This window comes from Triticum urartu, chromosome 6 (genome assembly GCF_003073215.2).
Source record: "Triticum urartu cultivar G1812 chromosome 6, Tu2.1, whole genome shotgun sequence".
NCBI lineage: Eukaryota > Viridiplantae > Streptophyta > Magnoliopsida > Poales > Poaceae > Triticum > Triticum urartu.
In genome coordinates this window covers 383,634,278-383,706,366 of record NC_053027.1, presented here as the reverse complement: position 1 = coordinate 383,706,366, position 72,089 = coordinate 383,634,278, and positions in this window count along the sequence as shown.

Here is a 72,089-nt window from a genome sequence, read left to right as displayed (position 1 = left end):
AGGAAACATTTGAGAACCTACGCCGGTTCCAAATCAAGCTCAACCCCGAGAAATGCGTGTTCGGAGTGCCAGCCGGCCAGCTCTGAGGCTTCCTGGTCTCCGAACGCGGCATCGAATGCAACCCAGTAAAGATCAAGGCCGTTGAGAGAATGGCGATTCCAACCAAACTTCGAGACGTCCAGAAGTTCACCGGATGCTTGGCCTCCCTGAACCGCTTCATCAGCCGGCTCGGAGAGAAAGCTCTCCCCCTTTACCGCCTCATGAAGAAGACCACTCACTTCGAGTGGAATGACCAAGCCGACCAAGCTTTTCACGAGCTAAAGATGATGCTGGCCACGCTGCCTATCCTGGCGGCGCCGACTGAGAAAGAGCCCATGCTCCTCTACATTGCCGCAACCAGCCGGGTGGTCAGCACCGTCATCGTAGTCCAACGCCCAGAAGAGGACCGAGCCCAGCCGGTCCAGAGGCTAGTGTACTATTTGAGCGAGGTGTTGTCTACCTCGAAGCAGAACTACCCGCACTACCAGAAGATGTGCTATGGCGTGTACTCCGCCGCCAAGAAGCTGAAGCCCTACTTCCAAGAGCACCCCATCACGGTCGTATGCACCGCCCCGCTGGCCAAGATCATAGGCAGCCGGGATGCATCCGGCCGGGTGGCGAAATGGGCCATCGAGCTGGCCCCTTACACGATCTTCTACCAGCCTCGCACCGCCATCAAGTCCCAAGCATTGGCCGACTTCCTCGTCGACTGGGCCGAGGCCTAGTACCTGCCGCCAGCTCCCGACTCCACTCATTGGCCCATGCACTTCGATGGGTCCAAGATGCGCACCGGCTTGGGAGCCGGTGTCATCCTCACCTCTCCCAAAGGCGACAAGCTTAGATACACGCTGCAAATTCACTTTCCCGCCTCCAACAACGTGGCCGAGTACGAGGCACTCATACACGGGCTCCGGCTTGCCAAAGAGCTCGGCATTCGCCGGATCCTATGTTATGGCGACTCGGACTTGGTGGTCCAGCAATCATCCGGCGACTGGGATGCCAAGACGCAAATATGGCAAGCTACTGCTTCCTCGTTCAGCAGATCAGTGGGTATTTTGAAGGATGCGAGTTCGTCCACGTACCACGAGCCGACAACGAGCCAGTTGATGCCCTGGCTCAAATAGGCTCCACTCGGCAAGCAATACCAACCGGTGTCTTTCTACAACGCCTCCTCAAGCAGTCTATCAAGCCGTCTCCAGAGTCCGATTCCATCTTTGTACCGCCTGACCCCGACACAGCCGGGCCCGGCTCGAAGAACCAAGAAGGTGACCCGGGGACTTCGATAGTCAGCCAGGGGACATCAGCAGGCGGCTCGGGGACTTCCATAGTGACGCCCGACCCGGGGACTGCCACACCCGGCTCGGGGACTGCGGTAGTCGGCCCGGAGACTGCACCAACACTACAGGCGGTGGCCGACTCCAACATTTCACCACCCAGCCCGCCCGCCCTGGTCGCAGTAGCCGCATTGGCAATAGAAGAAGTCGCAGCTCCATCATGGGCTCAGTCCATCCTCAACTTCCTAATAAACCAAGCTCTGCCGGCTGACGACAGAGGCAAGACAAGTCCAACGCCGAGCCGGAGCATACACAATCGTCAACAGAGAGCTCGTCAAGCGCAGTGTCACTGGAGTCCTCCAGCGATGCGTCGAGCAAGAGAAGGGCATTGCAATCCTCAGAGACATCCACCAAGGAGAATGCGGCCACCATGCGGCCTCAAGATCACTCGTCGCCAAAGCCTTCCGCCATGGTTTCTTTTGGCCGACTGCTTTGGATGATGCCAAGGGGTTAGTTAAACATTGCAAAGGATGCCAACTCTTCAGCTCCAAGCAACACATGCCGGCTTCAGCACTCAAGACCATTCCCCTCACTTGGCCCTTCGCCGTTTGGGGACTGGACATGGTGGGCCCATTCAAGACAGCGCGCGGCGTCATGACACATCTGCTTGTCGCCATGGACAAATTCACCAAATGGATTGAGGCAAAGCCGATCAAGAAGCTGAATGGGCCGACTGCCGTGACATTTATCGCAGATATAACAACTCGGTACGGCGTGCCACACAGCATCATCACCGACAATGGCACGAATTCCGCCAAGGGAGCCTTGGCACATTTCTGCGCGACGCAAGGCATCCGGTTGGACTTAGCGTCTGTTGCCCACCCGCAGTCAAACGGCCAGGTCGAGCGAGCCAACGGCCTCATCCTTTCCGGCATCAAGCCCCGACTGGTCGTACCACTAGAGCGTTCAGCTGGCTGTTGGCTCGATGAGCTGCTGGCCGTCCTCTGGAGTCTGCGCACTACCCCAAACAAGTCAATCGGCTTCACTCCTTTCTTCCTCGTGTATGGTGCCAAGGCAGTCATCCCAACTGACTCGAGTTCGACTCGCCTCGGGTAACCATGTACACGGAAGCGGAGGCCAAGGAAGCACGGGAAGACGACGTCGACCTGCTGGAAGAAGGCCGGCTGTTAGCCCTCAGCCGGTCCGCCATCTATCAGCAGGGCCTGCGCCGCTACCACAGCCGGAAGGTCAAGCCAAGATCCTTCCAAGAGGGCGATCTTGTGCAACAGCTGATCCAGCGAATAGCCGGCCAGCACAAGCTCTCGGCCCCTTGGGAGGGCCCCTTCGTCATCATCAGAGCTTTAGGCAACGACTCCTACTACCTGATCGACGCGTAGAAGCCGAAGGCACGAAAGAGAGACGACTCCGGCAAGGAGTCGGAACGACCATGGAACGCCAACCTCCTCCGAAGATTTTATAGTTGAAATGCAGTATGTATCACACTAACTTTTGTACTAATTATGAGACAATAGGCCCCCCAAGGAGAGCTTGGGGACTGCCATCTTTTATCTATGGATGAAGAGTATCATGCTTATGACCTTGTCATTACATTCACTTTTTCCGTCCGGCACCGGGTTCGACTAGTCGGCCCGGGGACTGGCCGCCTGGAGTTATATTAGAATTCCTACCCGCAGTCAGACAAGTAGTGTGCCGGCTCCCAAGCCTTAGCTTGCCAAAAGTCGCAGATCGAAGAACAAGCTGTCCGGCTGGCAAGAGTTAAAGGCAGGAAAGGACGCCCACACGAAAAACGGCTAGGGACTAACGGACTAATATAACAAAAGCCGGTTTTTCTCCCACCACCGACCGGCTACCAGAGTAGCCGGCCGGCCGGCTTCCATTCACCTCGCTTCAATCTAAGAAAGCTCGAGTACTTGCCTTCCCAAAAGGGGAAGGCGGCAAAGGAAACAGCCTAAGGATAAAAAGCATACACGAATGGAAACCAAACACGCACACAATAATATTTACATAAAAGACCTTCAAAAGGCCAGCATTCAACATAGTTCGAATACACCCCCACTGGGTGGAACTGCGCAAGTTTAATAAAATTGTTCAAAAGGCAACAAGCAGGAAAAAACAAGGACGGCAGATTAAGCCAAGGGAGCGACCGGCGAGTCGAGCAGGTCGGTGGAGACGGCAGTGCCGGCTGGAGGAGTGGCCGGCTGGCGAACCTCGGCATGATCACCGCCTCCCGCAGAGGGCGCGCTAGCACGCGCCTCGTTGCTGGAGGCACGATCAGGCTGAGGCTGGCTGGCCGCTTCACCGGTCGGCTCAACGTCTTCGCCTTCCTTTCCTTCGTCGTCTTCGCCTACATAGCTGGAGGCGATCTCCTCTGCCGAGTCTTCACCCGCTGCCGGGTCCAGCCCGAACCACTCCTCCGGCTGGGCAACACCGTCGTCATTAATTTCAGGAGCGAAGACGCTGATGTCAGTACACTCGGCAATCGTCGAAGCGCGCTGAGCGATAGCCGGCCGCACCTCCTCCATCTCTTCGTCGGCCTCCAGCCGCCAGGTGCGCAGCTGGTCCAGGTTCAGCCCCGGATACCATGCTCGGACGAACTCCTGCGCCCGCCCAGCTCCAAGCCAGGCTGCCGATGCCTTCCAGGCCTCGAAGCAGCCAACCGCAACCTCCAGCTAGTCGGCAGTCCGACTCGGGGTGCGGGGAATCGTCTCGCTTGGCCAGAGGGCGGCCAACACCTGCGCCCCGGCGCGCTGGAGGCAGCAGAGCATACGGTGAGCCAGCTGCAGCCGGGTTTGAACCGCCAAGAGTTGCTCCTCAGGCATCCGGCTCGCGTCCGGCGCGATTTCAGCCCCCACCTGCCGGTGCGCCTCGCGTTGGGCCTCGATGGTTTGGGTGGCGAAGACGGAGTAGCCGGGACAGTAGTCTGCACAGAGAACAAGAAGCAGCACAAGTCAGAACACAAATCAAGGATCAAGGGGCAGACAAGGACTGAAGAAGGCGGCTTACCATTGATCAGATCCTCGATATGACTGAAGCCCTCGCTCAGTGCCTGCTTCGCTTTAGCCCAGCCCGCCACTTCGGTCTCGAACTCGGCCTTCAGGGCGTCCTCGCTGTCCTGCGCCTTCTTCAGGGCCGCCTTGTGGCTCTCCTCCTGGTCGGCCAACTTCTTGGCCAGGCGGTCACGCTCCAGGACCAAGGCGTTGTACTCGGCTTCCTTGGCGTGAAGGGCGGCCTGGGCCCCGCTGAGCTGCCCCCTCAAGTTGGCATTGGCTCCTGCAAGCATGAAGACAAAGGAAAAATTAATAAGGAAGAAGTCGTCAAGGAAGATCCGACCCGGCTGCTCAGCAGTCGGCCCGAATCTCGGGGACTACACCCAGTGGTTGCGCTGACGCACCCCCACAGGAGATGAACGAGACAAAGCACGCACTCCGGCTGCTGGTCAGGTCCTCGGTTCTCCGGCCCAGCTCCTGAGCCTGGGAGTTGAAGGCGGCTGCGCGAAGGTTATGATACTCCTGGAAGATTATACAGGAGGAGAGGATAAGTTAAGTTGTCAGGACCTAGTAAGTTCCAAGCCGCCTGCGCAGCAGCCGACTCGGAACTCGGGGACCACACCCAGTGGGTGCGCTAACGCGCCCCCATGGAAGAAATCAAAAGAGCAAAATAACCAAGGCCAGAAGACTCACCCGGATGACGGCCCGCGTTGCGAGGAACTCTTGGGTGTATCACTACAGCGAGGCGGCCTGAGCTTGAAGCCGGTTCCGGACCTCCTGGGCCGCCGCGTTCAGCTCGCCCGTCCCCTCGCTGGGAGTCCACTCGAACGTGCTGGCGCTGGCCGCCTCCAGGGCCTCCGCCGTCTGGCTAGCGCCCGCAGCTCGATGCAGTTCCGGCGCGGAGGCGCCACCCCTGCGCGCCGGCGTAATGCCGGCTGCACCTCGAGGCCGGCCCCTGCCTCAGGCTCGCCCCCGGATGTCTGCTCTGGCGCCGCAGCTGATTGGCCGCTTTGGCCTGCTCCAGTCGGCGCCGTCTGCGGTGCCCCCTCCACGAAGATCACGTGGTCCTCCCTCCTCTCCATCACCGGCGGGCCTTGGTCGACCTCCCCCGACGGGGGCACGGGAATGTCGGGGGCCACGGCGCGGAGGGGAACGACGAGCAGCAGAGGCTGGTTGTGCGAGGCCTCCGCCTCCGTCTCCACGGCTGCCGCCTCCGCCCGGGCCTTGGCCGCCGCGTCGGCCTGCTCCTTCGTCGTCTGGGCGGTCCTTCGTTCCGCCTCCTCCCGCTCCTCCCGCGCCTCCCGTGCGTTCCACTCCGTGGCCTCCCTAAGGTCGGCGCGGGGATCCACGTGACGGGAGCCTAAAGTCCCTCCAGTTGGCCCGACTACGGAGCCGCCAGGACCCCGCTCAAGGGAAAGCGGTGCCCTGTCCGGCGAATAAAGAAAGGTTTAGAAGAGCTTCGGTTGAGAAAGACAACAAAAAATATATGCAAGACATTCGACGACTTACGAGATCGCCTGCAGCTGTTTCACCGCCTTGCAAAAGCGGGCCGCCTTCACGGCCGCCTCATCCCGCTTGGTCGCCGCCGTAGAAGCCTTAGATTTCTTCGGCCGGCTGCCGAAGAAGGTCGACGCGGCCCGGCGCTTCTGCGCGCCGCCACGGGCAGCCGGCGCGGCAGACGGGCCCGTGCCTTGATGATCAAGCGCCGGCTGGCGGTGCGGGGCGGCTTTGACCTCGTCGTCGTCCGGCCAGTCTTCGAAGCCGGCCCCGAGCCCCGCGCCTCCGACCTCGTCGCCTTCCCCCATGATGGCGTCTTCCATGGCGGCCGCTCCCAGGTCCGGATCATCGGCGTCGTCCACCGTGCGGTCAGGGAGGAGTCGGCGCTCTACCCCTGCGGCCCCGGCCATCAGCGGAAGAAGAGGGTTCTGCTAAAGGCAAACCAACTAATCAGAGGTCAGCTATCATGAGGCCGGTTACAAAAAGGAAGAAAAGAAGAAAAAACATACGGCAGGCGGAGGGTTGGCGCGGGAATACGGCTCCTTGCCGTATCGCCAATCCTCAGCAAGCTTGCAGTTGGAGATGTAGTTCACCATGTAAGACACCTCTGCATGAGGCATCTCCCTGGTGCTCAGCCGGCACGGGTCGAAGCGGCCGCTCATCTGGCAAATTATGTGGGGCCGGCCTTGGAGCAGAAGTACCCGGCGATCCACGAAGGCGGCCACCAAGTCGGCTCCGGTCAGGCCCTTCGACTGGATCATCACCCAAAGCCAGGAGACGGCTGCGTTCCCGGCCTGGGACAACGACCTGGCCCGGTAGCTCCACGAAGGTTGCCTCCCAGCCGGCGGCCCGGCTACGTAAGCCGGCAGGTTGAGGTAGTCGCCTTGTGGGGCGACGTTCCTCACGTAAAAGTAGGACTTCTGCTAGAGCTCACCGACTGGATCAGCGGGATGGGCGGGAATGGATTGACCTCGCTTTCCCGCCTCATGGCAATGAAGGCTCCGTAGGGGGCGGGCACGCCCGCGACGATGGTGCCGAGCTTGCTCTGGAAGAATTCCCCCCAGAGCTCGAGGGTGGGGAGAACCCCAAGAAAGCCCTCGCACAGGGTGACGAAAGCCGACAGCAGCATCACCGCGTTGGGCATGAGGTGATGCGGCTGGAGGTGGTAGAATTCAAGGAAGGCTCGAAGGAATCCGCTCGCCGGGAGGCCGAAGCCGTGCAGGCAGTGCGAGCGGAAGATCACCCGCTCGCCCTCCTCCGGTGCCGGCGAATTCTCCCTCGCCGGCGCTTGACGAACCCGCACGAAGTTCTCGCCCGGCAGGCGCCGCGTCCGGCGGAGGAACTTGACGTGGTCCTCGTGGACGTTGGAGCCATCCCACGAGCTCGACAGCGCCATGGGTGCGACGCGGCGAGGAGCGAGACAATGCGACGGTGGAGGCGCGCACGACCCCGCTATGGCGGGACCAAAGGACCTGAGAGGTCCGATAGAGGAACAGCGTGGCAAAGGGTTGCTGCTGCGGCAGAAAGAAGAAGAAGGAAGGCGAGAAGGGGCGGAGCGAGGGAGAACGTGCGAGCCTCTGCCGCTCCCCCTCCTCCCCCTACTTATAGACCCGCGCGGCGGAGCCGAGGGGGCGTGGCGTGGGGGAACGTGGGGATCAACTGCGCCCACTCCCCCACGTCCCGCGATTATTGCGCCCTGATGGCGTAATAAAACCGCCGCGGGAAGGCAAGCGGTCCGCGTGGGCCACAGAAGATCCGCGCTCGGGCCGAGGCCTAGGAGTGGCAGGCCCGGGCCTGCGGCGGTGTCCCGTCGCGCGCGTGCACTGGCAGGATCTCCTTGCCACGTGGCCCGCGGGATGGCGTGCGGTCAGCTCGTAGGCCGACCCGCGTTCCCGCCAACGAGAAATAGGGCTTCCCGAAGACGACGCGCACAAGCATAGCCGGCCCCTCAGGATAGGAACCTGACCGAGCTTCTCGTCCCTTTGTCAGCCTCAAAGCTCGATCAGCTTCGGGAACTACTGTCGGAGTAAATAACCATGGGTAGCCTAGCCGGCTCCCCCTGGCCCTTCTAAAAAAATTACGAGCCGATCCGGCCCTCAAGAATCCAAGACATGGGGCCGCCTTCCCCTTGCCGGCTGTCTCCCAGGCCGGCTATCGGAAGGCGACCCGAGTTCAGCCCTCATGAAGAAAGCCACGGGAGGGCCGGCTCCGAGAAGCCGGCTGCGAGAAGGCCGACTCCAAGAGGCCGGCTCCCACGAAGCGGTCAAGATCGTACCCTCGAAGTCTGCATCCACATAACGGCGATGTGATGGGGCGTGGCTATAGTAAAGCCTGCCACCCCCGAATCCCGGAGCACGCCCGGCACAGTGCGCCGTACGGGTGGCCATGGCCCGTCCGGCGCGGCACTGTTGCCATGTTGACCCTGATGTCATCCACGACGGGCTGCCAGCGCGGCCCACGGGCGGTGGGCCCCTTCGGGCAGAGAGACACCCGAAGGCGGCCAAGCCTCCCCCAGTCGGCCCAAGACAGAGCCGGCTCCCCACAGCCAGCTTGCCACCTCCCTCGAAGGAGACGCCCCATTAAGGAGACAAGACGCGGTGAGGCTACAACGATCACCCGCCGGACGGCGGCACTGTAGCCACGCCCACCTCGGCGAAGCCCTCGTCACCAGGATTGAGCAATAGTAACCAGCCACCGACAAGGCCCTGGACAGTGGGGCCTGCCTGTCGACCAAGGAGCCGGCAGCCGGCGGGGCCGACCAGCCAGCGGGCCCCAGCAGCCGACGCAGAAGCCGGCGAGTGTAGACATAGACGGCTGGGCCCCATGCCCAGCCGGATTACCATTGTACCCCTAGGGGTAGGCCTATATAAACCCCCCGAGACACCCATGCAAAGGGTTGATCCCTGCTAGTTTTAGACACCGCATAGGGAGGAGAAGAGAGCGAGCGGTGCCCTTCTTCCTCCTCTCACCAAATAGCTCACGGAGCATCGTGTAGCTACTCGTTCATCTAGTGATCATGCGGAGACCCCGCAGAGCAGCAGTAGGGGTGTTATCTCCACGGAGAGCCCCGAAGCTGGGTAAGATTCGCCGGCGTGCATGTATTCGCCTCATCCCGCTTCCAGGCACCAGTGATGTCTTATTGGCTCCCACAATGATAAGCCACCCGTTGGCATATGTCGCACCTACCACCCGACAGCGGGGGTCAGCCATGGGGGGTCCGGAAGCAGAAGGCGCGTCAGGAGGGATGGAGCTGGCCTTGGACCCCCAGGGACCAGAGCAGACTCCGGGGGAACCAGGCTCGACCTGCCCTTCCTCGTGACCGAGGAAGAGCCCTCCCTTCCTCGCCTGGCGCTGGCCTCGTCGTCGTCCGGCATGGAGCGGAGGGCCTGGGACCTGCGCCGAGGGAAGGACTCCCCCCAATCCTCGCCAGTCTCCTCCGAGTCGGACACTTCCTCCTCCGCCTCTTCTTCCCCCTTTCCCCCGCTGGAGCTGCCGGAGGACAGGTTCACCGTCGCCAAGACCGCCAGATCTTCGAGAGCTGCCGCGGGCACCAGCCCGTCACCATTGAAGGTGGGCATGGCGTTCACCACCTGCTCCCAGTCGTCACAAAGGAACAGGGTTACGGGATCGCCCACCGGGCTCGCCACGTCACCCCCAACCAAGGAATGGAGAGCCGCAGCTAGATCCTCGTCGGTAAGGGGCTCGGAGCTCAGGCGCAGGGCGCGTCTGCTCCTCCAAGTCTCCAGAGTGAGAGCGAGTGCTCCTGGAGCGGAGCCACCGGATGCTCCAAGAACTCCCTCAGGAGCGTGGCCCCGGTCAGCTTCGTCGCTTCCGAGTTGCTCGGCCTCAGGTCCATGTTCATCCTCCTCAACACCGCTTTCGCGCGAGGGTCGACGAGCTCCGCTCGGGACCATGCGTCAACGGACTTAGGTTGCCCCGTGGGCAATACTAAACGAGGGTGGAGGCGCCCGACATCCGTCATGACCCACTTGCTCTGGTAGCCTTTGATCCTCTCCCCAGGCTTCGAGATGGTGTTGGAGCTGGAGTATGCAATGAAGCTCGCGCATGCGGAGACCTGAGCGCCAGAAACCCAGAGGGAGAAAAAGTGGCGCAGCAAGGCCATCGAGGGCTTCACACCAACATGACCCTCGCAATAGTAGGCGAAAATCACCAGGAGAAGGACAGAGTTGGGGTGGAGATGCAGAGCCTGCAAGTTGTATTAGCAAAGAACGGCATGGAACAACTCAGAGAAAGGAGCCACTAGACCGGCGACAATGGCGCTCACGAAGAACGGGTAGAAGGTGCTCCCCTTGCCCTCAAGCTGGTCAGAGCCGACGTTGAGCACAGTCCCCCCCCTCGCTGCCCTGCGCCATCGTCATCAAGCGCGCGAGGGCGAGGTTCTTCTCCGACAAATTTGGGGAATCCAGGGCCGGCGAGAACCAAGCATCAGCCGGGGACTTGCGAGGCGCCATGGCATGCCGGATGCGAAGGATTGAGACGGATCTGGAGGATTTCGGGAGCAAGAGGAAGGAGAAGGAGAAAGGGGATCTAGGGCAAGATAGATGAGAGCGGGGAAGGTAAGCCTGGCCCGAGCACCCCCTTTTTGTCAGACGTGTAGTTGCCGAGGCATCATGGGGAAGCGCAGACGCCCACGTCCAATCAACCGCCACGTGGCGCCCAAGGCCGCAGGCTATTAGGGCCTACGGCGCTTCGCGCTTGCCCCTTCGCTTCTCTGGTAAGCCAAGCCCGCGCGCGCCTTGGGCCCGAGGGCTATGTCAGCGTTCTGGGAATGGGGGTCCCCAGACTTGCCTGCCTGCAGCCTGCGGCGTGGCTTAGGTGGGGGCCCAGCACGACCCATCTTCATCAGCCCAAGCACAAGACCCTCGCGAGGGGCCAAGCCTCGCGGGGCGGATGACAGGAAGCTTCCTCAGAGGCAGCCTCATCAGGAAGGCTCGCGACGAGGCGAAGAGATCAATGCAAGGGTACCTCGCGAGGATCCCATGACGCAAGCCGTGACGATCAAGGTCAGGGGGGCGCCAGGCAGGCGCCGGCCTGCGTAGGGTCCTTGTTTCCCCTTTGGTGCAAAGGGGGCAAGCACAGACCAAGGCATTAGGCAAAGGTTGCCATTCCGGTGCAACGAGACCAAGACAAGCAGAGCAGCAGGACGGAGGTCACTGTGGAGCCCAGGACGGCGTCATCACCAGTGCTTTTGGCAGCCGAAGACCACCTTTGGTCAGGATAACTTGTACTACATGTTCCCCTTCAAAATGGCCAATTGTTGGCGCCCTTCTTGCTCCATTATTTAGGGAGAGGCCCAGGGCCTCTCTAAATAGAGCTAGCCACCACAGAGTAGAGACATCTAGAGACCCAGAAGAGAGGGAGACGGGCAGACAAACATCTAGAAATCTGGTAGAACCCTAGCAGAGAGGGAAAGGCGACTGAACTCACTCTAGCAGTTCATCGCACTAGCTCAAGAACACCTCTCGCGAGGCTGTTCTTCCCTTGTACTATTCATCATTAGCCCCCTGAGGCAATCCACCACACCACACACTAGAGTAGGTTATTACACCACAACGGTGGCCCGAACCAGTATAAACCTCGTGTCTCTTGTGGTTCTTCATTTTCATCTTAGTTTGCACGAGAGGATCGGACGTAGATCGGTAGGGGAGAGATCTCCGCGTGCACCCCAGTGTTCGAACCTCAAGGGTCTGCCGGAACCCAAAATCCGACAGTGGTGAAGCAGCCGCAGGCGGTTTCAGCGTAAGTGTCGTTTTTCTTACGCCTTTCTTTATCTTCTTTGGTTGATATTCTTCTAAGCCTTCTTCTTGACTTATCAAAACAGGGCCCCACTTTCTCTCGAACGGGCCCCTGCCACCTCCATAGTCGGACCCGCATGAGGGTCCTCAAGCTCCCGTCGTGTGGATCCCCGCGCCAATCTCCTAGAGGCGACAGAGCGAAACGCGTGGGAGGCGCGGGAGGAGTGGGAGGCGAAGGAGCGAAGGGCGGCTCGGGAGGCGGAGGAGAAGTCGGCGGAAGCGCGAGCCGGAGCGGCTGCCAAGGCCCAGGCGGAGGCCGCGGAGAAGGAGGCGGAGGCCCTGCAGAACCAGCCTCCGCAGCTCGTCATCCCCCTCTGCGTCGCGGCTCCCGACATCCCAGTGCCCCCGACGGAGGAGGTCGGCCGCGGCCAGCCGGTGATGGAGAGGGAGGCAGCGTCGTCGCCGCCGGCTGGAACGGGCCAAGGAGGTCGGCCCGATGCGCTGCTCGTGGAGCCGGCTAGAGGCGAGCCGACTGTGGTGGGCGGATCTTGTGGTCTGGTCACCGTCTCGTCGGCGCGCGGGGAAGGCGACTTCGGCGCCGGATCCGCAAAAAACTGCGGGCGCCAACTCGTCGGCCTAGGACCTGGAAGCGGCCAGCGATAGCTCGTCCGGGTGGACGCCGGGCGGCGGGATGGCCGTGCTGAACGTGGCGGCGCAGGACGTCCGGAACCGGCTTCAGGCCCAAGCTACCACGCTGAAGCAGTATACTCAAGAAATTCTCATGACCCGCACGGTGATCCGGGTGAGTCCTCCCGCTTTTCGTTGATTGCTCCTGATTTCTTCCGTGGGGGCGCGTCAGCGCACCCACTGGGTGTAGTCCCCGAGTTCCGAGTCGGCTGCTGAGCCGGCGCCTTGGAACTTCTTGGTAGACTTCGATCGCCGTCTTGTTCTTACTCGTATCTCTTATCTTATCTGCAGGAGTATCATAACCTCCGCGTAGCTGCCTTCAACTCCCAGGCCCAGGATTTGAATCAGAAAGCCACCGATCTAACCAAGAGCCGGAGTAAGTGCTTCATCTTTTGTCTCAAGTGGGGGCGCGTCAGCGCACCCACTGGGTGTAGTCCCCGAGATTCGCGCCGACTACTGAGCAGTCGGGTCGGATCTTTTCCTGACGACTTCTTTCTTCATATCTGCAGGGGCCAATGCTGACTTGAGGAGCCAGCTAAGTGGAGCCCAGACCGCCCTTCGCGCCAAGGAGGCCGAGTGCGCCGCCCTGGTTCAGGAGCGGGATCGCCTGGCCAAAAAACTGGCCGACCAGGAAGAGAGCCACAGGGTGGCCCTGAAGGCGGCGCAAGACAGTGAGGCCGCCCTCAAAGCCGAATATGAAACCGAGGCGGCGAACTGGTCCGAGGCAAGGCAGGCGCTGAGCCAAGGCTACAGCCGGGTGGAAGACTTAATCGACGGTAGGCCGCCTTCTTCTTCGTTTCTTTGCCTGCCTCCTGCCGTCTGACTTGTGTTTTGATTTTGAACTACTGCTTTCTTCTTTGAGTAGATTACTTTCCCGGTTACTCCGTTGCCGCTACCCAAGCCATCGAGGCCCACCGCGTCGCGCGACGGCAGGCAGGGGTCGAGATCGCGCCGGGCGCCGGCCGGTCACTTGAGGAGCAGCTTCTGGCGATTCAAGCCTGCCTGCAGCCAGCTCACCGCCTGCTCCGCCGGCTTCAGCGCGCCGGGGTGCAAGTGCGGGCCGCCTTCTGGCCTGGCAAGGTGATTCCGCGCACCCCAAGTCGGACTGCTGACTGGCTGGAGGTTGCAGTCGGCCGCTCCGAGGCTTGGAAGGCGTTAGCGGCCCGGTCCGATGCTGGGCGGGCGCTGGAGTTCATCCCAGCTTGGTATCCTAGGCTGAACTTGGACCAGCTGAGCACCTGGCGGCAGGAGGCCGACGAGGAGCTGGAGGCGGTGCGGCCGGCTATCTTCCAGCACGCCTCAACGGTCGCCGAGTACACCGACACCAGTGCCTTTGCCCCTGAGGTGGATGATGCCAGCGTCGCTCAGCCGGAGGAGTGGTTCGAGCTGAACCCGACAGAAGGTGAGGACTCGGCGGAGGAGATTGCTTCCAGCGATGAGGGCGAAGGGGAAGAGGGAGAGGATGGTGAATACGTGCCAAACAGCGAAGCGACCAGCCTGCGTCGGCCTGATCGTGCCTCCAGCAATGAGGCGCGCGCAAGCGCGCCGCCTGCAAGAGGTGGTGATCATGCCGAGGCTCGCTAGCCGGCCACTCCTCCAGCCGGCACTGCCGTCTCCACCGACCTGCCCGACTCGCCCATCGCTCCCTCGGGCTGATCCGCTGTCCTTGCTTTTCCTGCTCATTACTCTTTTGAACAACTTTTATTAAATTTGCGCAGTTCCACCCACTGGGGGTGTATTCAAACTATGTTGAATGCTGGCCTTTTGAAGGCCTTTTGTGTAAATATAATCATGCATGTGTTTGGCTTCCGTTCATGTTTGCTTTTCATCTTTTTGGCTTTTTCCCTTTGCCGCCTTCCCTTGGCCGCCGCCTTCCCAGCCGGACAGCTGCTCTGCAGTCTGTGGCTGGAGAAGGACTTGGTTGTTTTGGGAAGACAAGTACTCGAGCTTTCTTAGATTGCAGCAAGGTGAACGGGAAGCCGGCCAGCCAGCTGCTCTGGTAGCCGGTTGGCGGGGTCGGGAGGCCGGCTCGTGTTATATAAGTTCGTCAGTCGTTAGCCGTATTTCATGTGGGCATCCTTTCCTGCCCTTGGCTCTTGCCAGTCGGACAGTCGATTCTTCGAGCTGCGACTTTTGACAAGAGGGGGCTTGGGTGCCGGCACACTACTTGTCTGACTGCAGGCAGAACTTTAGATATAACTTGAGGCTGCGATTCCCCGGGCCGACTGGTCGAACCCGGTGCCGGACGAAAAAGCAAATGTAGTAACATAATTGCAGGCATGATACTCATCTTTCATAGATAAAAGAGGGTAGTCCCCAAGTGCTCCTCGGGGGACCCTTTGTCTTGTACTTAGTACAAAAGGTAGCGTGCTACGTACTGCTTTTTTAACTGTAAAATCTTCGGAGGAGATTGGTGTTCCGTGGTCGTTCTGACTCCTTGCCGGAATCATCTCTCTTGCGTGCCTTCGGCTTCTGCGTGTCGATTAGGTAGTAGGAGTCATTGCCTAAAGCTCTGCTGACGACGAAGGGGCCCTCCCAAGGGGCCGAGAGCTTGTGTTGGCTGGTTGTTCGTTGGATCAGCCAGAGCACAAGATCGCCCTCTTAGAAGGATCTTGTCTTGACCTTCGGGCTGTGGTAGCAGCATAGACCCTGCTGATAGATGGCGGACCGGCTGAGGGCTAATAGCCGGCCTTCTTCCAGCAGGTCAACACCGTCTTCTCGTGCTTCCTTAGCCTCCGCCTCAGTGTACATGGTGACCCGAGGTGAGTCGAATTCGATGTCAGTTGGGATGACAGCATCGGCACCATATACAAGGAAGAAAGGGGTGAAGTCGGTTGACTTGTTTGGGGTAGTGCGCAAACTCTAGAGGACGGCCGGCAGCTCGTCGAGCCAACAGCCGGCCGAACGCTCTAGTGACACAACCAGTCGGGATTTGATGCCGGAGAGGATGAGGCTGTTTGCTCGCTCGACCTGGCCATTTGACTGCGGGTGGGCAACAGACGCTAGGTCCAGCCAGATGCCGTGTGCTGCGCAGAAACGTGCCAGTGCTCCCTTTGCAAAATTTGTACCATTGTCGGTGATGATGATTTGCGGTATGCCGTACCGGGTTATGATATCTGCGATGAACGTCACGATAGTCGGCCCATTCAGCTTCTTGATCGGCTTTGCTTCAATCCACTTGGTAAACTTGTCCGCAGCAACGAGTAGATGTGCCATGCTGCCGCGTTCCGTCTTGAATGGGCCCACCATGTCCAGCCCCCAGACGGCAAAAGGCCAGGTGAGGGGGATGGTTTTGAGTGCAGAAGCCGGCAGGTGTTTCTTGGAACTGAAAACTTGGCACCCTTTGCAGTGTTTGACTAGTTCCTTGGCGTCATCCAAAGCAGTCGACCAGAAGAATCCATGGCGGAAGGCTTTGACAATGAGTGATCTTGAGGCCGCGTGGTGGCCGCATTCACCTTTGGTGGATGTCCTTGAGGATTGCTATGCCCTTGTCTAGCTCGACGCAGCGCTGGAAGACTCCAGTGACACTGCGCCTAACAAGCTTTCGGTTTACTATTGTGTATGCTCCGGCTCGGCGTTGTACTTGTCTTGCCAAGATCTCGTCAGTTGGCAACTCTCTGTTTACTAAGAAGTTGAGGATGGGTTGGGCCGATGATGGAACTGTGACTTCTTCTGCTGTTAAAACTGCTACTATGACCAGGGCGGGTGGGCTGGGTGGTCAAGGGTTGGAGTCGTCCGCCGTCTATTCTGTCGATGCAGTTCCCGGGCCGGCTGCAGTAGCCCCCAGGCCGAGTTCCAAAGTTCCCGGGCCGGGTGCGGCTACGGCAGTCCCCAGGCCGCCTGTCGAAGTCCTCGAGCTGCCTGCTTGGTTCCCCAAGTCGGATCCGGCTGCGTCGGGGTCAGGCGGCACAAAGATGGAATCAGATTCTGGAGATGGCTTTATAGACGGCTTGAGGAGGCGGTGGAGAGAAACGCTGGCTGGTATAGCTTGCCGGGTGGAGCCTATTCGTGCCAGGGCGTCTGCTTGCATGTTGCGGCCCGTGGTACGTGAAGGAACTCGCATCCTTCAAAATATCCACTGATTTGCTAAATGAGGAAACGGTAGCTCGCCATGTTCACATCCTTGGCGTCCCAGTCGCCAGATGACTGCTGGACCACCAAATCCGAGTCGCCATAGCACAGGATCTAGCGGATGCCGAGATCTTTGGCTAGCCGGAGCCCGAGTATGAGTGCCTCGTACTCGGCCACATTGTTGGAGGCGGCAAAATGAATTTTCAATATGTACTTAAGCTTGTCGCCCTTGGGAGAGGTGATGACCATGCCGGCTCCCAAGCCGGTGTGCATCTTGGACCCGTCCAAGTGCATCCGCCAGTAAGTGGAGTCGGGGGCCGGTGGTAGGTACTGGGTTTCGGCCCTGTCGACGAGGAAGTCGGCCAGTGCTTGGGACTTAATGGCGGTGCGGGGCTGGTAGAAGATTGTGTAGGGAGCTAGCTCAATGGCCCATTTTGCCACTCGGCCGGATGCATCCCCGCTGCCTATGATCTCGGCGAGCGGGGCAGTACATACGACCGTGATGGGGTGCTCTTGAAAGTAGGGTTCTAGCTTCTAGGCGGCGAAGTACACACCGTAGCACATCTTCTGGTAGTGTGGGTAGTTCTGCTTCGAGGCAGATAATACTTTGCTTAAATAATACACCGGCCTCTGGACTAGCTGAGCTCGGCCTTCTTCTGGGTGCTAGAGCACGATAACCGTGCTGACCACCCGGCTAGTGGCGACAATGTAAAGGAGCATGGGCACTTTCTCAGTCGGTGCCGCCAAGACAGGCGGCGTGGTCAGCATCTTCTTTAGCTCGTGGAAAGCTTGGTCCGCTTGGTCATTCCACTCGAAGTGGGTGGACTTCTTCATGAGTCGGTAGAGGGGGAGAGCTTTCTCTCCGAGCCGGCTGATGAAGTGGTTCAGGGAAGCCAAGCATCCGGTGAACTTCTTGACGTCTCGTAGCTTGGTGGGAATCTCCATTCTTTCTATAGACTTGATCTTCATCGGGTTGCATTCGATGCCGCGTTCGGAGACCAGGAAGCCTAGAAGCTGGCCGGCTGGTACTCCAAACACGCATTTCTCGGAGTTGAGATTGATCTGGAACTGGCGCAAGTTTTCAAATGTCTCTCTGAGGTCTTCCAGCAAGGTGCCGTGCTTCTTCGTCTTCACCACAATATCGTCTACATAGACGTGGACATTTCTGTCGAGCTGCTTGAGGAGGCATTTCTGCATGCAACGCTGAAAAGTGGCATCGGCATTTCTCAAGCCGAATGTCATATTTAGGTAGCAGAAAGCTCCGAATGGTGTGATGAAGGCGGTCTTTAGGCGGTCAGCTGGATCCAACTTTATCTGGTGGTAGCCTGAGTAAGCATTCAAGAAGCTCAACAGCTCGCGTCCGGCTGTGGAGTCTATCACTTGATCAATCCTTGGCAAGGCGAAGGGATCTTTGGGGCAGGCCTTGTTGAGGCTTGTGTAGTCTATACACATGCGCCACTTGTTATTTTTCTTCAGTACGAGGACCGGGTTGGCGAGCCATTCTGGAAAGAAAACTTCCATAATGAAGCCGGCTGACAGAAGCCGGGCTATCTCTTCTCCTACAATCCTTCTCTTTTCTTCCGATAGTCGGCGGAGAGGCTGTTTGACTGGTTTTGCACCTTCTCGGACTTGTAGCTTGTGCTCGGCGAATTCCTTCGGAACACCCGGCGTGTCCTTGGGGGACCATGCGAAGATGTCCCGATTCTCATGGAGGAAATCGGCGAGCTCGCCTTCCTATTTGCTGTCCAGGTTTGCCCCGATGGTGGCAAACCTTTCTGGGTGCTCCGGGTCCAGAGGTACCTTCTTTGTTTCTTTGGCCGGCTGGAATGAACCTTGGGCATCACACTCCTTGGGGTCGGGGGACAGGGCCGACTGCTTGCCGGCCATGGCCATGACTCGATCCAGTATCTTCTTTTCTTCAGCAATCACGAGGGACTCGGCCAGCCGGCTACTAGCTGCCGCACACTCGGAGGATTTCTTGTAGTCTTCGGCTATGGTGATGATGCCCTTGGAACTCGGTATCTTCATCTTGAGGTAGGCATAGTGGGGTACAGCCATGAATTTGTCCAGAGCAGGTCGTCGGCCAAGCAACACATGGTAAGGGCTCTCCAGATCCACTACCTCAAACCATACCGCCTCTCGGCGGAAATGGTCCTTGTCCCCAAAGAGGATGTTTATCTTGATCTTGCCGATTGGGGAGCAGGACAGGCCGGGTACGATCCCATGGAACACAGTCCGACTAGGCATGAGCTGCTTCATCTTGATGCCTAGCTTCTCCATGGTGTCACGGTACAGTATGTTGATGCTGCTCCCGCCATCTATCAGCACGCGGGAGAAACGGGCAGCTCGCCTTTCTGTTGCGAGGGTGGCGTCCAAAACCAATGCGTAAGAGCCGGGAGACGGCATCACCTCTGGGTGATTAGTCCAGCAATAGCTGATAGGCCTCTCTGACCAGTGCATGAACTCGGGGTTGTTGGAGGAACTGCATTGACTTCTTGGTGCTGTCGGCGCCGGCTATGCTAATCTTCTGGATGGCTTGTAAAGACGAAGTGGGCGGCATGCTCGTCGGGGAACTCGTCTTGAACAGCCCCGACTGCTGGTCGAGTGGCCGACTGCGGTGGGGCCGGAGGCGGCTGACCGGTAGGCGGAGGCGGCGCTATCCCCTCGCCCTTGGAGATCCGCGTGAGCTAGTGGCATTTCCGGGTCGTGTGGTTCGAAGGCTTCACGCTGCTGTGGAACTTGCAGGGAGCATCAAGTGCTTGCTCATAGGAGAAAGCCGGCTGCCAAGCCGGCCTACTGCCTTTCTGCTTCTTGGGCGTGGGCCGCCCTTCGGTTTGTTCTTCTTCGACTGTGGCCACCTGCCGACTGGTGGAAGGCGGCACGGGAGCCTTGCGCTTGTGGTCGTTGTGGTACGGGCGTCGGCTGGAGTCTCCGGCCGACGTCTTGGGACTCGGAGCGAGCACCTTCCCAGAGGCGTCTACTCGGATCTCGGTCTTCATCAAGGAATCGGCCGTGGCATATTTATCAGCTATGACCAGCAGCTCGTCGAGGGTAGTCGGCTCGTCGCAAAGGAGTCGGTGCTTGAGGAGGGTGCCTTGTCGGCACCCAGCAGTGAAGTACTCTATAGCCTGAACTTCGTGCACCCCTTCGCAGGAGTTGCGGAGCTCAGCCCAACGCGTGAGGTAGTCGCGAGTCGATTTATTGGGCCCTTGTACACACAAGGAGAGCTGTCGGGGCTTGGGAGCCCACTTGTAGGTGCTGGTGAAGTTGCGGATGAAGGCTTCTATGAAGTCCAGCCAGCTGTTGACGCTGTAAGGCTTGAGGCTGTTGTGCCAGGTGCGCGCTGTGTCCTGGAGCATGAGGGGGACATACTTCACGGCAACATGCCTGTTGCCGTTCGCGATGCTGACCGCGGTGGAGTAGTTGATCAACTAGTCCTCCGGCTTCACGGAGCCGTTGTACTTGGGCGTGTCTCTTGGGAGCGAGAACCCTTTGGGGAAGGGCTCGTCGTGGATGTGGGGGCTGAAGCAAGGCGAGCCGACATCATCTTCTTCTTCCAGAGCCAGGGATCATGCTAGGCGGTCGATCCGGTGGCGGGCGTCATTCTCGCCGACTCCTTCGCGGCGACCCAGTCGGCCGCTGAGAGTTGGATGCGTGACAGGCGGTGGAGTAGGATATCTCTCCCCATGAGGCGGAGGAGGTGGAGGGTCGCCCCGCCACTCCACAGCTCGAGGGCGGCCTTCAGCGTCACGCTTGATGGAGATTCGAGTCCGGCATCGGCTGGCAGCCGGCTCATTTTCTTTCCTTGCGCGGGTGTTGCCCGCAGTAGGTGTTCGGGACGTTGCAGCGTGCTCTTGGCGCAGGGGAGGACTTTCGGCGCGGACACCAGCTTCATGCCGCTCTGTGGCCGCGTTGATAAGCTGCTGGATGCGTCTGGTCATGTAGGGGAGCTCGTCGGGCCCCAGTCCATTCAGCACGTCTGCGGCCGCCTGGGCGGCACGTAGGTTCTCGAGTGGCGTGGCATAGACTGGGCGGTCTGCACCCAGCACGTCGGCGATAGCCGCACCGCGTTTCTTGATGATGTCGACGCGGCTCGGCCCGTCGGGAGGCGGCGTGCCGAAGGTGGCGCGGTCGACTTCGCGCTGGTGAGCTTCAGCGAGGCGTCTCATGGAAGCTAGCTTCTGGCCCTTCGCAACGAGGGCGAGGCGGCGCGCCTCCAGTGTCTTGGCGTTGGCATCGGCCGGGATGGGGGCAAACAAGTCGTGCAGCGCCGTCTGCAGGGCGTCGTGGGGGTTTTCGCCAGAGGCGGCGCCATGGCTGATGGCCAGTACCTCGGTGATGGCGCTGCCACTACTGTCGGCTCGAGGAAGAGGGTCGTTGATGATTACCACGTTGGAGGGGAAGGCGTCAAGCGATGCCGTGTCAGAGTCGACAAGCATCGGGCCGGTGGAGCCAACCGACTCCAAGTCCGCGGCAAGCTCGCTGGAGACGTGGAGTTGGTCGAGGAGGCTGACGAGGTGGCTCTCGGGGCAGCCTGTGCCCACGTCAGATGCGGGCTCGTCATAGATGCGAGCCTCGCCAAGAAGGTCGGCGAGGCAGCTCGCCGCGCAGGCATCGGCGATGCCTTGCAGCGCGTCGGGGCAAGCGCCATCGGGCGAGCCGGGCTGGCTACGCGCGCTAGGAAGGAAGAGGGTTCCCGTCCAGAACAGGTCTCCGGATGACGGTGCACCTGGCCCCACGGTGGGCGCCAAATGTCGGGTGGTTGGTGCGGCATATGCCAACGGATGGCTTATCATTGTGGGAGCCAGTAAAACATCGCCGGTGCCTGGGAACGGGATAAGGCGAAGACATGCACGCCGACGGATCTTACCCAGCTTCAGGGCTCTCCGTGGAGATAACAGCCCTACTGCTGCTCTGCGGGGTCTCCGCATGGTCACTAGATCAGCAAACAGCTACAAGAGGCTCCTTGAGCTGTTCGGTGAAAGGATGAAGAAGGGCAAGGCTGGCCCATTCTTCCTCTCAGTGTTGTGTCTAAAACTACTCGAAAAAGCCTCCTCTCCATGGGTGCCCTGGGGGTTTATATAGGCCTACCCCCCAGGGGTACAATGGTAATCCGGCTGGGTGCGGGCCCTAGCCGTCTGTGTCTACGCCGGCCGGCTTCTCCGCCGACCGATGGGCCCGCCGACTGGTGGACCCCGCCGGCTGCCAGCCTTCTGGTCGACGGGCCGGTCCCACCGCTCTTGGGTCTTGTCGGACGCTGGTTACTGTTGCCTCGCCTCTGGTGACGAGGGCTTCGTCGTGGTAAGCATGGCTACAGTACCGCTGCCAGGCGGCTTATTGCTGTAGCCTTACCTCATCTTATCTCCTTAATGGGGCGCCCCTTCGAGGTGTGAACTAGCCACCTGTTGGGAGTCGGCCACATGCCAGGCCGACTGGGGGAGGCCTGGCCGTCTTTAGGCGTCTCCCTGGCTGAGGGGGCCCGCCACCCATGGGTCGTGCTGACAGCTCGCCGTGGGTGTCGTCGTGGTCAACATGGCAACAGTGCCGCGCCGGACAGGTGATGGCTGCCCCGTACGGCGCACTGTGGCCATGCGCGTCCCGGGATTCGGGGGTGGCAGGTTTCCCTGTAGCCACACCCCGTCTCATCATCGTTATGTGGGTGCAGAATCTGAGGGCACGATCTTGGCCGCCTGCTGGGGGGAGCCAGCTTCTTGGAGTCGGCCTTCTTGCGGCCGGCTTCTTGGAGTCAGCCCTCTCGTGGTTTCCTTCACAAGGATTTTAGGGCTGGGCCGCCTTTGTGCAGCCGGCCAGAGAAGTAGCCAGCCGGGGGAAGGCGGCCCCACGTCTTGGATGTTTGAAGGCTTGATCGGCCTATAATTTTTTTGAAGAGCCAGGGGGAGCCTGCTAGGCTACCCGTGGTCATTTACTCCGACAAACAGTACAACGTACTTAAAATTAGCTAGTATATATAGTTGAACTAGCTATATCAATACGTGGTTGGCAACAGTTGGAGAAAAGTTTGGTCGGTTTAGCTCTCGAGTTGAACTGTTTGTATAAATTAAGAACGACTGGTTAATCTATGAATGAAATCTAGGCTTAATTATTGAATTTTAGTTGCAGAAATTAGATATTGCTAGTGATTTTTAACTTCATATTTTGATAAATCACAGTGTTACAAGGATTGACAGATCTTACCAAATTTTTTGTATGTGCTTGCACACGGGTCATCCAAAACAACTGTTTGCGTTGAAGGGATGCACAAATCCTGCGCTGCTCTCACTTTCCATACGGGTGTTCTATCTAAAACATTTGCGATCAAAAGCTGCAGAAATCCTGCTCGGCACATTTTCTCTTGGCTCCCTGGGGAAGCTGTCGGTTTGCATATGGGTGTTCTAACTAAAACATTTACGATGAGTGTTTTATATTCAAAATTTGAATTAAACTGCAGCTTGGGCGCCATTAATGGAGAGGATGCAAGCAAGGCGAGCGGCCATGGAAGTAAAAGGGCTCGCTTCCCAGTGAGCATGCGCAGCGTACAGCTTGCACGCTTCCCAGTGAGCTTGCGCACTCGAGGACAGCTTGCACGCCTCTCGGTCAGCCTACGGGACAACGCTCACACGCCTCCCATTCAGTCAAGGTCAAGCAGCTGTCCGCATGGCACCTCCTACAATTATTAAAACCAAGACACGTGGCGTCACGTGAATGGTTAATAGTATTTTGGATTTACTAGAATTTAAAAACCAGGCATCTCAATGTTTTGCTGAAAATCAATGGTGCCCTGGTGTTTGAAATTCATTCCCATTTCTTGCATGGGACCTAAGCATGCACCCAAGGACACATATTTGATTTTTCAACTAATTTATATGCACTGGAGGATGTGCATGTAGTTCAAATTTGAATTGTTCACCTGAAATGGCTAGAAAACCAATTTAATGTACAAAATGTTCAAACGAACTCTGAATAATTCCAATTCTTTTACGACACACATATAGTTGCATGTTCACTCCAGATAAAAGGTCTAGCAATTCAAACACCGTCCATTGCCGCTGTGACCCCATTATGTAATTCAAATCAATATGAAAAATCAAGTAGATCGCACACAGTTTATTATCAGCAACGGTGTGAGATGTAGTACAAAATATCTTAGAGCACCTTCGGTGTATAGTACGCCTATGGCTTACGCGACAAGGTTGTAGGATCGAAAGTATGTCTAGAGGGGGGGGTGATTAGACTATTTGACCAAATAAAAACTTAACCTTTTCCCAATTTTAGTTCTTGGCAGATTTTAGCTATTGTAGGACAAGTCAAGCAATCATCACACAATTCAAGCAAGCATGCAAAGAGTATATTGGCAGCGGAAAGTAAAGCATGCAACTTGCAAGAATGTAAAGGGAAGGGTTTGGAGAATTCAAACACAATTGGAGACACGGATGTTTTTCCCGTGGTTCGGATAGGTGGTGCTATCCTACATCCACGTTGATGGAGACTTCAACCCACAAAGGGTAACGGTTGCGCGAGTCCACGGAGGGCTCCACCCACGAAGGGTAACGGTTGCGCGAGTCCACAAAGGGCTCCACCCACAAAGGGTCCACGAAGAAGCAACCACCCACAAAGGGTCCACGAGGTAGCAACCTTGTCTATCCCACCATGGCCATCGCCCACACAGGACTTGCCTCACTAGCGGTAGATCTTCACGAAGTAGGCGATCTCCTTGCCCTTACAAACTCCTTGGTTCAACTCCACAATCTTGTCGGAGGCTCCCAAGTGACACCTAGCCAATCTAGGAGACACCACTCTCCAAGAAGTAACAAATGGTGTGTAGGTAATGAACTCCTTGCTCTTGTGCATCAAATGATAGTCTCCCCAACACTCAACTCTCTCTCATAGGATTTGGATTTTGTGGAAAGAAGATTTGAGTGGAAAGCAACTTGGGAAGGCTAGAGATCAAGATTCATATGGTAGGAATGGAATGTCTTGATCTCAACACATGAGTAGGTGGTTCTCTCTCAGAACATATGAGTTGGAATTGTGTATGTGTTCTGATGGCTCTCTCCACGAATGAAGAGGCGGTGGAGGGGTATATATAGCCTCCACACAAAATCCAACCGTTACACACAGTTTTCCAATCTCGGTGGGACCGAATCAACAAACTCGGTCGGACCGAAAATGTAAACCTAGTGACCGTTAGAGATTTTCGGTGGGACTGACATGCAACTCAGTAGGACCGATATGGTTAGGGTTTGGGCATAATGTAATCTCGGTGAGACCGATTACACAAACTCGGTGAGACCGAATTTGGTAATTAGCTAACCAGAGAGTTGGTCAGGCAAACTCGGTGGGACCGATTTGCTCTTTCGGTGAGACCGAAAAGTTACAAAAAGGAAACACTGAATTTACATTGCAATCTCGGTGGGACCGATCCGCTCTTTCGGTGAGACCGAAAAGTTACGAAAGGGAAACAGAGAGTTTGCAATCCCTTCTCGGTGAGACCGAGATCCCTATCGGTAGAACCGAATTGCTAGGGTTTGGCAGTGGCTTATGACAAGTGAAACTCGGTGGCGCCGGATAGAAAGAATCGGTAGGACCGAGTTTGGCTTAGGGTTTAGGTCATAAGTGGATATGGGAAAGTAGTTGAGGGTTTTTGGAGCATATCACTAAGCACATGAAGCAATAGGCTCATTAAGCAACACCTCATCCCTCCTTGATAGTATTGGCTTATCCTAAAGACTCAATGTGATCTTGGATCACTAAAATATAAAATGAAGAGTCTTGAGCTTTTGAGCTTGAGCCAATCCTTTGTCCTTAGCATTTTGAGGTTTCCACTTTCACATCCATGCCGTGCCAGTCATTGAGCTTTCCTGAAATAATCATCTTGGAATAGCATTAGCTCAATGAGCTATATGTTGTTATGAATTACCAAAACCACCTAGGGATAGTTTCACTTTCAATCTCCCCCTTTTTGGTAATTGATGACAACATATAGATCAAAGCTTCGACAAATGATAATAAGCATGAAATATATCGTCGCTTTGAGAAGTATGTGATAAGTAAGAGCTCCCCCTAAATTTGTGCATATTTAAAATTTGCTTTGGACTGCAAATGCACAAAGAGTTAGAGTCATGGGTTACTCTTCCATGTCACATACATCTTGGTGGAGCGCTTAAAATGATAAGAATGAATATATGCACTCATCACCAAGAATAGTGAATGATCACATAAGATAGATAAGATAATAGCATTAAGCAAACATTAAGTGTAGCTTATGATAAACACCTGATCATCAATGTCTTACAAGCATAGTATCTCAAGCACTCAAAAGCAAACAAAGTTTGAAAAACCACCAAATAAAGCAAGAGAGAAAAAAGCAACACTCTCTCTCTCGAAGCCTATGATCTATACATTTGCCTCCCCCTTTGGCAACAAGTTACCAAAAAGTTCCTAGAAAATGCATAGTGCTAGATCGACGCTCAGGCTTGATCTTCAGGTGGTGGTGGAGTCCGGATCACTCCAAGGACGAAGGCTTCTGTAGACGCTGAGGTGGACGCTGGAGTTGGAGCTGAAGTAGATGCTGGAGCTGGTGGAACTGAGGCTGTAGCTGGTGCAGAAGTGGTGGCTCTGGTGTCAGCAACTGGCACTGCAGACGACCTCGGACCTTGTGGCACTCTGGCAAAGGCATCATTGGTTGTCTTCCCTTTCCTCTCCTGCATATCATCTTGGAGCTGCTCCACTTCAGTCTGAATCTCTGTCACCTTGACATCCAAGTCATAGAACTTTTGTTCCATGATTCTCTCTAGGCTTGTCTGGTTCTGATTTAGGGTGGCTAGTCCTTTCTCAATCCGCAGGGTGGATGCAATCAGGTAACCAAGCTGCTCTTGTTTGGTTTTCAAGAAATACTCAGATGCCTCCTCTTGAGTTGGCATCTTGGCAGCTTTCTCCTTCCTTGCCTTCTCCTTCTTGGCTTGTGCTTGGGCAGATGATGGCTCATTCTTAGTCATAATAACTTGATTATCTTCAAAATCTGGACGGATGGGCAAGTGTTCCTTGTCCAATAAGTATATGCCCGTGCCCATCTTGGAGTTGATGAGCTCCTGAATCTGAGGGGCATATCCACAGCTCCTCTTCTGGTCTACTGCTGTCCTCTTGATTGTCTCCACTACGAGGCTCATGACCTTGAATTTCTGAGGTACATCAAATACATGAAGTAAATTGATTGCATGGCCTCTAATCATCTTGTGATCACCTGACTTGGGCAATAAGGTGTGCCTCAAGATCCAATTGATAGTTGGCAGCCCTGACAGAAGATAATGCACTGAGCCAAATTTGAAAGTTTCAAGAGCTTCGTTTGGAATTTCCTTGTACATATTGGACATAGAGTTATGATCCATCTTCTTCTTGGCATAGATATCCAAGTCATCTGCTTGCTCCTCTGGGGCATTGATCAACTTTGCCCATTCCTCAACAGTAGATTGGTACCTCGTACCTTCAGACATCCAAGTGATCCTTCCATCTGGGTAGAAATGTGCTGTGGAGTAGAACTGCGTGATAAGCTCCTCATTCCACTTTGTGAGCTTCTGCCCAACAAAGTCAGCTACTCCACAAGCTATGAAGCTGTCTTGCACTCCAGGATAGTGCTCTTCGTTTTCCTTGATATATTCCCAGTCGACCCATCTCATATCACATACAATTGGCTTCTTGTCCAACAAAACAGTCTCATAGAAGTCCTGCTGTTCCTTGGTGTGAAATCTATAGTCAACAGCAGTCCTTCTCCTCGAAGCATACGGATCTGCTTCTCTCCACTTCCTCAGCCCTGAATCTCTCCTGAGCTTCATATCCTCAGCCACAGGATGAGCATCATTGTGGTCTGGGATCTTGGGCTTGAGTTTTCTGTGTACTTTCTCTTCATCATATTCTTCTGCAGCTTCAGGCACTAGGGCCTTGTTCTTCTCAGCAGCTGGGATGCTTCTTGTATTTCTCTTTGGTTTTGGCTTGGAGGCAGCTTTGGGTGCTTCTTTGGGCTTAGATCCAGCAGCCCCTGTCCTGACAGCATCACCCATAAGCTTAGGTGCCTTAGGTGCTGGTGCAGCAACCTCTTCTTCTTCCTCTTCTTCCATGATGGAAGCCTTTCCAAGCACTCTGGCTACGGTCTTCTTGAACCTTTCCTTCCTCTTCTTTCCTTCAGCAGCAACTGGCTCTTTGGGTGCAGGCTTTTCAGTTCAAGCTCTAGCCTTTGACATAGGCTGCCTGCCTGCTGGCCTTTTGACTTTCAGGCCTGGCTTTGTGCCCTGTGCTGGCTCAACTCTCTTTCATGTGGCTTCCTCTTCTGCCACATAATCTTCATCCTCAGAATCTGAAGTTCTCTTCTTCCTCTGTCTGGTGGCAGCTTTTGGTAAATTGCTAGGAGTACTCCTGCTGCCATCATCTAACGAACTTGAGGGACTAGTGCCCTCACTCATCTGCACTTGCTGTTCTGACACATTCTAGCTATCACTCTGATCTAACATGACGAACAAGCTGACTGCTGACCCTATGAACAGTTTATAAATGAGGTAGAGTGGATGAGCATCACAAAATGCAGAGATTTTTGCAAAAGAATGATCCAAAAACTTAGTTTTAGTTTCCCACTGAAATCATCTCGGATATACCGATTTTCAAACTCGGTGATACCGAAGCAGTTTTGGAACCTAAACTAGTGAACTTGGTTGGACCGAGTCACAGTTCGGTGGCACCGAGACTGCTAGGGTTTCATAGAGTTCCAAAATCGGTCACACCGATAAGTAATTCTCGGTCAGACCGAGTCTCACTTGTGCAATGGCATAAGCCAAATCGGTGGGACCAAGTTTTTCAAGTCGGTGGGTCCGAGATGGTTTCGGCGGAAACCTAACCCTAAAATTTTCGAATCATAACTAATCTACGAACGCATTGACTGGATAGGAGTGTTTCAATCGTGGCAAGAATCATGATGATCACAATGTGCTAAGAATCGGATTGGAGAATAGCACAAAGATCGAGTCCATACCCTAGTTCGGCGGAGACTCGCTACAGCGGCAACGGCCGGGTAGAATTCCATTGACGGCGATGGAGACCAGCGACTGGAGGCGGCTGGCGGCGAGGAGACGATCCGGAGACCAAGTTGGCAGAGCAGGCTATCGCGCGGGCGAAGGGGTTCGGAGAAATTTCCAAATTTTTGCCCGTGACTATATATAGCCCGACCCTGTCGGTGTGACCGAGTGGAACAACTCGGTGGCACCGAGATTCATAACTGCAAGCACTTACTGAAACTCGGTGTGACCGAAAGGTTCAAATCGGTTGCACCGAGATCGAAAACCTAGATCAACTTAATGATCTCGGTAGGACCGAAAGTGGGGTATCGGTCACACCGAGAATCATAAAGAGGTTTTGGAAGTTTAAGTCTATGACGAATCGGGGACTCCGAGCGCTCCTCACACAGAGTGGTTCGAATCTGACTTGATCAAATTTTGTGATGTAGAATGAATAGAATTTGAGACGAGAAAAGCATAGATAGCTAGAGGAGGTTCTTAGGCCTTCTTGTCCATCCACTTGGCAAAAGGAAATAAAACCAAACAATCAAAACAACAAGTGGATGTCCTCGAATGAGTAAAATATGCAACCAGCATGCTCACACAATAAAATGGCAAATGAAATATGTGACAAGGCATGCACAACCAATTCTAGCATCTATCAAGCAATTTGCGATGACAAGGTCATCTATATATGAGTATATTGACTTAGGACTCAAGTGAGAACACTTGATCATAGGTCATACTCATCGTTTAAGCTCGAGTGGGGTTACCACTTTTACATAAAGCATTGTTGTGTTCACATCTTTAGAGTTGCTTTAGCTCAAGTCTTAGAGTAAAGCTCCCCCTAGATGTGATATCCCCCCTTAGAGGGATGAACTAACCTCGGGTTTTGTCGATGATGACTTCATGTAGATGTTGAAGATGTGGATGCTCAATGTTGATGTAGATCACTTGGAGCTATCCATTTGAGTGAATTGCACTTTCAATACCTACATGGGTTAGTCCCACAAGGAACAAACAAGGATATCCATAGACATAGAGTGATGCACACACAAGATGACGTCCATGAAAACTTTTAGGTTACCTTGTCCCTTGTCTTACCAACAAGAGTGTTTGTGACTCCTTGAACTAGTGCAAGATGTGGAAGTTGATTGCACTTGTTCTTGCCAAAATGATAAGAGTGAAGTATGTTGGCGGAGTCACCCTCAAGAACTCTCTAGTTCTTCTTCTTTTGGATCCACACCATCTTGATGGGAATCCTTGGAGTTGTAGTCGTACTTGATGAAGTGGAACTTGAAGTAGTCTTGGGAATCCACTTGACTAAGGTCTTAGGAGCTTCTTCAAATGCATCAATTTCCTCTTGAAGCTTGTCCTTGCCTTTTTGCTTGTAGTCTTGTGGTGGAAGATCATCTTGAGCTTGTGTCCCCTTGAAAGAAGTATCATACTTCTCTTGTTGAGGAACAAACTTTGTCTTGGGGTATTGATCTTCTTCCCACTCAACTCCATTGGCATTGAACTTTCGTTCAAAACCAACACCTTGATTCTTCCGGTGCATTCCTTGATTGCGCACAATTTCCTCGAATTGCTTACTCCCGGCAAGGCTTTTGTACACTCCTTTCTCTATAATTTCCTTCAATAAGCTATTTTATTGCTCAAGTGTAACTTGGCTAAGAGAATCATTAGTGGAATCAAGAGAACTACTAGAAGCAACAATATTGGATTTAGCATGATCATTGTTACTACTAGAGGAAGAATCTTTCTTGTTCTTGTTACTAGACTTGACTTGAGGCATGTAAGTGGATAAGAGTAAACGCTTGGCAATGTAAGAAGAACTTTTCTTGCGTAGATCATCATTGATTGCTTTTAAGAACTCATGCTCTTGCTCAAGATTGAGCTTTTCAAAGCGTAATTTCTCATGAGCTCTTAAAAGTTCTCGATGATCTTCGAAGATAGTTTCATGAGCTAACTTAAGAGTGTTTAGTTCTTTAGTTAGAGCCTCAATCTTCTCCTTATCATTGTCATTCGTTTTATCTTGATTAGCATGATTAATTGACGTTTCATCATAGTATTCATCACTAGAGTTGTCAACAAGCAAATCGTCACCTAACAAGTCATCTTCATCACTATTGAAATCAACATACTCGGGGTGGGTTACCTTAGGACCTTTGGCCATGAAGCATCATCCAATTCCTTCATTTGGTGAGTCAAATATGTCGTAGGAGTTGGTTGACACAAGTGCTAGACCAGCAACACCTTCATCTTGAGTATCTTCGGAGTCGGAGTGATAACTTCTCTTGGAGTGGCTGTCGGAGTCGGAGCCGGATACCCATTCACCAACATGAGCTTGATGTCTTCGTTTTGTGTAGCTCCTTGAAGATTTTTCCTTCCTTTCTGAATCCTTGCTTCTCCGTGAGTATCTTCGTTCATAACAATCATCTCTACTCCTTCTCTCTCTTGGTGGTGATTATTTGCTTCTTCTTTTTGGAGAATCTTCTATTCTCTTGTAGGGAGCCGTACACTCATTGGAATAGTGTCCGGGTCTTCCACAACTGTAGCAGTTTCGCTCTCGACTAGAAGATCTTTTGTCATTGTAGGACCTTGACTTGAAGCTTCTATCTTTGCTTCTACTCTTGTAGAACTTGTTGAAGTTCTTCACCATTAAGCTCAATTCTTCATTGAAGTTTTGTTTCTCACTTGATGATGTAGGGGCTTCACATGAGGCTTTGTAGGCACCACTTGATTTGTTGTGAAGTTCCTCTTTATCCTTAAGTGACATCTCATGAGCAACAATTCTTCCAATCACCTCCGTTGTCTTGAGATCTTTGTAATCGGGCATCATTTGGATCAATGTGCACACGGTATCATATTTTCCATCCAAGGCTCTTAGAATCTTCTTGATGATGAATCTATCGGTCATCTCTTCACTTCCTAAGCCGGCAATCTCATTTGTGATGAGAGCAAGCCTAGAGTACATTTCAGCGACACCTTCACCATCCTTCATTTTGAACTTGTCAAGTTGACTTTGAAGCACATCCAACTTGGATTCCTTGACGGAGTCGGTACCTTCGTGCATATCAATCAAAGTGTCCCAAATTTCCTTTGCATTCTCAAGATGGCTGATTTTGTTGAATTCTTCGGGGCACAATCCGTTGAAGAGAATATCACAAGCTTGAGCATTGTATTGCAACATCTTCAACTCATCCGCGGTAGCTTCACGGTTTGGTTCTTTCCCATCAAAGAAGTCACCTTGCAAACCAACACACACAATAGCCCAAACGGCGGGGTTATGTCCAAGAATATGCATTTTCATTATATGCTTCCAACTAGAAAAATTAGTACCATCAAAGTAAGGATCTCTATGGTGATAGTTTCCCTCGCTAGACGCCATACTCTCCTAGGTTGTGAAACCAAGGCTATGACCACCAAAAGCTATGGAGATCAAAGCAAATGGAGACCAAGGCTCTGATACCACTTGTAGGATCGAAAGTATGTCTAGAAGGGGGGGTGATTAGACTACTTGACCAAATAAAAACTTAACCTTTTCCCAATTTTAGTTCTTGGCAGATTTTAGCTATTGTAGGACAAGTCAAGCAATCATCACACAATTCAAGCAAGCATGCAAAGAGTATATTGGCAGCGGAAAGTAAAGCATGCAACTTGCAAGAATGTAAAGGGAAGGGTTTGGAGAATTCAAACACAATTGGAGACACGGATGTTTTTCCCGTGGTTCGGATAGGTGGTGCTATCCTACATCCACGTTGATGGAGACTTCAACCCACAAAGGGTAACGGTTGCGCGAGTCCACGGAGGGCTCCACCCACGAAGGGTAACGGTTGCGCGAGTCCACGAAGGGCTCCACCCACAAAGGGTCCACGAAGAGGCAACCACCCACAAAGGGTCCACGAGGTAGCAACCTTGTCTATCCCACCATGGCCATCACCCACACAGGACTTGCCTCACTAGCGGTAGATCTTCACGAAGTAGGCGATCTCCTTGCCCTTACAAACTCCTTGGTTCAACTCCACAATCTTGTCGGAGGCTCCCAAGTGACACCTAGCCAATCTAGGAGACACCACTCTCCAAGAAGTAACAAATGGTGTGTAGGTAATGAACTCCTTGCTCTTGTGCTTCAAATGATAGTCTCCCCAACACTCAACTCTCTCTCATAGGATTTGGATTTTGTGGAAAGAAGATTTGAGTGGAATGCAACTTGGGAAGGCTAGAGATCAAGATTCATATGGTAGGAATGGAATGTCTTGATCTCAACACATGAGTAGGTGGTTCTCTCTCAGAACATATGAGTTGGAATTGTGTGCGTTCTGATGGCTCTCTCCACGAATGAAGAGGAGGTGGAGGGGTATATATAGCCTCCACACAAAATCCAACCGTTACACACAGTTTTCCAATCTCGGTGGGACCGAATCAACAAACTCGGTCGGACCGAAAATGTAAACCTAGTGACCGTTAGAGATTTTCGGTGGGACTGACATGCAACTCGGTAGGACCGATATGGTTAGGGTTTGGGCATAATGTAATCTCGGTGAGACCGATTACACAAACTCGGTGAGACCGAATTTGGTAATTAGCTAACCAGAGAGTTGGTCAGGCAAACTCGGTGGGACCGATTTGCTCTTTCGGTGAGACCGAAAAGTTACAAAAAGGAAACACTGAATTTACATTGCAATCTCGGTGGGACCGATCCGCTCTTTCGGTGAGACCGAAAAGTTACGAAAGGGAAACAGAGAGTTTGCAATCCCATCTCGGTGAGACCGAGATCCCTATCGGTAGAACCGAATTGCTAGGGTTTGGCAGTGGCTTATGACAAGTGAAACTCGGTGGCGCCGGATAGAAAGAATCGGTAGGACCGAGTTTGGCTTAGGGTTTAGGTCATAAGTGGATATGGGAAAGTAGTTGAGGGTTTTTGGAGCATATCACTAAGCACATGAAGCAAGAGGCTCATTAAGCAACACCTCATCCCTCCTTGATAGTATTGGCTTTTCCTAAAGACTCAATGTGATCTTGGATCACTAAAATATAAAATGAAGAGTCTTGAGCTTTTGAGCTCGAGCCAATCCTTTGTCCTTAGCATTTTGAGGGTTCCACTTTCACATCCATGCCATGCCAGTCATTGAGCTTTCCTGAGATAATCATCTTGGAATAGCATTAGCTCAATGAGCTATATGTTGTTATGAATTACCAAAACCACCTAGGGATAGTTGCACTTTCAAAGGTGCGTCGGCTACCGTCCACAACCGGCGTCTCGAGCACACTAGCTTGCTCCCCAAATATCATTTCACTGTTCAATCGTCGCTGGTGAAAGATGGGCACGTGGATCCGTGTTGTGAGGGTAACTTCGGTGGCCCACTCTGGCGAGAGCGCGACCGCAGCCACCATGCGCGTGCGAACAAGGTGCATGAGTGCGGCCACAATTTGCGACCGGGTGGCAAAGGCAGCCTAAACAGCCGCTGTTGCTTCTCAGGTGGCGGCACCAACATCTGCCTCGGTGATAGCCACTAGCAAGAACGACACAGTAGCTGTCCGTTCCGCAGCGGTGGCCTTAGCCCTGATGGAGGCCACCCACGACCATGTCGAGGCCGCCTACGCCCAGCTCCTGGTGGTCACCGCACAAATCGAACGAAGCTTCTTCGACAACGGTCAGCAACCCACGTCCGAAGAGCTGGCAATCGCCGAGAGCGTTCGAGCAGCCGTCCGCTCCTCCGCCGCATACCTTGCGACGACAGAGCCCGTCCAAGCCTAGATCGCGTCCGCCCACGCCTAGCTCATGGTGGCCTTTTCCAAAGAGATGACGGATGTGGATGGCGAGATGCTTGTCGAGTATGGTGCGATGGATGCCATGTAGCCCCTTCCCTAGGAGACTGTCGGGCGCGAGCTGGACATGGAGGCGGCGGCGGAGATCGACGAGCACAAGCCATAGTAGTACTCTTTGTTTTGTTTAATTAAGAGCGCCGGTCTTTAATTTGTTAGAGTAATGTTTAGGTCAGCTAGCTCTGTTTAATTGCTGAACTTGCTCGATTAAGAAGTGTGGGTGTGTTGTAGTCTCCTTTGTGTACCCAAATTATACAATGATGTGGATGACCACTGTAACCATGGAAATTCGAACCAACACTTTTGACGTTCAAACTCATCACACATGGGTTAAGCTATCTAAATCGTTTGTGATGCCCACATATCATACACAGTTCTGAATAAGGGACCGTGTTTGATGACACTTTGCACGGCAGTTTTTTGGCTGAAGCGATTCCAAATTTTCGGCTTCCACGGAAATATCTACCTCCCCGCCCCCTCCCCCTTGCCAAAAGCCACATTTCCCCTCTTTTCGCCTTCCTTTCCAAGTTGAAACCTTCACTCCTTGCTTGCAGCGCCGCCTCCTCGCCGGCGACCCTCCTTCACGCTGCTCGGCCTCCTCTATACAGGCAGGTAATCCACACCAGACCCCCATCCTCCTCCTCCTTCCACATCCCACATGCCCCGACCATCGGCGCGAGTGCGACACCTTCCACCCAAATCACCAACCCCTCCACCAAAAAAATGTCGGCCTAAGCCATGGTGCATGCAGTATAGCCAGGACCTCAAGGAGCATTTCGCAGCAGAGAAGCAAATCGCGGCCGCACGCGCGGATGAGGTCGCGATGGCTGCCATTCGTGTCGACCCCCAGATCTTGAAGGAGCACCTTGCCAATCACTACTAGGAAAAGGCTTATTAGTGGTGCACCTGTTTTGGCCATTAATGGCGCACTACAGGTGCGCCACTATCATCACGCCACTAGTAACATATACTAATGGCGCACCCCTGGTGCGCCATTAGTATACCAGACTATAGTGCCGCACCAGGCAGTGCGCCATTAGTAAGTCACATGGTGCGCCATTAGTATGCCTCCCAGGGGGGCCATATTTACCTTGTGCTCTGGGTTACTAATGGCGCACTAATAGATAATGCGCCACTAGTATTTTTATAGCAGTGCGCCACTAATGTGTTGTATGGTGCGCCACTAGTATGAATATTAGGAATTTGTTTTTTCTTTTCTGATATTTGCACATGTTACAAAATATATTACTGCACAGAATATAGACAACACAACATATAAACAACAGATTCATCAAATACAATAGAAGATTAGTCTTCGAATACAATTCATCATATTAGTCTCTGAATTCAAAAGACCGAACAAAGTTAGAACATTACAAGTCTCGAGACCGCGAGTAGCGAGTTTGCCGAAAGTAATACTACATTCAGAGATAATTGAGAGATGTGTCCTCTCTTATCTCCGTGCTACTGCTACTGCTATGCCTAAACATGACTTAGATTGAACTGAGGCAACATGTGGTGCATGTCGAAAGTAATACTAATCCTAACTTTATCAAGTTTGGATTGTACTACTTTCGACATGCACCACATGCATGTTGCCTTCACTTCAATCCAATCCATGTTCATTTCACCCACAGATATATAATAACTCTTCATGCTCGCATCATGCATCATCATAATAACAAGTCCTACTAATCATCATCATACAACTTCTACTCGTTATTAGTAACAAGTCATACGATCATCATCCTGATAGTCATCGAACCAACCCTACTTAATTGTTCTTAACACATGATCATCAGTATTAGGCAGGACCTAAATACCCTATTTAAGGTAAAATAGCATAAAACAATATAGACCCTGACTCTCCATTATGGAGAATGGAGATAATCCTGTCTCCAATTCTTGTGTGGCGCTTCCTTTTGCTTCCAGGAACCTCCTTACGACTGTCCATACATTTTTTCCATTCTCTGATTAGCATGTCTCCACTTCTTTTAGAAATCCGGTATGGACGGTTGAGATTCGTAGGATGACCTGGATATATGTTCAAAACACGAAGGCTGCCATTCTGATACATCAAATGAGGCACACAATCCTCTGGGATTCTCTGTTGAAAAACATAGTAATAACTTCATAGTTAGCACTGATGTACTAGTTTTAGAAGTATGCAAAAGATGCACGGATGTCGTAATAGTAAAAAATCATACCAGGGTATCTCCATGGTAGTTACCATAGTTCAACACATGCACTAGTGGCACATATTGACCATAATGTTGAGGAGTTTGAGTGTAGATATTGTAATTCTCAAGATCGGTACAAAATCCGACCAGATGATTTTTCTCCTGATAAGTTAACTTGGAGCCATCGGTGTAGTGCGTTTTGTCTACCATGTTCCGCACATTGTTTGAACAATCAAAATAAGCTGTCAATGGAAATAAGTTGTCAACTATTTTGAAATGAACAATATAAATTAGTTAATAATTAACTATGTTTGAGAAACTCACATAGCGGTAGAACCGGAGGCGTATCAACAAGGACCCAAATGTCCATATTGTCTTGGTCGATGTCAGGATCACCAAGATCCATGGTGACAAGCATACCCTCATCAAAACCATACATCTTGCAAAATGCTTCCCAATTTTTGCAACCAAAATGGGTTACGCTCCCAGAATTATACAGATTTACTTCAAAATCCACATCATGATGAGTCCTTAGGTGAATTTTCTTTGTTTCATAATTTTCATGGTCTTCAAAATCCATCCTCTCCGAGACATAGCATCATGCATGGCATGGGATAAGCTATACTCGAATTGTAAAAGATGAAAATTACACGTTGAAATAGTTGAAGTCATGCTTAATTATGAAAAAACACTTGTCATCATTGCGTACCGTTTCAACTTCGAAGGTCTCCTCGAGCTTAATGCTGAAGCGCCGATCATCGTCCAGGTGAGGCCTATTGCACAGCCCTCGATCGTCATGGCCCCAGCCGCACTCCCCCAAGAGACATTCGTCGTCCGATGACGACATTTCCTACGTTCATAATTGAAAACTACATCATCTCTTCACTACAAAAAAATACACTTCCGTGATGATACGTGTTTGTCACAGTAGGTCGCTTTTTCTGTCATGCATGTACATCCACGACAAATTTATGACAGAATCAAGATAGTCATACCTGTGCTGTCATAGAAGTGTTCCATGACATTACCAAAATTATCATCACGAAAGTGTCCACTTCCATGACAATAAATCGCGCGTCACAGAAGTGCTTTCATCAAGGGTGACCGACACGTGGCATCCACCGTAACGGAACGCCGTTAAGCTATCGGGTTGGGTTTTGGATCCGATAACCCGTTAACAGCCCTGACCAATGGGGATTTTCCACATGTAAAATCACAATTGTCTAGGAAACACGTGTCGGCTCATCGTTGGGACAGATGTCATCCACTCACTGGACAGAAGGCGCCTATGATACCTCGACACGTGGCACGGCCCAACAGTGGCCCATTCCTGTGAATAGGCCGGCCCATTTGACTTGGTCAAAAGCTGGCGGGCCAGCCCATGGAAAGCCTGTTAACGGCCTGTTCGCATATAGCCCATTACAACCCGCTAACCAAGGCCCATTACGCCCTATCCGAATTAGGCCCAGTAGCGTCATCTGGGCCGTCCAATATGATTCCAGCCCGTTTTCACTTTTGGCCCATGTATAGCCCATGACGTCTTTTGGCCCATATGAGGCCCTTTGTAACTCTTGGCCCATTAGCGGCACGTGCTGAAATTAGCCCGTAATGAATAGCGTATTACTTTACACCCATTAATGGCCCATGGTGAAATTGGCCCGTAATGAACACTGTATCACTTTATACCCATTAACGGCCCGTTATTCCGTTGGGCAGTTTCCAACCCAAGTTAACTTTCGGCCTTTTGAGGGCCCATTTATTCTTGGGCTCATTTGCAGCATTCGGTTACTTACATCCCGTTATTGTCATTTTCTGTTTGTGGGCCAAATTCAGCTCGTCGTTACAATCGGCCCGTTTGTGGACCGTTAGTCTGTTGGGCCATTTTCATAGCATCACCAAATACGGCCTATTAACGGCCCGTTATGGTCAGCCCATAAATCGTACGATTCCATTAAATGCCCGTCTACGGCCCATTAAAGGCCCGTACAAGACCCATAAATGAGCCGGCGGCCCATGGATCCTACGAGACGTAGAAGGCCCATGGATCCTACGAGACGTAGAAGGCCCATGGATCCTACGAGACGTAGAAGGCCCATGGATCCTACGAGACGTAGAAGGCCCATGGATCCGACGGCCCGTGAAGGGCCATGGTCGGGCAAATTGGCCCCGTTTGAACGATATAGCATATTCAAAGAATTATCCTACTCAATACTATCACCTCTAAAAAGCCTACACTATTACTACAAAGAGATCAAGGCATAGAAAGGTAGAATAATCCTACTCTATACAATAAAGAAATTACAGCCGATTATACCCACTGGGCATTATGGTTCGGCACAGGTGATAATAAAGCATACACAAACAGAAAATTACATACACTGGGCAAATACAGCTCATACAGCATGGATGCGCATCAACTTAACTCCATTTGAACTATAATCTCTTCAGAAAATAGGATTGGTCAGATTCAGATAGCACAAATTTCAGTCTGCAAAATCTCCAATTCCTTCATGGTTACCTGAGTGTCTTGTTTCATTTTTTTTACTCCTGCATCTAATACCTGCATGTCCAGTCTCAGCTTGTTGATTATACATTGACAACCATGTACACGTTGTCTTGCCACCTCTAGTTGATGCTCGAGAACATCAGCACATTCCAATTCCAATCCATAATCATTCGGTAACGGCCATGCCGCACTGCTCGCAGATCTTTGTGTTGATGTCACTTCATCCTAAAATGTTTCTGTAAGTACGCATGACTAGGGCAAAAATATAGTTGCAACAGTGAAGCGAACAAGACACTATTTTGTACTACATGGCAAAATAGAACTAACAATAATGTTACACGTCACTTTTCAAAAAAATGTTACACGTCATGAAGCATAAGCAGGTGATATTTTAAAAATTATAAAAAAGATAGTCTGTGCAGCCTGCATACAGAAATCCCTCTTAGCTCACCAGAGGAGCATGATGTTGGGGCCCAATCGAAAACACAGACAAGTTACAAATTTAGACAGCATGTTGCGTATAAGTAAGCAAGCAGTTAGCCATTCTGTGCCTCAATTAAAGTCTTAGGGAGCATAATGAACAGTAGAGGGTTTCATACAAACATACTACAGCAGGCAAAACTATGCAATCATTAGCGTAGTATAAACTAGATTGTGAGCCTCATGCAATAATAGTTGGTTAATAGACTTCAAAGCTTCAGGCACACTTCGGCAGAGTAATTAAATGGTAAGGCCTTTAAATATGTCAACAAATAGTGATACAAGTACCGAACATCAGGCATGATTATTTGGGCATCTCGTTAACTGAGGACAAATAAAGCAATTGAAAAGTGAAAATTAACTATGCCTGAAACAAACAAGGAATTGAACTGTTGAGTTGCATACAGTGACTTACCTTAGCAGGTTGAAGAGGCTCAGCGTAGCTCCTACTTCTCTTGCAAGGCTCCTTCCTAAAATCTTGTACTTGGAAATCCTCAATCTTATCTTCATTGCACCCCCCTCTGCAAGGTGACACAAACTAGTTACTCGTCTCCTTGGAAGATAAATATGCATACTTTCCAGTCTGTGAACACAAAAGGATGAGATTATAACAAAACAACACCACATAATTATGTCAACTAGTTACTCGTCTCCTTGGAAGATAAATATGCATACTTTCCTAACATGCTTGCCTATGGTAGTGTACAGCCAAACCTTTATGTCACCTATGAGTTAGACAAGGCCCCACTATAGCAGCCCTTAGTGTTTAAATTGTTGACAAGCTCTGTTAGAGTGTTAGGTCAAGAACAACAAGTAATCAAAGCAAACAGTCCTTGTATGGCTGGCTGATGCAAACAAGCAATTGCACAGATGTGTGATCAAATCTTACATATCAAGAAAAGAAGCAAAGAAGGAGGCTTAAAGACCATCACTTGACTGACCAGATTTAAGGGGCATTTAAACATCATGTGCAACGTATGAACTAACATAAACAATGCATATTCCAGATTCTACAATGGAATGCACATGTATTAGGTTATGCCATGTATGATGATGCCTAAATGTACAGATAGCAGGCAGGAGTGATTCATCATTGCACGCACAATTGAATTGCATGTTAAGGGCCAGTTTGATTCCGCCTTTTCAGGGCATATTGTCAAAATAAGCCATAAAAGATATAAAGAAGTCATTTTTGAGTTATGGGCTTGGGCTTAACTAATTTCGCTTTGGAGGGGGGTGTTTCGGGTAGAACCTCACAAAAAAATGAAGGGAAGGGGAATAGTGAACTGACTCTGTTATCTGCCTATATTACACTCAAAATGCAACTGCTGATGCCCGTGTAACACCTGACCCTCAAGTAAAAACAAACACGCAAGCATTCATTGCCCTGCCCGCTTGCATCTCCTCTCCCCTTTCCCTCTACCTTGATCCCCTGCCTGCAGCACTAGGGTTCCTCCAGCAAGCCGTCGCCACTGGTCCCATCTGGCCTTGTCCTCGATGATGCTATGTCCAGCTAGGCTACATGGCCGACGGGTAGGGGCAAATCTTCCTGGCTTCTCCCTCTGGCGCCGCCCCTCATTCTCATGGTCTCCAGCAGCTGCTCCACTGTGGTTCGTCCAACGCACTACTCTGGCAGGCACTTCACAACTACGGCTGATGCCACACTGCGGCAAACACTACTAGGAAAAGGCCTACTAATGGCGCACCGGTTTTGCCTACTAATGGCGCACCACCGGTGCGCCTTTAGTATCATGCCACTAGAATTTTTTACTAATGGCGCACCACAGGTGCGCCATTAGTATACCAGATACTAATGGCGCACCATGTGGTGCGCCATTAGTATACCATTCGGTGCTCCACTGGTATTCCCTCCAGGTGCGCCACTAATAACCTTATAGGTGCGCCACTAGTAATAAAGGAAGGTGCGCCACTAATAAGGGCTTAAATGCGCCACTAGTAATGTATTTGGAAAACAAAAAAATCTAAATTTACAGAAAACAACCTATAAGGAAAAATAATTTAAAAACAAAAAATGAAATAGAATCATAATTTTTATTATAGTAAGAATATTACAGTGTCTTTACAAGTTTCCAATAAAAGGAAAATTGCAAGGAAATAAAAGAAAATCCTAAAACTAATCTTCTAGTAATCTTTTCTTCTTTTTCTTCACTTTATCCCTGCAAAATGTAACAAAATAAATAGAAACACAAACAAACTATTTATAACATGTCAATACTGTCATTTTTTATGCAGAACTAGATATGAGCATATATTTCTAGAATTACATGCTGTGAATATTGTATGAGTAAGATTATAATGGAAATGGATTTTGATAGCTAGGAGCCCACTTTCGACGAGTATTTATCTGACAGAGCTAAATAATCATGGCATTTACCTTTTGATAATATTATTATACTATACTACCAGTATACTACTCCACTTGGATTTTTTAGATGAGCATATCTAAGATAGACATTTGTTCAAGTGGCTATAGGTAGGCTTGAAGAATTCTCATCGGTTCAAGTGGCTACAGGTAGTCGCACAGCTGGAATATAGACTACTAGTACTATTTGAAAAGAAAACAAGAGTAAATCTGAACGTACTAGTCAGATCCGATCACATTGAGCTAGAAAGAAAATTCATCAGGAAACAGATGGCCGGTGACTTACTTCCAGACGTTGAGGATCTCGTTGTGCCCGGCGAAGACGCTGCGGAGCGCGTTGTGGACGGACTGCTCACAGCGATAGCTGCCACAAATGAACTCGTTGTCCTGCAGGTAGTCCAGCAGCCAGGAATTAAAGATAGGAGGGCTAGAACTGAAAGAACTAACATCTTAGAAAGCAACAGGAGATAATTCATATATGCAAAATACATATGAAGTGGACTTCACCAAATTTGTTGAAACATGAAAGAAATGTTTTAGCAGTACTAATGATACATGTCAAATTAATTGTTCCTGTCATGACAATGTAAAAGTAGTACCTGCATGCCAATGAAGAATTGCTAGTGTCAGATTCAATGAGGTTCAGGACATGTGTAATTGTGCCAAGTTCACTTGTAATGCCATTATTCATGATCTGAACTTTATCCTCCATAAAATAAAATAACAGTTGATCCATGCGGATGATACTTAATTTTGAAGCTACTATTAATTTATAAACTGAATATAAAGTGAGTTTATAAATTCAAAAACAGAAAATTCAGTTAGGCTACTGTTAACTGAATTTTGGAGTGTATACTTAACAAAGGCTTCATTTGAATGTACAGTCAAATTAAAAAAATGTGTTCATGGGGCAGCAGCACTAAGAACTGAAAGAGAAAGGTGCAGAAAAAGCTACTGAAAAACAATATCAGAAGTAGCGCAGACGCTGTTGGGGCGCTGACTGAACCATTGATAGTACTACCACTCTTCTTTTTTGCGTCCATTAGCGTGACAGTGAGGTTACAACCTTTAATTAATCATGCAGTATGTGTATAAACTATAAAAAATAACTACACTGCCTGGTTTTCATCCAAATAAGAAAACAGAGAACAGACAATTTTTTTCACATATTCACATCATTGATACATGATGACATTTGATTGAGTGATGCAATGGTGGAAGAATAGAGTAATTGTTGTCCATCAGCTCATAAATGATTAATTATTACCTGCTTGAGGATAGGGGTGGCACACTTCCCTCTTAGACCAAAAGCATCAGAGTAGGTTACTACCTGCTTGAAATACGCCCCAAATCCATACCTGAGATAACAAAAATACATGAGAAAAGCATTCTGGATCTCTCCGATTTGCACAACATACAGGATGTGCGATATCTGAACTTACGACAGGATGGAGCCACCTATCAATCTTGGGGCTTCCTCGCTCACCATGGCCGGGCACCATCATCCTCTACTGCTTCACCATCATCCTCTCCTCCAACGATGACCTACGCAGGACTCGTACAGATATTTTTTAACACATCATACATAGATATAAATCATCTGAATCAAAAGCAAGCTGCATCTAGTTCATCAAATGTTAGATGTATAGAATTTGATCGTACACTGCAATGCAAACCATTCAACCACGAAGTAGCTAGAGCTAGTGATTTCAATTCTCTACCATGATGCATGCATGTATGCGTGCAAGAAACCGCCAGAATAATTAAGCATTGAGGTAGGCTACATAATCCAATCCGTCTAGCTCGTAATCATATCCATACTAGGTAGTTGCTACGTAGTTAAGTCTGGATAGAGAGTCAGAGACTGGGATGAACACGCACATGGGAAGGAGCAGGAGACGCAGGGCCTTATCTGCCCAACCTCCGACCAGATCGGTGGTGTTTGAGGCCGCCTTAGAGCTCCAGCGGTACCTCCCCTGCAGGCAAACAGAGAAATAGGCAAAAATCAGCTGTGCAGATCGATTCAGAAGCAGGATTAATGCGGGAGAGGCACAATACCTTTCGAGATGAGTGCCATGGATGCAGAGCAGGAGGAGGACGTGTTGGGGAACGTAGCAATAATTCAAAATTTTCCTACGTGTCACCAAGATCTATCTATGGAGTCATCTAGCAACGAGGGAGGAGTGGATCTACATACCCTTGTAGATCGCGCGGAAGGGTTCAAGAGAACGGGGTTGATGGAGTCGTACTCGTCGTGATCCAAATCACCGATGATCCTAGCGCCAAACGGACGGCACCTCCGCGTTCAACACACGTACGGAGCGGAGACGTCTCCCACGCCTTGATCCAGCAAGGAGGAGGGAGAGGTTGATGGAGATCCAACAGCACGACGGTGTGGTGGAAGTAGCGGGATTCCAACAGGGCTTCGCTAAGCGCTGCGGGAGGAGGGAGATGTGTCACGGGAGGGAGAGGGAGGCTCCAGGCCTTAGGTATGGTTGCTCCTCCTTTTCACCACTATATATAGGGCCAAGGGAGAGGGGGGAGGCGCAGCCCTTGCCCCTTCCTCCAAGGAAGGGTACGGCCAAGGGGGGGAGGAGTCCATCCTCCCCAAGGCACCTCGGAGGTGCCTTCCCCTTTTAGGACTCTCCCCTTTTTTTCTTCTCTTGGCGCATGGGCCTCTTGGGGCTGGTGCCCTTGGCCCATGTAGGCCAAGGCGCACCCCCTACAGCCCATGTGGCCCCCCGGGGCAGGTGGCCCCACCCGGTGGACCCCCGGGACCCTTCCTGTGGTCCCGATACAATACCGGTGACCCCGAAACTTGTCCCGATGGCCGAAATAGCACTTCCTATATATAATTCTTTACCTCCGGACCATTCCGGAACTCCTCGTGACGTCCGGGGTCTCATCTGGGACTCCGAACAACTTTCGGGTTACCGCATACTAATATCTCTATAACCCTAGCGTCACTGAACCTTAAGTGTGTAGACCCTACGAGTTCGGGAGACATGCAGACATGACCGAGACGTTCTCCAGTCAATAAACAACAGCGGGATCTGGATACCCATGTTGGCTCCCACATGTTCCACGATGATCTCATCGGATGAACCACGATGTCAAGGACTTAATCAATCCCGTATACAATTCCCTTTGTCTAGCGGTATTGTACTTGCCCGAGATTCGATCGTCGGTATACCGATACCTTGTTCAATCTTGTTACTGGCAAGTCTCTTTACTCGTTCCATAACACATCATCCCGTGATCAACTCCTTGATCACATTGTGCACATTATGATGATGTCCTACCGAGTGGGCCCAGAGATACCTCTCCGTTTACACGGACTGACAAATCCCAATCTCGATTCGTGCCAACCCAACAGACACTTTCAGAGATACCTATAGTGCACCTTTATAGTCACCTAGTTACGTTGTGACGTTTGGTACACCCAAAGCATTCCTACGGTATCCGGGAGTTGCACAATCTCATGGTCTAAGGAAATGATACTTGACATTAGAAAAGCTTTAGCATACGAACTACACGATCTTTGTGCTAGGCTTAGGATTGGGTCTTGTCCATCACATCATTCTCCTAATGATGTGATCCCGTTATCAATGACATCCAATGTCCATGGTCAGGAAACCGTAACCATCTATTGATCAACGAGCTAGTCAACTAGAGGCTTACTAGGGACATGGTGTTGTCCATGTATCTGAGTTTCCTATCAATACAATTATAGCATGGATAATAAACGATTATCATGAACAAGGAAATATAATAATAACTAATTTATTATTGCCTCTAGGGCATATTTCCAACAGTCTCCCACTTGCACTAGAGTCAATAATCTAGTTCACATCGCCATGTGATTAACACTCACAGGTCACATCGCCATGTGACAAACATCCAAAGAGTTTACTAGTGTCACTAAACTAGTTCACATCATCATGTGATTAAGACTCAATGAGTTTTGGGTTTGATCATGTTGCTTATGAGAGAGGTTTTAGTCAACGGGTCTGAACCTTTCAGATCCGTGTGTGCTTTACAAATCTCTATGTCATCTCCTAGATGCAGCTACCACGCTCTATTTGGAGCTATTCCAAATAACTGTTCTACTATACGAATCCAGTTTACTACTCAGAATAATCTGGATTAGTGTCAAAGTTTGCATCGGTGTAACCCTTTACGACGAACTCTTTTACTACCTCCATAATCGAGAAAATTCCTTAGTCCACTAGTTACTAAGGATAACTTTGACCGCTGTCCTGTGATCCATTCTTGGATCACACTTGTACCCCTTGACTGACTCATGGCAAGGCACACTTCAGGTGCGGTACACAGCATAGCATACTGTAGAGCCTATGTCTTAAGCATAGGGGACGACCTTCGTCCTTTCTCTCTATTCTGCCGTGTTCGAGCTTTAAGTCTTAACTTCATACCTTACAACTCAGGCAAGAACTCCTTCTTTGACTGATCCATCTTGAACACCTTCAAGACCATGTCAAGGTATGTGCTCATTTGAAAGTACTTTTAAGTGTTTTGATCTATCCTTATAGATCTTGATGCTCAATGTTCAAGTAGCTTAATCCAGGCTTTCCATTGAAAAACACTTTCCAAATAACCCTATATGCTTTCCAGAAATTCTACGTCATTTCTGATAAACTATATGTCAACAACATATATTGATCAAAAATTCTATAGTGCTCCCACTCACTTCTTTGGAAATACAAGTTTCTCATAAACTTTGTATAAACCCAAAATCTTTGATCATCATCAAAGCATACATTCCAACTCCGAGATGCTTACTCCAGTCCTTAGAAGGATTGCTGGAGCTTTGCATATTTATTAGCATCTTTCAGGATTGACAAAAACCTTCCGGTTGTATCATATACAACCTTTCCTCAAGAAAATCGTCGAGGAAACAATGTTTTGACATCCTATCTGCAAGATTTCATAAATAATGCAGTAATCGCTAATATAATTCCAACAGACTCTTAGCATCGCTACGAGTGAGAAAGTCTCACCGTAGTCAACTCCTTGAACTTGTCGGGAAACACCTTAACGACAAGTCGAGCTTTCTTAATGGTGACACTTACCATCATTGTCTGTCTTCCTTTTAAAATCCATCTGTACTCAATAGCATTACGACCATCGAGCCGTTCTGCCAAAGTCTACACTTTGTTTTCATACATGGATCCTCTCTCGGATTATATGGCCTCGAGCCATTTATCGGAATCCGGGCCCACCATCGCTTCTCCATAGCTCGTAGGTTCATTGTTGTCTAGCAACATGACTTCCAAGACAGGATTACGTACCACTCTGAAGTAGTGCGCATCCTTGTCATCCCACGAGGTTTGGTAGTGACTTGATCTGAAGTTTCATGATCACTATCATAAGCTTCCACTTCAATTGGTGTAGGTGCCACAGGAACAACTTCCTGTGCCCTGCCACACACTAGTTGAAGAGACGGTTCAATAACCTCATCAAGTCTCCACCATCCTCCCACTCAATTCTTTCGAGAGAAACTTTTCCTCGAGAAAGGACCCGATTCTAGAAACAATCCCTTATTGCTTTCGGATCTGAGACAGGAGGTATACCCAACTGTTTTGGGTGTCCTATGAAGATGCATTTATCCGCTTTGGGTTCGAGCTTATCAACCTGAAACTTTTTCACATAAGCGTCGCAGCCCCAAACTTTTAAGAAATGACAGCTTTAGGTTTCTCTAAACCATAGTTCATACGGTGTCATCTCATCGGAATTACGTGGTGCCCTATTTAAAGTGAATGTGGTTGTCTCTAATGCCTAACCCATAAACTATCGTGGTAATTCGATAAGAGACATCATGGTATGCATCATATCCAATAGGGTGCAGTTATGATGTTCGGACACACCATCACACTATGGTGTTCCAGGCTGTATCAGTTGTGAAACAATTTCCACAATGTCTTAATTCTGTGCCAAACTCGTAATTCAGATATTCATCTCTATGATCATATCATAGATATTTTTATCCTCTTATCACGACGATCTTTCAACTTCACACTGAAATTAGTTGAACCTTTCAATAATTCAGACTCGTGATTCATCAAGTAAATATACTCAACATCTACTCAAATCATCTGTGAAGTAAAAACATAACGATATCCACTACATGCCTCAGCACTCATTGGATTGCACACATCAAAATGTATTACTTCCAACAGGTTGCTTTCTAGTTCCATTTTACTGAAACCGAGGCTTTCAGTCATCTAGCCCATGTGGTATGATTTGCATGTCTCAAGTGATTCAAAATCAAGTGAGTCCAAACAGTCCATTTGCATGGAGTTTCTTCATGCATATACACCAATAGACATGGTTCGCATGCCTCAAACTTTTCAAAACGAGTGAGCCCAAAGATCCATCAACATGGAGCTTCTTCATGCGTTTTATACCGATATGACTTACGTGGCAGTGCCACAAGTAGGTGGTACTATCATTACTATCTTTTGGCATGAACATGTGTATCACTACGATCGAGATTCAATAAACCATTCATTTCAGGTGTAAGACCATTTGAAGGTATTATTCAAATGAACAGAGTAACCATTATTCTCTTTAAATGAATAACCGTATTGCGATAGACATAATCCAATCATGTCTATGCTCAACGCAAACACCAAATAACAATTATTTAGGTTTTAATACCAATCTCGATGGTAGAGGGAGCGTACGATATTTGATCAACCTTGGAAATACTTCCAACACATATCGTCATCTCACCTTTAGCTAGTCTCCGTTTATTCCGTAGCTTTTATTTCGAGTTACTAACACTTAGCAACCGAACCGGTATCTAATACCCTGGTGCTACTAGGAGTACTAGTAAAGTACACATCAACACAATGTATATCCAATATACTTCTATCGACCTTGCCAGCCTTCTCATCTACCAAGTATCTAGGGTAATTCTGCTCCAGTGGTTGTTCCCCTTATTACAGAAGCACTCAGTCTCGGGTTTGGGTTCAACCTTGGGTTTCTTCACTAGAGCAGCAGCTGAATTGCCGTTTCATGAAGTATCCCTTTGTTCCCTTGCCCTTCTTGAAACTAGTGGTTTCACCAACCATCAACAATTGATGCTCCTTCTTGATTTCTACTTTCGCGGTGTCAAACATCGCGAATATCTCAAGGATCATCATATATATCCCTGATATATTATAGTTCAACACGAAGCTCTAGCAACTTGGTGGTAATGACTTCGGAGAAACATCACTATCTCATCTGGAAGATCAACTCCCACTTGATTCAAATGATTGTTGTACTCAGACAATCTGAGCACAAGCTCAATAATTGAGCTTTTCTCCCTTAGTTTGCAGGCTAAGAAAATCGTCGGAGGTCTTATACCTCTTGACGTGGGCACGAGCCTGAAATCCCAATTTCAGTCCTCGAAACATCTCATATGTTTTCGCGACGTTTCAAAAACCGTCTTCGGTGCCTCAACTCTAAACCATTTAGCATTACGCACTGAACTATCATGTAGTCATCAAAACATGTATGTCAGATGTTCGCAACATCCACAGACGACGTTCGAGGTTCAGCACACTGAGCGGTGCATTAAGGACATAAGCCTTCTATGAAGCAATGAGGACAATCCTCGGTTTACAGACCTAGTCCGCATAATTGCTACTATCAACTTTCAACTAAATTTTCTCTAGGAACATATCTAAACAGTAGAACTGAAGCGCGAGCTACGACATAATTTGCAAAGATCTTTTGACTATGTTCAGGATAATTAAGTTCATCTTATGAACTCCCACTCAGATAGACATCCCTCTAGTCATCTAAGTGATTACATGATCTGAGTCAACTAGGCCGTGTCCGATCATCACGTGAGACGGACTAGTCATCATCAGTGAACATCTTCATGTTGATCGTATCTACCATACGACTCATGCTCAACCTTTCGGTCTTCTGTGTTCCGAGGCCATGTCTATGCACATGCTAGGCTCGTCAAGTTAACCCTAAGTGTTTTGCATGTGTAAAACTGTCTTACACCCGTTGTATGTGAACGTAAGGATCTATCACACCCGATCATCACGTGGTGCTTCGAAACGACGAACTGTAGCAACTATGCACAGTTAGGGGAGAACACTTCTTGAAATTGTAATGAGGGATCATCTTATTTACTACTGTCGTTCTAAGCAAATAAGATGTATAAACATGATAAACATCACATGCAATCAAATAATAGTGACATGATATGGCCAATATCATATAGCTCCTTTGATCTCCATCTTGGGGCTCCATGATCATCTATTACAAGAACATGATCAATCTCATACATCACATATATCATTCATCACATCCTTTTGGCCATATCACATCACATAGCATACCCTGCAAAAACAAGTTAGACATCCTCTAATTGTTGTTTGCATGTTTTACGTGGCTGCTATGGGTTTCTAGCAAGAACGTTTCTTACCTACGCAAAAACCACAACATGATATGCCAATTGCTATTTACCCTTCATAAGGACCCTTTTCATCGAATCCGATCCGACTAAAGTGGGAGAGACAGACACCCGCTAGCCACCTTTGTGCAACTAGTGCATGTCAGTCGGTGGAACCAGTCTCACGTAAGAGTACGTGTAAGGTCGGTCCGGGCCGCTTCATCCCACGATGCCGCCAAATCAAGATAAGACTAGTAACAGCAAGCATATTGAACAAAATCAACGCCCACAACTACTTTGTGTTCTACTCGTGCATAGTAACTACGCATAGACCTAGCTCATGATGCCACTGTTGGGGAACGTAGCAATAATTCAAAATTTTCCTACGTGTCACCAAGATCAATCTATGAAGTCATCTAGCAACGAGGGAGGAGTGGATCTACATACCCTTGTAGATTGCGCGCGGAAGCGTTCAAGAGAACGGGGTTGATGGAGTCATACTCATCGTGATTCAAATCACCGATGATCCTAGCGCCGAACGGACGGCACCTCCACGTTCAACACACGTACGGAGCGGAGATGTCTTCTACGCCTTGATCCAGCAAGGAGGAGGGAGAGGTTGATGGAGATCCAACAGCACGACGGCATGGTGGAAGTAGCGGGATTCCAACAGGGCTTCGCTAAGCGCTGCGGGAGGTGGGAGATGTGTCACGGGAGGGAGAGGGAGGTGCCAGGCCTTAGGTATGGTTGCTCCTCCTTTTCCCCACTATATATAGGGCCAAGGGAGAGGGGGGAGGCGCAGCCCTTCCCCCTTCCTCCAAGGAAGGGTGCGGCCAAGGGGGGGAGGAGTCCATCCTCCCCAAGGCACCTCGGAGGTGCCTTCCCCTTTTAGGACTCTCCCCTTTTTTTTCTTCTCTTGGCGCATGGTCCTCTTGGGGCTGGTGCCCTTGGCCCATGTAGGCCAAGGCGCACCCCCTACAGCCCATGTGGCCCCCCGGGGCAGGTGGCCCCACCCGGTGGACCCCCGGGACCCTTCCGGTGGTCCCGGTACAATACCGGTGACCCCGAAACTTGTCCCGATGGCCGAAATAGCACTTCCTATATATAATTCTTAACCTCCGGACCATTCAGGAACTCCTCGCGACGTCCGGGATCTCATCCGGGACTCCGAACAACTTTCAGGTTACCGCTTACTAATATCTCTATAACCCTAGCGTCACCGAACCTTAAGTGTGTAGACCCTACGGGTTCGGGAGACATGCAGACATGACCGAGACGTTCTCCGGTCAATAACCAACAGCGGGATCTGGATACCCATGTTGTCTCCCACATGTTCCACGATGATCTCATCGGATGAACCACGATGTCAAGGACTTAATCAATCCCGTATAAAATTCCCTTTGTCTAGCGGTATTGTACTTGCCCGAGATTGGATCGTCGGTATACCGATACCTTGTTCAATCTCGTTACCGGCAAGTCTCTTTACTCGTTCCGTAACACATCATCCTGTGATCAACTCCTTGATCACATTGTGCACATTATGATGATGTCCTACCGAGTGGGCCCAGAGATACCTCTCCGTTTACACGGAGTGACAAATCCCAGTCTCGATTCGTGCCAACCCAACAGACACTTTCAGAGATACCTGTAGTGCACCTTTATAGTCACCCAGTTACGCTGTGACGTTTGGTACACCCAAAGCATTCCTACGGTATCCGGGAGTTGCACAATCTCATGGTCTAAGGAAATGATACTTGACATTAGAAAAGCTTTAGCATACGAACTACACGATCTTTGTGCTAGGCTTAGGATTGGGTCTTGTCCATCACATCATTCTCCTAATGATGTGATCCCGTTATCAATGACATCCAGTGTCCATGGTCAGGAAACCGTAACCATCTATTGATCAACGAGCTAGTCAACTAGAGGCTTACTAGGGACATGGTGTTGTCCATGTATCCACACATGTATCTGAGTTTCCTATCAATACAATTATAGCATGGATAATAAACGATTATCATGAACAAGGAAATATAATAATAACTAATTTATTATTGCCTCTAGGGCATATTTCCAACAGGACGGCCGTGCGTCCCCCCTTGCCGAACTTGGTGCAGAACAACGCAGAGGCTGCTTCCTCTCCCGGCGCGTGGATGTGGAGAAGAAACCACCCTCCACCGGCGCCATCGCCTGCGGCACCTTGGCCTTACCGCCGGATCCGCCGCCGTTCATCAATCATGGGCTAGCTCAACAACGACGAGGATCTGGAAGCCCGGCTATGGCCGTGGCGGCTGGATCTGGGGCCTTGGGGTGGCGGGGAGCTCCTCCTCCTGCAGCTCGGCGGCCTCCACACCCCGGAGCAACGCCCTCGTCGGAGGATGTGGTCACCAGCTCTCCTCTGGATCTGGTGAGGAGGGTTGGGGAAGGAGCTCACCACGGCTCCATGCCCTGGATCTGGTGTGAGGGAGGGGGAAGGGGGCTCGCCGTGGTCGGGAGGGAGAGGAAGAGGCGGGCGGCCGGGGCTTCCCGATCTAGATCGAAGTCGAGGGAGGTGGGTGGGTGTGTCAGGAGGAAGGGGAGGGGAGAGAACGTGATAGCAATGGCGCACTGGTAGGGGTGCGCCATACGTATAGATAGCAATGGCACATCTCTTACTGGTGCGCCATTACTAGTTAAAACTAGTAATGGCGCACTTTCCCCTGGTGCGCCACTGCTAAGTCTGGGGAGGGGTATGGGGCCAGGACAAAACTAGTAATGGCGCACCAGACACCAGGTGCGCCATTAGTAATATGGACACTAATGGCGCACCCATATCTGGTGCGCCACTGCTATATAGTAGTGGCGCACCACATGTCTGGTGCGCCATTAATGTCAATTTCATCTATAGCCCTTTTCCTAGTAGTGAAAAGGCACCTTATACCCCCTACCCTCTTCCCAGGCCATGGCCTTGAGGTGCTGTTGAAGGATGAGCTCATCCAACAAGGTGAGGATCTCCTCTGATTTTTTGCCAAATTTTCATTCTGATCCACTATACGATGAATTTCTATGAGTTGCTTCTGTTGCTGCTATATGATGCATTGCTATGAGCTGCTCCTGCTGCTGCTATATGATGAATTGCTATGAGCTGCTGCTGCAATATGATGAGTTGCTATGAGTTGCTGCTACTGCTATATGATGAATTTCTATGAGCTGCTGCTGCTGCTATATGATGAGTTGCTACAAGTTGCTCCTGCTGCTGCTATATGATGAGTTGCTACAAGCTGCTCCTACTGCTGCTATATGATGACTTGCTATGAGCTGCTCCTGCTGCTACTATATGATGAATTGCTATGAGCAGCTCCTGCTCCTACTATATGATGAATTGCTATGAGTTGCTGCTGGTATATGATGAATTGCAGACTGCTGTTGTATGATGAGTTGCTATGAGCTCCTGCTGCTATATGATGCTTTCAGGTGGTGCTGCTATACGATAATAACCAGCCACTTGGACCATCGAATTTCAATAAATAATTGTTCTTCATTTAAATGTGGGTCATGCGTTCTTCGTTTAAATTAGGTAATGGGATCTCTATGGAAAACATTGACCAAAGTAGATTGTGCCAAGTAGATGGTATCTTTGTATTTGCATTTTGAGCAAATAGTGATGGTATGTTTTCCTATCATATTAATTACTGCACTAGGTTCAATTTGTGATGTTTGCAAGTCAAATTAATTTCCATATGGGCAGCAAAATGAAAAAAATATAATGCAATCTAGACTTTCCACTGATCATACCAAAGATAAGCTGAAAACGCAATGAAAAGAACTGGTTGGCTTATTACATGGAGCTTATATTCACATGTGCCTATTTTCTTAGGATAACACGTAATAACTGTCCCTAAGAAACTTGGCTAATAGAACTGGCATACAAATAACATGTCACGATGATTGCAATGGAGGAGTGACGTACCATGGCACACTGTATAGGCTCACCGCTGCCTCTCCTTTTTTTTGCGATGTTCCATGAAATTGCCACATACATCTTGTACTTTTTCATTGTGTAACCCTATCTGCAAGTTGACACGGCTAATTTCAGACATCTCTACATGATACTACATTGCATATCCCTTGCGCATATTTAAACCACCAATTAACGATTGTGTGCGTACCATAAACTAGCCATGACTCTGTATGCTGGACTAGCAGGCACTCTAAGGGAGCCTAATGTAGTGCACTGGAATTCCTACATGCCACCTACGATTTTGTGTAATGTACTGCCCCTGTTCCTAAATATATGTCTTTGTAGAGATTCCAGTATGGACCACATACAGATGTATATAGATGCATTTTCGAGTGTAGATTCACTCATTTTGCTCCGTATGTAGCCTATAGTGGAATCTCTAGAAAGACTTATATTTAGGAACGGAGGTACGAGGTAGTATCATGTATGACATCTACATATCTAATTTAGCAACCAGTAGTAGAAATCTTTGTCTGCACAAAGGGATTACTGGTCGAAAATCCTAGCAAAGCATGCTGGCAGGCACAGAACAATACAAGAGAGAGAGAGAGAGATGCGCTTACAAGATCATAGCAATGCCTCAGTCCAGGATCTTGGTTGGCCAAGCTGTTAGATCCAGAAGAAACATCATCCTTGTAGTTTTTGCCAGCTGCATAACAGGTAACAGCGACCGGTTATTATATTTGAAGTACATCGGGCAGGTGATGCTGGGCGGGTTTAAAGGTGACAAGTACCTAGGCCGTGGCGGGTGCTTGGCATCTCTCCAGACTGTGGGAATCAGGTTAGAAACGTCGAGGGTGATGAAGCTGCGCTGGATGTCGGGTCCGGTAAGGAGATCTAGAACCGTCGAGTAGGGTGTTTGTGGAGCGGCTCCGGTAGGGTGGACTACGGTGTGGGCAAAGCGGATCTATGGCCGTTGACGAGGGCGTAGGTGAAGCTGCTCCGGTGGTTGGGTTAAGGATGGTGTCAACGATGCGGATCTGCAACCGTGGACGGGGCGTTAGAAGCTGCTCCGGTGGTTGGGTTAAGGGTGGTGTCGACGATGCAGATTTGCGGCCGTGGATGGGGCGTCAGAAGTTGCTCCGGTAGGTTGGATGAGGGTTCGAGGAAGCGGATCTGAGGCGGTGGACATGTGAGTTGGCAAAGCGGCCCCAGTAGGGTTGAGAATGGTATAGGCGAAGCTACTCCGGTAGGGTTGAGGAAGGTGTCGGCGAAGCGGCTCCAGTAGGGTTGAGGAAGGTGTCGGTGAAGAGGATCAGAGGCCGTTGACGGGGGCGTCGGTGGGGCGGCTCTGGGGGGTGTGGACGAAGCGTCTCCCGCAGGGAGTACGAATGAGCCGCTGCAGATGCGCGGCGGTTGACGAGAGAACCGGCGAAGCAGATCCGGCGCCGTGGACAAGGCTGGCAGTGAATGGGCTGTGGTACAGTGGTGGATGAGCAGTCTACTTGTTTCTAGGGGAGGTGGGAGGGGTAGATGCAGCCGCAGAAGCAGATCTGGTGAGGTGGACGCCGCTGGCAGTGAATGGGCTATGGTACGCCGGTGGATGAGCAGTCTAGGGTTTCAAGAGGGGAGGGGAGAAAGGGCGATGAAGTACGGACGGCGTGATGTAAGATGCTCTGGTGCTGTGGAGTTAGTCACTTTTGTAGGAGTGGGAGAGGAAATGGGGGGTGCCGTGTATTGGGGGAACCGGAAGTTACCAAAGCAGCCCCGACCTATCATGTAGATGAGGGCGGTATTGTAACTGTTGTTGTCCATGCACCAAGGACAAAAGCGGGATTTCGCATGCTAAAGACTAAGGTGGTGGAAATTTTAGAAGGAGGCAGGAGATTTTGCTGCCCGCGGGATCGTTCGTATCCAGTTTCAACTAATTTTGGACCGTGCTAGTGGGAAGGTCGTGCTAGATTGTGTACACGGGTCACGCGTCAGTAGTTAATAACTGATGTGAAGTCCACCCCAGAAAAAGACAATAACTCGGGATGATGCGCCGATAACTTGGACGTTCACACGGGCGCGGCCAATCGTACGGGTGTAGTGGCGCGTTCACGAAAAAGGGATCAAACGCTCAGGCTATGTATTTCTCATGTAAATAGATAATTTAGTGCCATTGGTTATTTACTTTAAACATAATGCATTGACGTGTTAGTGTAGAGGCGCACAAAAAGAAATGGATATTGTAGTCAGCTACTTAAAAGTGTTACCTCATATGATTACATAGCCTCCATTTCATAAATTGCGTACCCGTTGAATTCATATATGAATATTACATATATTACTTCAAAATAGAAACTTAAATCATCCAAGACTAATGAATTTGAATGCAAGAGTAACAATGGTGCATGTTCATGATAGCTACATTGGTTGTTTGAAGAAACATCAATGTAACTTTGGCATGCACAACTAAAAAGGCTTATTTAAATAGAAAAAAATGTGATATGTGAGTGTCCAATCTTTATAGCGTTGAATCGATATTGTACCTTTGGCCACAATACGAAGTAGATATTGACTTATGTTCAAGCGATGCACGTCCACGATCACTAGATAGTGATACATGAATGAATTGTGCAATCTCTCTCACACGCATACATATCTCATTTCCCTGTGGGCATCGGAATCACACATGCGCACTTCGTGTATTTCTCTCCCTCCATCAGGGTTAAATTCGTCTTTCTACCTCGTCCTACAAGTCTCTCACACAGAAACACACACGCTCTCTATGTCTAACACGCCCACCCCTTTAATTCCGCCCACCCACAGCCACTAATGTCTCTCACACATATGTTATCTACCTATCCCTTAATATAGCTAGATATGTGTCACACAAACTCCTCCCTACTAGCAAGATGCCCATCTGTTGCACAGAACATCAAGATGCATTTGTATGAGAAGTTTATCTTGTGGGAGAAAAGGATGAACGAGGGAATGCCTTATTTGCAAATGCGGAGAGGGGTGTGGGTATCTTTTTGCAAAATGGCCATAGTTTCCTTCCTGTCCGTCTGATATAAATCGGATGGCCTATATTGCAGGATGGCAGGAACACCATCATCACCAACTCTGCTTTTTATAAGAGTAGAGATATGTGAGTGTCACTGCCCCCCCCCCACACCCACACTTCCCAACACCGAAGGAGTAGGGTGACACCTCGATTTTGATACTAATCTATCGACTAGCTTCTCTCTCAAACATACACACACACACTACCCGGCACCGAAGGAGTAGGGTGGCACATCGATCTTGATAATAATCTATTTACTCCTCTTCCAAACACACATACACACACACACACTCGCTAGTTGTGCCTCTGTGCCTACCGCGCACACTCTCAATACGTCTTTCTCTCCCTCCCCCCCCCAAAAATGACAGCAAAAGGGTGACAACTCGATCTGATCATAATCTGTCAATTGGTTTCTCTCTCAAACATTGTGTCTTGGTGCCTCGCTCGGTAGCCCCCTTGATATGTAGACTTCTCGCGCGTGCACAGCTGTAGTGACGATGACGCTGAACCCAGTGTGCCTTGTTTTTACTGGCCTCATGTGATAGTTTTCACCCTATTTTATGTTAATTAACAAGGCAACCTTTTCTTTGTTACTACTAGTGAATCTGAAATCATTCGGGGCAGACATAAAATATATCACTTCAACCCAATTACCGCAGCAACTATTTTAAAAGAAATTAGCTAGCTGCCCGTGCGTTCCACGGAACATCAAGATGCATTTGTATGAGTAGTTTATCTTGTGAGAGAAAAGGTTGAACGAGGGATGGCCGTATTTGCGAACGTGGAGAGACGTGTGGGTATATTTTTGCAAAATTGCCATAGTTTCTTTCCTATCCGTTAGATATAAATCTGACGGCCTATATTGCAGGATGGCACGCACACCATCATCACCAACTCTTTTTCTACTCCCTCCGTCCGAAAATACTAGTCATCAAAATGGATAAAAAGAGATGTATCTAAAACTAAAATACGTCTAGATACATTTCCTTTTATCCATTTTGATGACAACTATTTCCGGACGGAGGGAGTATTTGTCTTTTTAGAGATTTCAACAAGTGACTATGACCGGACCTTACCAACATACTCAAAAAAGTAGTCCATAATTTTGATGTTACCCTCTTTTCTTGGCAGTGCAGTGCCATCTAGATACCTCATAAATAAATCAAGGAAAAATCTGACCCGTTCCTGAAAAGACATACGGAGCAAAATGAGTGAATCTACACTCTAAAATATGTCTACATACACATCCGTATGTGGTAGTCCATTTGAAATCTGAAAAAGACAAATATTTAGGAACGAATGGAATATATATAAGAGTAGACATGGAGATATATCTCCAGCATGGTCTACAACAAAAATGTGTTGGGCTGGTTAACACCGGATGCTCGCAACGCGATGACATGAGTTCGAATTCTGTCTTTTAACTTTATATTCTTATATTATATATTACTCTACTTATTTAATATATACTTCTTTTGCTACTGTACTGACAATGGAACCCACAGAGTACTTCGAATACAAGATTAAGGATGGACTTGTTTCTTTTTAACTTTCTGTACGAAGCTGCAGCCACCCTGCAAGTCACGTGTACACTGTACATGCAATTAACTTTTTATAGAGGGACAATCATACAGGCAATTAACTCAAATGGATAGGATGTCACCAACATAAAGAGCATCTCCAACGGCAGCCGGCAAATTTCCTCCCGCTTCCTTAAGCGGAGGACGACATCAAACGCCATCGGCATACATTTTTACAACTCTAATCAACCAGATGAAATTCGTGCAAACACGGACTGATTTCATATAAGCATGAAGGATTTCGTATAAAAAAGACGGATCTTCATATAAACATGATGGATTTCATTAAATTTACATGAACTAAGAGGTGCCAATCCGGCTCTCTTGTATAATTAATACTCCCTCCGTCCGGAAATATTTGTCCTAGAAATGGATGTATCTAGACTTATTTTAGTTCTAAATGGCCGCCCACGGATTCCTTTGTCTTCCTCATGTCTGTCAGACACTTGCGCAGTCGACGAAGGTCCTCGGAAGAGACGAAGAAACAAAGAAACCACCTGAATCCGCGGTCGTCGCCTCGGCGGTGGCCTTCATGGGTCCCAAGTGGCGTCGGCCTCCCGTGTTCTACTTCTCCTCGATGATGGCGGCGGACACGAAGAAGCTGGCCACCTTCTCGTCGCTCACCACGCACCTGGCTTCTGTCTCTGCCTGCATGGCGCTGCCACAGGCACGGGAGGTGCGCCCACAGACACGGGAGGCGCGCCCACCGCAGACACTAGTGGCGCGGTACGACGCGGCAGCTATGGCGCCCGTACTGATGTGCTCGTCGCCGTGCCGGCGTGGAGCAACTCGCCACTCCTCATCGAGCTGAACTGGAGCGGCGAGTTGCTGAACCACGCGCCTGCTTGGGGCGGCAACTGGCTCCGTCGGGCCAGGCGAGGTTGGTGAAGCACCGAGCGGCCTTGCCCGTATCCGGAGCGCTCGACGGGCCACCCAGCCAGGTAATGTGCCGGTGAACGACTCATCGGAAGCCATCGGAAGAGTGGAGAAAATGGTGAAGGAGGAGATGGGGAAGCGGCGGAGGGGTGCGATTCTTGCCTGCTGTCTGTCTGGCCTCGTGTAAATAGAGGGCGGACGGTAGGAGCTTGGCCGGCGTCTGGCCTCGTTTAAACTAAGGGCGGACGGGAGGAGCTCGGCCGGTGTTGCATTTAATTCTGGCCCGCTCATGAACGGACGTGTGGCCGGAGTAGGATTCTCGGTTTGCATGCGGGTTTAACGGAGGGGTTTAATGGAGGCGCCGGGCTTGCAGCGGGTGGCGTAGTACTATTCGATTTGACAGTAGTAATGAGCCGGCAAATCACAAAGGCCCTCGCCTCTCGTGAAACCGACCAAGCGAGACTGCCCCGCCCTCTAGCCTTTTAAAAAATGTATATACTCCACTTTTGTACAGTAGTACTATTAAAAAGGCTTGTCACAATAATGGTGTCCAGCATAAGTGCACAACCCACCCCTCAAATAAAACTAAGCACCCTGAAATTCTTTGACAACTAAACTGCTGGCTATATGATGTTGGACATATATATTGTACGTATATAATGTGAAGAAACGAGTGGTTTTCGTAAGATGACTTAATACTCACCTAGACGGAGGGAGTATTTGATTTGACAGCGGGCGGCGCAGTTCCCGATACAGCTTTAATGCAGACGAGGGAGGGAGTAGCGGTTCCCGATATGTTGAACGGCCAATGCATTCTCCTTCAATTAATGCATGAGGGAAGTAATGGGAGGAGGTCCGGGAAAAGAGGTTGCACGATGTGAATGCAACGCAATTTGCCCTCATTGCCCTTATATAAAGGCGCCCCTCCATTCCAATGCATCTACCACATCGTACGCACCTAAGCATTTGCCTAAGCACCTACACTAAGCGCAAAAGAGCTCACTCCAGACCCATGGAGGCGATGCGCGTGAGCGGCTAGCAGCTGCGCCAGATGGTCCACGACGCCGGCCTGCGGCATGGCGCCGAGGATCGTCTCCAGACGGTGTTGGAGACCGGCTGGTGGATGGCCGCCGTCGACGCCAACTATGACTCTCAGTTGGACCAGATGATCGTTGACACCAGCAACAAGTTCACCGTCATCAAGAAGCTCGCGGATGACATCGCCGTACTCCTCCAGCCCGCGCGCCCGGGCTCCTCATTGCCTGCCACACTAATTGGCCTCCATGGCCGGAACCTCTTTCACGCACTGGTGGCCTTGTGACTGCCTGCCGACGCCACGAAGGATGTCCACCTGGAGGTCATGCTCACCGCGAGGCGCCTCGCCCTGCAAGAATTCATCGACCTACACATCCACGTGTACGAGCAAATCGTGTACATAGGTATCTACAAGGCCAGTGAGGACGCTACGACATTGGCCTTCCTCAACCGGCTGGAAGCCTTGAATGCCTTTGCTGAGAAGCACCTCGACCTCGCCACAAAAGCCGCCACTCCTTAGCCGCCGGTCAGTTGCCCGGTGCACTAAGTTGAGGAGGAGGTCGTACGTTCGTGGATCCATCTTTCTTCTTGCCTTCTATAACCACCACTGCGATCGCATCATCGTGGCCTTAATTCTTATTGTGTTGTTGCATTCTCGTTCTAGTCAATACCGATATGTGCGATCCCTTTGCTTAATTATATGCATCACTGTAACTAGTACTCCATCCGTCAATTTATAAGTTGTGCTTACCTTTTCCATCAACTTCGTGCAACGCGCAGGCATCTTGCTAGAAACACTACTCCCTCCGTCTAGGTGAATAAGTCATCTTAGATTGTGTGTATGTCATGTGGGGCCTTAGTGTAGCTTGCCTAAGGTGTGGCTTGAACCAAACACTCACCTAAGTTAATCAAATTTTCCTAACCTTACATTCCACGAGATTTTCCCACATGTTAGAATCCAGAAAGCTCCACATGTAGAAGCATAATGCACAAACCACCAGAATCTCATGCGCGCAATGCACGTGTACCTTACTAGGACTAGTTGGTAGGAGTAGTAGTAAGAAACAAATTCCAGTTTTGGCACGAGCTCGTACTGCGGGAGCACCACAAGGCCTGCCACAGGAGTTACATTTCTATCTCAGGGCCCACGGGACCGAACTTAAGTGGCTTAATGCCCGGCCTATGAGTCAATGACATGCAGACCTTAAATGCGGCTGGCCCACATGTCATTCTCATGGTGGTGGCGTGGTTCGTGACTCACTCGTTCAAGATGAACCGGCCGGTGGTGGCGTGGCCGTGGCGAGGGTGCCACAGCTGGGCGTCGGGGCGTTACGAGGCGTAGATGGCCACACCGGCGGGTACTACGTGTAGTGCATAAGTACTCCAGCTAAGGATTGATGCCCGGGACGAAATGTGTCACAGCTGCTGGATGAAAATTCAATGGTGCGGGAGTACGGATCGGAACAGAGTAGCGGAGCAGGCAAACCGCGTCCAATCGGGTGTCTCTGTGGTACAAAGTTGATGGTCGCCGCAGTTCAGCTAGCCCGCATGTCATGCACACAAAGGCAGAGGAGCGGTGGGGCCGAGAGGGATGAGGGGCACGTCGGGGGATGAGGATCCCTTGACGCGACTACAAAAAGAACCCCCCTATAGGAACGCATCGATGCGTTGCTTTAGTTCCATATATGCGTTGCGAAGGCCTACACCAACGGATTAATATGCGTTGTCGTTGGTGGCGTTGCAAGGGTCTACAACAACGTATATGCATGCATTGGTAACTGACATGTAGAAGCGTTGGTAGATAGCAACATATAAATCTAGAGCCCAACAACACTTCGTATGCGTTGGTGGCGACCCTTCGATGCAATGACTAAAAGCTTCATTAGATAGCATTAAGAATTAATGATATTTTATATATTGTCAGCCAGAATTATTAGGTCCATAGCGATAGTGCATATGAGCCACAATATAATAAATAGGAAGATCTCGTACACTAAATCGACTATGTTGCATTACAATGAATGTCATCCAAAGAATACAAGAGGTGAAACTATCTATCACTTGCATTACTAAGACAAAGATCCAAAGATTACAAGAGGTGAAACTATCTATCACTTGCGTTACTAAGAACATGATCTAAAGATTACAAGAGGTGAAACTATCTATCAATAGCCCAATTCTTGACCTTGCAACGACATTCTAATTATCTTGTAGTAGCCCCATTCTTAACCCTGCAATGCACATCTACAATCAACATCTGGGCCATTCATCGTCAATGTCTCTACAAAACCAACAATATGAGATGAGTAACTTACATTATAAAAAATCATATTAATAGAGAAGTAAAATTTAAAGGAGCGGCAGGCAAATGTGAAACTATGTCACTGCAACGACAAAGCTTCACTAGATAGCATGGAGCTAATTTATAATCTGAATAGAAAAATGGTTTCAACACTACTAATCGTGTACGTGCAAGGAAAGTCTCGACTTTGAAGCACATTGCGAGCACAAACGTGTGAAGTGCACAATGAAAAATTATTATCATGCACATATATTTAGGTGATGACAATATTCATATGTTACATAAAACTAAATCTTTTTATCCAACAAAATGTCATGATACTATAGTATAGTTGCAATTTCACAAGTAATCATTCAAACATATAATCTTGAGTTTCAGTGTACATCAAGTGCCAACTTTTTATAATCTTATGTTTCTCTATAAACGAAGTGCCACTCCTTATAATCTTGCATTAATGTATTTAACTGGGCAAAAAAGTTTACAGTAATGTGTTTGCAAAACAGAATACCGACCATATAAGACAGTAGTTGCTAGTAGAAAACATCATAGGTCTACACTACAAATGAAGACAAAAGAGGTCGCTTCTAAAAATGAACTGAACCGGGAAACAATAGCCCTCTCTTGAACTGTGCCCCAGCTATAAGCCTATAGATGCGTACCTATAGGTATATATGCTGAGCAAGAAACATACTAGATCAGTAAGAAATGGATAAGAGGTACCCAAACCTGTAGCACTGAACAGTACTTGGCTGCATCATGTAAAACTCTGTCTAGAGTACATTTTGTACGGGAAGAAAGAAATGGATACTGGGGGAGTTGATTGTGGAGGCGCAAGTAATCTTTTACCACTGTGACGGGGCCTCCCCCCGCTGTTGTGTGTGTTCCTTGTTTCATTGGTTACCAATTACCATGATATATATTGTTTGCCAGCTGATTGTACAGTCTTTCCCCTACTTAATGCATAAGCAGAACTACTGCTAGTTTCCGTCAAAAAATTGGTCCTGGACACCTGAAACAACTAAGTTAATCTATGCCAAATGGTGTTAGTCGATCAGTTTTCATGTGTGCTGCGCATTATAAGGAGATCTTCAATAAGCATCAGCTTGTTATTCTCATAGGAGGACACCTGATTGTAGCACCAAATATATTTGGACGTTGAAAAAAAAGATCTTAACATGAAATAAAATATAAATCATATACTATCAAAGAATTGAAGTGTACGAAGAGATGGAGACATAGGATTAAAAATAGAAATCGCAAAACTTTGTAACTAAATTGGAGCTTTCATTACTGAGTTGTAGTAAAGGTATTGAAAGTTTGAAACCTACAGTTTGCCAAGATGGCAAAGTAAGGGAAAATCATGGTTCTTGCCTTGTACCCGAATATATTTCCGATGACGTACCAATGTATTGGAAGTTTGAAACAATTGCCATGACATATCTGCCTACCACAGTTGACGCAGGCATACATAATTTCTTTGAGGGATAACACAAGCATACATATTTATATGGATCCTTAAGAAACTGGATCAAAAGAACATCACCTCTAAATTCAAACTTTCGATGGTTTTGATGTTGATTCTAGAAGAACCCTGTCAACAGACCGACCATGTCGATGTCAACGATACGAGTAGATACGAATTGGAACCTTTCCCAAGTGCTTCATTTCTTAAAAAATAACAATAACCAACTGGAGATGCAGGACATTAGTAATAAACACCTAAATTTTGCCATGTATCTCACACTTATGATTAGTGAAAAAACATAGATTTGGGGACAGGAATGATAGAAGATAGACACATGAATATGGTGTTTTTCATGCACAAAGTCTAATCTTCTGCAAAAGAGTAGTACTCACATCACTGGCAAATAATCTTTCCTGAAAATAGGCAAATTTATCAAGAGATATGAGCACTGGATACACTTGAGCAGGGCAACTCGCAAATCAAGCACTCGCAGGGCTCCGGATTTTGGAGAGGTCGAGAGGAGGTGTTCGTTTGCATTGGGTAGGGGTCAGTGGCTGCCTGGCTGGCCGCTGCGAGCTCGCTGGTTCGGTGGGCTGCGTCCAGCCATCTGCTGTGTGTTGGTGGGCGCCGCCGGCAAGCAAAAAACGAGGATGAGCAAGGACAGCGGGGAATATTACTTTTATGGGATACAAGTACAGATGGCGAGGGGCAGAACAAGACCTGCTGAACTGCTGATGTTGAGGACATGGGCGTCAGGTTCTTGCATCGTCCCTGGCTGTAAGGAGGAAGAACAGCGGCCTCTTCATCTCCGATCAGGCGGAGGAACGCCAGCGGCGGCACCTTCCCCAATGTGATGACGATGCAGCGATGGGCGACGACGCCGTGTGCGTCCCCAATGGGCGGATAAAGTGGCGAAAGAGGAAGGCTCGGTGAAGGAATCAGGGGAAGACGGCCGAGGGCAAAGGGGGCGGTGGTGGTGAACCCTAGCTGCTGGATGTGCTGCTCGTTTAGTGCGCGAGCGGGACGGCGCCAACGCTGCCAAGGAGACGGAATAGGTGGAGGTGGGTACAGGGAGGTTAGCGCTAAGTGGGGAATGCGAGGGGGAGGTGTGTACGGGGAGATAAGCGTGGGGTTGTGGGAGGTTTAGCCAAATACAACACATCATGTTATCACCATTGCTAGTCATGCGTTGCTATAGGGGGGTTTTTGTTGTAGTAATCCTACCATTCTGTCACTAACATGTGGGACCCATAAGCATGGGTCCCACCTGTCACCGAAGGAAAGGCAGGGCAAGGCAGTGAAAGCCACGTCAGAGGATCCATGTCCACATCGGGGGACGTCGTGTCGTGGGTTGGAGCGGCGTCGTGGGAAATCGTGTGTGGGTGTGGCAGTGGTAGAAACAAGAAACGTGATGGTCGCCGTGGTTCAACTTCTATGGACAAGCTGTCACGTCTGTTGACACATGTATATCAAAACTAGAGTGTTTATATTTCAAGCACGTGAACAAGTATTATTCTACTACTTTGGATCCATTGCAACGCACGGGCCAGCACATTGGTAGTAGTAGTGTCCATCTCTATCTCTAGAGGCCTTCCCCCGTTCATCCTTTTCTCTCGCAAGATAAACTACTCATACAAATGCATCTTGATGTTCCGTGGAACGCACGAGGATGTTTCCTTGGGGGTCTCTCCAGTGCGGCGTGGCCGTAATTGCAAGTTGACGCCCCTTGAGATGCCGACGTTGAGGGGCACTCGGATTTCCTCCGATGAGCAGGTAAGATGAGTTTGATCACGTAGTAAATGCATCTAAAGACTACTTCCATGTCCATTTCCTAATTCTCCCCCTGCCCACTGTTTCACAGGTTAGGCTCGGTGCGAGTGGAGATTGGCTTGCATATGTACGGGAGGGTACCAACATCAATTTGCACAACATTTACAACGGTGAAACTGTTCCTGTAGAACATTTGTCCAACATTGGGATCAGCCATGCAATGGGCCACCGCATGAATTGGTATGATGGAACCACGGTGAGATTGAATAAGATAGCACGAACCTTGCACATGGCGGTCAAAGGCGGACCATGCTGTCTGCGGACGATTTGTTGCCGTACGAGTAGGAAGACGATGTGCTCCTTTCTAACCGCATCTTCGCGGTGACAAACCAGGGGACTTATTTTGTATGGGACACATCCTACGATATACTCCCTCTCTCCTAGTTTATTTGTTTTGAATCTTTTCATTTTATAAGTTTCACGTTCAAATTTAGAGCTCCCCATCACATGTTGAGATTACAATGTCCACTAAATCGCTGCGTGCATGTATAGTAAAGAAAAAATCTCGATTTTGGCACGAGTTTGTGCTGCGGGAGCACCACAAGCCCTGGTGCAGGAGTTACATTTCCCTCTCAGGGCCGTCGGGACTGAGCTTCAGCGCCTTACTACACCTACCTTTGATTCAATAACATGTGGACCTGATAGGTGACTGGTCCACATGTAATGCTCCCGTAGGCAGAGGGGCAGTGGGGCCAACAGGGGTGAGCCGCAGGTCGGGGGACGTGTGGTTTCATGGGTTCGAGCGGCGTCGTGGGAATCGCGGGTGGCTGTGGTAGAAACTTGATGCTCGCCGCATTTTAGGTGGCCCACATGTCATGCACACAAAGGCAGAGGGGCGGTGTGGCCGAGAGGGGTGAGGCGCACGTCGGGGGGCGTGGTGCCGTGGGTTGGAGAGGTGTCGTGGGAATCACGAGAGGAAACATGATGGTCGTCGTAGTTGAACTTCCATGGACAAGCTGTCATGTCTACGGACACATGCACTGCATACCGATCACTGGAAGGAGTAGCAGAGAAAGCTATATATGTGGATAAATAGTTCATTATAGTCAAGCGGACCGACGCTACTACTATGTTCCAAAAACATGCACACCATCGAAATAGTCCATCTATATCAATATACACCGAGAGGGAATAATTTTTTTTACAAGAGAGGAAATAGTTCATCCATCCATAATGCCCTCCTGCTGGTGCAACCTTTTCTTCTTCTTCTTCTTCTTCTTCTTCTTCTTCTTGTTCTCATTCTCTGTGGGAGACGGCCTCACAACAAGCTCTTTGGACCTTGCAGCTATCTCGGAACTCACACGGGCATTGAGGGCAGCATATTTTATCCGCTCGTACGTCAAGGGATAATTCTCCCATCCAGACGACCTTAATGCCACCGTCTCATCGCCCTTCTGAAGATTTGTACCAAGCACAAAATTTGCTACGTCGAATAGGGATGGTGTCTGTTTATCACAAACTTCTACATGATTTTTGATTCTAGTTTGTAGATCAGCGATGCTATTCAAATCAAGGTTGTACGGCTCCAGCTTCTGTTTGTCCCCTTCGATGGCTGCCCCACAGAAGTATACGTCCTCTTGAGACAAGAAATCGTGAAGCTCACCTGGTATGGAGGGTGAGTGTATGATGTGGTACACCAAAACTTCATCTTCGAGGCACAGCTGAAGGACGGCGCCGCGCTAGATCTTCCCAGGGGCACGCTCCATGTACTCTACGTCGAGACCGATGACCCTCGTCTCTACCTTTTCGAGGGAGTTGGATACATTTTTGATCCACTGCCGAACAAACCTTGGGTGGACGGTGACGGTGGCAACTATGCACATCGAGCCTTCGACGAGGACATGTTGGACGCTAAAAACCTGCATCTCGATCTCTATCGCCATTTGGAAGTGCTGGAACGGAGGGCTATGGTTTGGAGAATTAGTATTAGATGGTTAGTCTAACTGAAGTAGTAGATGGTTATTTAAAGAGGTTAAAACAATGTGAACACAGTGGGGTTTGGATGCAAATGAAGACGAAGGGGAGGTGAAGAAGCTGAGGAGAATCGGTTCCCGATGGAGAAGTAAATCGGAGAAGTGGCGTGCAGGCAGTTGATTAGACAGCTAGGTAGACTAAACGAAAAGGGTATGCGGGTAGACTGATGAGTCGTACCTGTTCGTGTACGTGCCCATCCTTCCTGATAGGTGGGACCTATGCAAACAGATAAAAAAATGTGTCATACTTTTTTTTGAGTGCGTGAGTGGGAGACACAACATTCTCCGGTTAAGGAATACTCCCTCCGTTTAGGTGAGTATAAGTCACCTTATGAAAATCAGGTTTTCCCAAAACCTTTAGGCGTGGAGCATTAACTTCCTGCTTGATCCCCTCCCAGCCTCGTTAGCCAGCATTCTCTTCATCTGCTGCCGCGTTCTACCTTTCCATTTTTCCTCTTCTCAAGTGTGGAATGATCTGCATGCCGTCCTTGATGCACCAGAACGACCACTGCATGCATCGCGGCAAAGCGTTGATTGGGCATGCACGAGAATTTGGTTCTGCTCGCAATATGGATGATACCTGAACGATGAAGTGAACAGGCATGCTAGCACGGGAGACCTATTTACGCTATACAATACTGGAGTACTCATGTACCTACTACTACTACTACTAGTAGTAGTAGTAGTAGTAGTAGTAGTAGTGGTAGTAGTAGTAGTAGTACAACTATGGTACACTTGATGGTCAAAAAACTATTCATCCAGTCCTCACAGTGAAGTGACAACACCCTGCGCCTGACACTAGTCCAGGCGGCGTGTTCGGGTTACCAAAGTCAGCCTCACCCTGTGCACAGTGCAGTCTGTCACCGCCGCTGTACAGCACATTGGCGCCTCGCCTCATCTCCCTCTCCGCTCCCATAGCACCACTCCATCTCCATCTCCTTCTCCGTCTCCATCTCACTGTGCCCCCGTGTACCGTCGCCTCACTCGCCTCCCCCAATACCACTATTCCCTTGCTAGCCGCTCCAGCACCGACATCCTTCTCCCTCGTAAATCAAGCCCCCTTCCAAACTCCACCATGGCCGAACGTGAACCGCGCAGCATCCATATGAGCCACGATTGGAGCAATATCCCCAGTGACATCCTCGACCTCTGTTGTTCGTGTATGGATATGTTGAGCGCCCTGCGGCTGGCTGCATGCTCGAGGGACATGCACACGGCCATCGTCGAAGCGAGGCCTAAGCTTTTCAAGACACCCTGCTTGCTGCTATCTGGTCTTGCGAGATTGGCTCACCATGATACGGAGGCGTGCATGATGCCCCTTGACTTCAATCTAATCTCCATTAGCCTAAACTTCTTTGCAGGTATGTAGTGGGTCGCCGTACATCATTTCCCTCGACATCGATCCGATCACCATCACCCGAAACTTCTTGGCAGGTATGTACTGGGTCGGCATGAACTCCCACTGGATGGCTGCCTTCAGAGAAGACGGTAAAAAGTTGGTGCTTGTGAACTTCCAGCCCTCCCATGAGATTATCCTTCCTTCGTTGGATTGTATAGAGTATTACCATCGCGGTCCAAGTCATCTAGATTACTATGTCAGTTGGACGGACCTTGTTTTGCAGAAGATTGTAATCTGCCAAGTGCCCACACGACATGCGAATTACGCAGACTTCAAGCTAATTGCCTTGTTCGACCAAGGACTCGCCTATCTTTACGTCGGTGCCTTCTTTAGCTGGAGACAACTCGACTCGCAGTGGATCATCGTCAAAGCTGATACACACTTCTGTGATGCTATTGAACACAATGGCATCATCTATGCAATCGACAAAGCAGATGGCACCACGTATTGCTGGGACGGCCCGTGTAAGTTGTATCCTCTCATGTTAATGATGACGCCATGACACTATTTGAACTTTTTGTGATGATTGGCATATCTCTATTTGAGCAGAATTTGAGTAGAACTATGGCAATGTATTAGAGACGCCGTAAATTAGCTATATTTGGAATGAGTTAATTCATGCGATTGTGACCATGTCATTACAGCCAATTTGTGCCCTGAATAATCAAACGGTTAGGAATATATGGATACTATCCTTATTTTACAGTAATCTATATACTACTACTAAATATGAGTGTGTATCAATGGCCATGTTAGTTTCCTCATTTTCATGATGTAGAAACATGCACCACACTGTTGGTTTCATCTAACCATACATTAGGGAAGTAAATGTGCATATGGAGAACTCTATATTTGAAAGTAGTGAAATCCTGCAATGCTTACCATGCGTACATACCTATATTCGCCCTTCAGCAATCAATGGCTAGAATAATATCCTCACAAATTTTTTGCCCACAGAACACGAGTACATAACAATGCATGGTCTGTTAGTTACCTTGAAGAATTTGTTTGTGAGGACAGAACATGATTACATAACATGCATGACATGGTAGTTTCCTGTGAAGAATCGATTGCGAGATAACATGAGTATAACCATGCATGGCACTTCTATATTTTCAAACCCAGTATACATTTCCCTGTATTTTCCTCCCAGTTCCATCAGGGACATATCAATGATGTTTCTTGCATTATCCTACTCATACTCTAAAACAATGTTGATCTTACATTAACAATGCCTGGCCTTTTTGATATGATGTAGTGTCCCTATAGTTACTGCCCTTTGTAATCACACCACCTTTGCCAAAAACAGGGAAGCACAACTGGTTCCTCGCTCGATCAGACGACGACAAAAGACTGATTATCATTCGGACACATGAGCCGGAAAAGTTATATTGCAAAAACCCCACTGTATACAAGCACCGTGTAATACGTGAGTATCCGCACAGTGGTTGTTACGTCTATGAGCTGGATACCAGCTTGTTGGGGCCTTTAGGATTTTTTAGTTGGAAGCAGGTAAACAGCCTTGGTTCACACTCTCTGTTTCTCGGACTCAATTATCCGATTAACCAGGAGATCACCGTTGGCAAGGACCTTGATGGAAGAGAGGCTTTGTTTGCTATGGAAAACTGTGTCTACACGGTGAGCCCTAGGAGTTCGGGAGCAAACTCCCATGATTGTCAACAATACAGCCTGTAGCCAAAAGAAGGTGAGAATGACAAAGGCATCCGGATTAACTTTGATCCTTGGATGTCTCAATTACGACAGACAGTGATGTGGTTCGAGCCTTCAGGTTGATAGGTAATTGGGTTGTTGCATCGAAAGGGTGGAGTACTGGTGTCTCCGGATCACTGGTTGCTGAAGCGGGGCTGCAAATTATGATGGTGTTGGATCATCTCTTCGAATGACTTTGTTGTCTTTGTTGCTGGTTCTAGATGGGTAGTTCTTTCTTTTGTTATGCATATTCCTTGTCATTTGGTCATCCTCGTCTATGTCACTCTTACTATGTAATAGTTGCTTCTGTTTATAATGTCATTCTCGTCTGGATCACGAGAGTCTGAGCGCTGCAGATGGGTGCGTTTTGGTGGTGTAGCAAGACTTCTTATGAACTATCATGTCTTGCTATTATGTCAGTAGTAGTCACTAGTCAGTGTTTGAATGTTGTATATATCGTTGTTTCGAACTGTTTATTGTCTCAAACTACTTGTGGGCTAAATGAGGGCATCACCATTCTCCAGTGTTCAGAGTATATCTCCTTTTTTCAAGTTATATAATTTGAGCTCAGTGTCTTTTCGATGATGTACACTTGTTTGGGCTAGTGAGGTGTCCTTGAATATGGGCCGAGTAGTAACGCAATGCCAAACAGGTCAATTATGACTCTCAGGCCGGGCTCTCAAAAGATCCTGAAAAAAAGGCCGGACTCTCCAAAAAAGAATGAATAAGGACTCTTAGGCCGACATGTGGGCGCTACCGGTGT